The 72,089-nt window shown below is 33.1% G+C and overlaps 3 protein-coding genes across 3 annotated transcripts; 1 reads left to right on the plus strand and 2 right to left on the minus strand.

Annotated features, from left to right (window-relative positions):
• Nucleotides 1-7,462: 7,462 nt before the first annotated feature.
• On the plus strand, nt 7,463-11,383 carry LOC131652934 (uncharacterized). Its single transcript, XM_058922935.1, has 2 exons — nt 7,463-7,599; nt 10,747-11,383. Exons 1-2 carry the CDS (start codon nt 7,463-7,465, stop codon nt 11,381-11,383), a joined length of 774 nt encoding a protein of 257 aa, XP_058778918.1.
• A 13,286-nt stretch (nt 11,384-24,669) lies between these two features.
• LOC131652946 (uncharacterized) lies at nt 24,670-25,500 on the minus strand. Its single transcript, XM_058922946.1, has 3 exons — nt 25,491-25,500; nt 25,310-25,414; nt 24,670-24,894 (listed from the first exon to the last, which is right to left on the minus strand). The coding sequence occupies exons 1-3, from the start codon at nt 25,491-25,493 to the stop codon at nt 24,670-24,672; spliced, it is 333 nt and encodes a 110-aa protein (XP_058778929.1). The 5' UTR covers nt 25,494-25,500.
• A 39,589-nt stretch (nt 25,501-65,089) lies between these two features.
• On the minus strand, nt 65,090-65,902 carry LOC131652953 (uncharacterized). The gene is made up of 2 exons (XM_058922950.1): nt 65,558-65,902; nt 65,090-65,455 (listed from the first exon to the last, which is right to left on the minus strand). Exons 1-2 carry the CDS (start codon nt 65,900-65,902, stop codon nt 65,090-65,092), a joined length of 711 nt encoding a protein of 236 aa, XP_058778933.1.
• Nucleotides 65,903-72,089: the final 6,187 nt, after the last annotated feature.

Here is a 72,089-nt window from a genome sequence, read left to right on the forward strand (position 1 = left end):
CATAATACCCTCCTCCACCTCTTTGTTTGGTACTGCTAGATTTGAAAATGTTGAAAACAGACCATGATGATTTTGATTTCCTTTGGTTGTTGTTTCCTCCCATTTCAGTGTTGAGTAGAGAGTGGTGAGTGATGATACCTAGGGACAAGAAAATAGTGATTGAAGGAAGGAAGTGTGTTAGGTTGTGTTGTGTTGTATTCTGCTACAAAATGGAAGCTAGGGTTCTCAATTTATATAGCATACTAGTTACTTCTAAGACACAGGAATTTGATTCAAACCACTTGCGTGAATCCAATATTCATGGTTCAAACACTTGTTCAAAAGTAAAAAAATATGGAAAAACATAAATAAAAAATCACTCAATATTTAATAACAAAAGGTTCAAACAAGTTCACATGGAACAGTAAATTATGATTTAACTTTTTGAAAAGGTACATTTTCTATGGTCCTATGGTTTCATGTTTGACTAGATTACTGATATGATAGGGGTTCTTTGTGTTTTTATGTTCAATGATGTACATTTGTTGGTGCCTTCCACACACCTCTATGTTCAATTTAAACTAGACAGGTACCTGGCAGATTTGAATTTTAACTAATTAAATCTAGGCAATGAAATTCTTCTTCTTTCTTTGTTCTATTAAGTAGTAAGTACTAATCAAGTATTGGAAGCTGTTAATTTTATTACTATATTATTAATCTAATAAATTAGAACTATGGTTTTTCTAACTTTATCTAAAGTACTAATTCTAAAACTAAACTATCAGATAAATATCAAGAACAATATATTAAAAGTTGATAAGACTAAGTAGACACCAAGGTTTTATTATAATCATGAGATGAACATCTCACAGCTAGAAAGGATATGAGAGCATAAAATCAATTATATAAATTTGTTATGGGGCAAATCAATAAATTAAGAACCATAGGAAACAACAACCAAAGGAAATCAATATAGTAAAATGGGAGGAAACAACAACCAAAGGAAATCAAAATCATCATGGTCTGTTTTCAACATTTTCAAATCTAGTAGCAACAAGCAAAGAGGAGGAGGAGGGTACTATGATCATGCTGCTTATGCTAACAAAGTGTGGCCAAGTGATGAAGATAGAGGTAATTGGGGTGTTGCTGATCCTGTCATTGATATGAGAGCTACAGATTTTATTGCTCAATACAGGAAGCGAATTTCTGAGTCTGAAATTCATCACTGGCAACCTCAACCTGACCAGTAGGATTAAGCTTTTCTGTTTATCCATTTTTGATTTGTTTGTTCATCTCCGTTGTAATTAGTTATTGATTATCATTTGTCCACCATGGTAAATAGTGTTAAATATGAATAATTTTCGTGGTTATTCTCTCTCTTCATGTATTTTGCATCCAACAACATATCTTTTAATTCCAAAATAGAGAGCAAGTGCTTAATGAATTTACAACAGCTAAAACAACTGACCCTTTAAATATCATGCAACAGAAGAATTAAATTGAATCTAATGTAGCTCTTTATAAATATTTAGAAGAAACTCATATAAAAGATGACTAAAGACTCTTGATATATTTTGAGGGTACTCTAATATTTTAACAAAATTTGATAATCATTAGGAAACAGTTCAAGTTCAAAAAGCATGCATAACATAACATGCAACACTTTTTTAATGGGAAAACTATTATAGCAATAAACCAGAGAGCCTCTAAGGGCCATTACATCAGAAACAGTTGGGGGCTCAACAAACCAAGACTTAGAACCATGCAATCTCCCCAAATCAACAAGCCAACAAAATTCAATAAACGAGTATTAGGGATACTCGAACGCGAATACAAAGGGACGCACCCTAGAGACAATCCCTAGGAGAACCATTCTAGAAAAGAATAATTATTTTTGTCGTGACATAAGGATAACCACCTCCGAGACAAAAATTTGATAGAATTAAGGCATTCCTCAAACCTAAACACCCTATCCCTAAACAGAATTTCGTTACGGAAAAGCCATAAATTCCCAGAAGTGGCTAGCCAAATCAGACCCACGACAAAGCGAAAGGAGGGCTTCACGGAGTGAAAGTGCAGAAGAAAATTGGTGAGAAGATTTAAAGGTAGAGGAACCTTATCGCCCATCCAGTTCGCAACGGCTTTCCATATACGGGAAGAGATGAAGCAGGAATCAAATAAATGGGACACTGATTCTTCTTTGGTGAAAAAAACGCAGCACTTATCTGAGCTCAAATGAATAACTCCTCTCTTTGATAGTAGATTTCGCGTGGGCAACTTGTTAATGATGAGACGCCAACCGAATATGAGGATTCTTGAAGGAGCCTTTAAGTCCCATAAGAAAGCGAGCGCCGTTCTGATTTCGGTGGACCAGAAGAAGAAATAATCGGCCTTAGAGATAAGGTTGTAGCAGGACTTCACGGAGAAATTACCGTCAGGGGTTGCAGCCCAAGAAAACTCGTCAGTACCAACCTGTGAAGAAAAACCAGCAGTAACCAGATTGAAAAATTCGTCCGCAATAAACTGAATATCGGCATCCAAACGCGTCCCGTCTTTAAGAACCATAATCCTCCAATCAGCTCCTTGTTGCTCCATGATGTCTGCCACAGATCCAAGAGGATTTCTAGCGAGATTGAAAATTTCCAGGAAAGCGTTCTTCAACGATTGAGGTCCCAACCAGCGACTTTACCAGAAGGAAGTGAACCTTCCATTGAGAATCCTGCAAGAAATATTAGAAGAAAAAGAGTTAATACTGTTATCAACCGGGTTGTCCACCAACAGAAGGTCTCTCCACCAGATGGAGTCATTGTTATTGATCGCGTCCTTAGTGTAGGAGAACATTTTCGCTTCTGGATTCCCGTAACGGTGCCGAAGTAAACTAGTCAAAATCGCCTCTCTATCCCTTATAATCCTCCACTTCCATTTCAGCTGAAGGGATCTATTAAACAACAAATTTTTTTTGATACCGAGACCGCCACAATTTATCAGACTGCAAACGGTATCCTAGCTGACCCAATGAATCGTGCGTTTGTTCGCAGTACCCCTCATAAGAATGTTTCTTTGGATTCTTCTTATCTCTTTTAAAATCTGAGCAAGAGCTTTGTAGAAAGACGATGAATAAACTGGCATAGCGTTCAACACTGCGTTAATCATCACGAGCGGCCACCTATTGAGAGGTACTCGCTTTTCCACGAAGAATTTTGTTATGTAGCTTCTTCACCAAATCTTTTCACATTGAGGCTTTCCTTGGATTTTCGCCAATCATAATTCCAAGAAATTTACAAGGGAAACAGTCAATACCGCAGGCCAGAAAAGACGAAGCGTGTGACAAGCTCCAATCGCTCATATTAATCCCATAAATGTTTCTTTTGTGGAAATTAACACGTAGCCCCGACATTAACTCAAAGCCCCTAAAAATCACTTTAAGACTCCAAAGGTTATTGTTATCACCATTTCCTAGAATGATTGTGTCATCGCGCGAACTGAAGGATATCTACTTTAACTTCATCATTAACAAAGAACCCTGAATAGTCTCCGATTTCTGTTTCTCTTTTCACCATTCTAGTTAATCCCTCCGTTGTCAGAACTAAGAGAAAGGGAGATAATGTATCTCCTTGTCTAAGCCCCTTTTCCACAGAGAAATCCTTTGTAACGCCGCCATTAACCATAACCGACACGGAGCTGGTGAAAACACAAGCCTCCATCCACTTGAGCTACTTATCTCCGAATCCCATTTTTCGCAAAATGAACATTATGCCATAAAATACCTACGACAACGCCTTTTTTTGGACTTTAAAAGCGCTGTTGTAGGTGGCGCTGCTATAGGTTTTAGCAGCACTTTTGGTTTAGGCAAAAGCGCTGGCGTAGGTAGGCCTAGGGTAGCGCTTTTTCTTAAAAAGCTCTTTCATATATTGGCATAAGGCAGTGTTTTTTCTTAAAAAGCGCTTTCATATATAGGCCTAAGGCAGCGCTTTTTCTGAAAAAGCGCTTTCGTTGGTGTTTTTAATAAACCTATTATTTTTATAATTTCTTATTTTGACATATCTCAAATTCTCACTAATATTTTGAGAAATACATTTATTATATTAAACAAATAAATTTTTTAAAAAAATACATTTAATATGAAACATTTTATGAATTAGTATTGCATATATTTATTATCAAAATACACATAAAACATCACTAATTTTATAAGTGCTCTAGAAGCTAAGTTTACAATCAAATTCTCAAAACACAAAATACAATACAAATCAACTTCTAAAGCTTTCAGGACGTGACTCCTCGATGGCCATAATTGACTTTCCAACAATGCACAAATCAACTTCTAAAGCTTTCAGGATCCTTTTCCACTTCAAGATCCATCTTTAGCTTTCAGGACATCTTACAAGTTTCTGTGGACGCCCATTTGAATCCTAACATAAAGTAATACACATCACTGACTAGTATGAGATTGATCAAAAAGGGACACAACATACTTTTAATATTAGAAAAAATGAAGGCAAGTATTTCGGTAGCGAATGGAATCCATGGTTATGTATTTCTTTCCCTAAGCTGACCAACAAACAAACTCGGTAATACAAAGTAGCATCAATAAATATTGGTGTATAGTATATGTACCTTTTCTTGGCTGCCTTGGACATTCTCATATGCCTCATGTGCCTCTCTTTGGTTCTTAAAGATAGCTAAGGCAGAATACTTGACCATTCCTGGCAGGCTGCAGCAAATTTTACAATGGATCAGATCCTAAGAAGAACTGAGCTAATTAAAGGTACAAGTACGGTCATATCTATTTAAAAACACACATACAGAGACCCATAACTCATACGGCGGCATGAAATCATTAGAAATTAATAAAAGAGTTATTAAAGCACCATGACAACATAGTAACAAAGTAATTGGAAAAAGTGAAGATTAAAGTGTTGGCATTGTCTAAAATACTCTAATGGGTGGGGTAGTGGAGCAAAGATGTCAGTAAAAACATGACACAGTTCTGCCAGATACTCCATATAGAAATATGGACAGTACCAGAAATGGATCTAATATGGAAAAGGGTTCTAATTTTTTAAAAACCACACAATTTTTACAACCTAAGCAGCAGGTATCCATCCTTCGTCATCATCATAATGCAAAAAGTATACCTCCCTGAGATTCTTAACATCAAAATCCAATGCAACTTCTCTCTTCATCCATCCTGCTTCTTTCTTGCGCCAATCACCATCCTAAGAACAAAAGTTTCAAATATTCTTAAACAAACACTAATGAAAACATAACCTCTTATATTCTAATCTAGGATAATCCCAGCCCATATAATTGAATAAAAAAACCACCATACATCAAAAAAATCCATAAAGACATAAAAGACATCCTACCTTACTCTGAAGAGAAGCACATTTGGTCTCAAGTAACTGAATTCTCTGCCAGCAGAAAAGAAGAATCAGACAAACAAGTTTCTTGAAATTTAAAACTTTCTTTTGATCTTAAAATTAAGATAACCTTATGAGATTCTTCATCAACAACAACTACTCTAAATTAAAACAATACACACAAAATTAGTAAACATTTGAAAGCCCAAAACAAATCCCACATGAGGCCTGCTAACCAAATCATCAAAACCTAATTCTGTCAGCAAGTATTTAAGCATTTAATGCACAGAAATCAAGGGCAGACACTGTTCATTCTCAGCAAGAAATCAGCCGAAGAGCTAACATCACAAAAACCCTAAATAATTTTCAAACATCATCATCATCCAAATACACAAAACCTTCAGAAATCGTTTGAAGAAAAACAGAAAGAACATTGTTCATCATATTCATCAAGCATCAAACCCAGAAAAAACCCAGCATTCATCAAACAAAGACCCTAATAATCTTCATCATTTTCCCAAATCATAAACCCTTCAGAAATTGTTGAGAGGGAAGAAGAGAGACTCAACGAACAAAAAATCAGAAAGATCTCACCGTAAAATCATCATCATCTGCTTCTGGAATCGCGTCACCATCACAAAAATTGATATGTGATATTCGTCATAACATCATCATCACCAAATCAGAACATCATCTCTACAAAATCAGAGAAGGCTTTGAATCAGAGAGAAGAAGAGGATGAACGGAGATTCACGTCAGAGAAAGAGAACGGAATCAAGAAAGGGTTTGAGTCACCGATGATTGATCGGAGAAGAAGAGGAAGATGATCAGAGGAAGAGAGAAGCCACCGCAGTTTTGTTGAAGATGAAGGGCGTCGTTCTTATGTTAAGGAGGAAAAGAAAAGAACGTGTTTTGACCAACACAAACCCTAATCCCTTTTCCTATTTATTCTTCTTTTTATTATTATTTTTTTATTGTGTTAGTTAATTAATTTTATTTTAAAAATTTTAATTTTAAATTAGATACGAGAGCGCTTTGCAAAAGCGCCTTTGTAACCAGCCTATACCAGCGCTTTTTAGAATAAAAGCGCTTTCGTATCCTACCCTTATAGCAGCGCTTTTAAAAGCGCTTTCATAACATACCTATAGCAGCGCTTTTATAAAAGCGCTTTCTTGAGGTAGCCTATAGCAGCGCTTTTCAAAAGAGCTTTCATAGGATCACCTATACCAGCGCTTTTTCCCCTTGTTTTTTACTTTTGTTTTTAGCGAAACCTATAGCAGCGCTTTTTCCTAAAAGCGTTGTTGTAGCTATGCTGCTACAAGCCAAATTTGGCGTAGTGGAATCTTAAATAATTCTGGCTAACTGTGTCAAATGCTTTTTCAAAATCAATATTCAAAGCAAAGCATTTGCTCCAATCTCTTTTAGCCATGACGATAATTTCATTCACCATTAAAGCTTCCTCATATATGTTTCTTCATGCGATAAAAGCTGACTGCTTGATAGAAACTAGCTTCCCGATCACATTCATGAGTCTTGATGCAAGGATTTTTGACAAAATCTTTTGGAGGTAGCCTACTAAACAGATTGGACGGTATTCGGAAACAGACCTAATTTTAAAAGTATCTAGTAAAATACGAATATCACATGCAATGAACTTATGGACAACCACTTTCTCTACCGAATTGATGCAGTCAAACACCATTAAGGCATCTGGCCAAACCAATATCTTCTCCATGTGAATAGTCTTGGCCACTTGCAGGCTCCACTTAATTGGCTGCATCTCAGTAATAGTAGGATCGACTGATATAGCCTCCTTCAGACAAGCAGCATAGATGAATTCAAAATTCCAACTTTTTGAATATACAGCCAAAGGCCACCGAGTCATCACTAAAACATCATGGGTCATCACCGCAACATCACTGTCATCACTCAACAAGCTAGTATCAAGGATATTGGGTCTATTTTTGATGATTTTAGGAACTTGTTTGTTAAACTCCATCACAAAATCCCACATCTCTTGCGCAACTAGACATGGTTCCTTAAATTCTTGTTGAAAAAGCCAGGCGTTTCTAGAGCTCCAAAACTTTCAAAGCAATGTGCACATAAGTTTAGATCGCACCATGTCAGTACCTTCTAAACATACTGGTAACCAATCCAGAACATCAATGTTGGGGAAGAAAAGGAAGCCAGTCGAAAATACTCACAATGCGGAAACAGATGGCTGGCAGATTCAGGAAACTCAACATATAACAAGCATGTAGTGTCCCCTAACACTTTTGTAACTTATCAAGGACACTCAACATATAACAAGCATATAGTGTCCCCTAACACTTTTGTAACTTATCAAGGACTTCTCCACTTCTCTCCAAGGTAATACATCATGCCAGATTTTGGACACAACTTTGAAGACTTTCCAGCCCGGTCAAGCCAGACAATCCTTGGGAACTGTTCTAGATTGGCCAAAGGCCCAATGTAAAGTTCTAACTATATATATATATATATGCACAAGCCCAATAAAAATTTTCTAACTTATAAAGTCAGCTCACGTAAAGACTCAATGTACACTTTTCTTATCTCCATTTTCACTATACTCTTCTTGGACTCTAATATTACTTGAGAATTGAAGTGCTAACCTTGTAAGTCCACCCTGTACAACCGTACTAGAGATCAATACCATCGATTCCTTAGTCCTACGTCCCTAATTCACACCAATTATGAATCTATAGTGGAAAAATATTAAAGAAGAGTATAATGGATTATTAACCAATAATTTTGATTGAGGCATATAATAATATCCTAAACAATACCAAAATTGCTATCATACGCAAAGATTATGGATCACTTACCATTCCATGTAATATATGGAGAAAAAATTTCAAGAAGTCCTTGATTTAATTTGAAGCTAATGTGAATTTAATGCCAGTCTCTTTCTATAAAAGCTTGGCATTGGAAAAATTGAGTATGCTATAATGACCTTACAGTTTGCAGATCATTCGATCAAACATCCATATGTCATAATAGAATGTTATCGTGAAGATAAACAGGTTTGCCTTTCCAATGGATTTCGTGATTTTAGAAATGTCTGAAGATGGTGAAGTACCTCTCATTTTTGGGATATTGTTTTTAGAGACACGAAGATGCATGATTGAATTAAAAGGTGTTACATTAAACCTAATGATGTGTGATGAGCTAGGAAGTGGGAATAAATAATATTGTAGAAGTCCTTGGTACCATCATTGAAGAAGCTATATTGAATCAAGTTCCAAACCTACCCCAAAGAATATTCAAATCTATTATGTGGGGAGACTTGAAAATATAATAGATAAAAGAAGAAGTAAAAGACTAAATAAAAGGAATCAAGCTCAAGGAACTTCCACCCCATCTCAAATATTTTTTCTTAACTGAAGAAGAGAAATGTCTAACAATCATATGTGCTACCTTAGGCATCGTAAAAGTGAAATGGGATGAGTATTGGAGATTTGAAGGATATTTGCCCTACGGTATGTATGCATAATATTTTTATGAAAATGGACACAAGCCTTTAGTATAACCACAAAGAATCCTTCAATGAAAGAAGTAGTCAGAAAAGAAGTGGGATATTTTCTAGATGCATGTCTTATATATCCAATATATGACATCTCGTGGGTAAGTCTTGTTCGTGTTATACTAAAGAAGAGAAGAACATATGTCATCATGGGAGGGAATAATGATTTAATACCAACTCTAACATTTATTGGTTGGGTAAGGATCATTTTCCTCTTCATTCATTGATTAAATGTTAGAAGGGTCGGTTGTACATGCTTACCACTGTTTCTTAGATGGATACACCGTGTACAATTAAATTGTAGTGGTACCAAAATATCAAGAGAACACAACATTCACCTACCCCTACGATGTGTTTTCCTAAAAAAGTATGTCATTCGGTTTGTGCAACACACTTGTGACGTTCCAAAGGTGCAGGACGTTGCTATTCTTTGATAAGTTTGAAAAGCATATTGAAGTTTTTATGGAAATTTTTTTGTTTTTTTTTCTACTTTTGATAATTGTTGGCATAATATTTCTTATGGTTTAGAAATATATCAAAAGTATTACTTAAATCTTAATTGATAAAAGTGCCATTTTATGGTAAGACAAGGTATAGTTCTAGGTCACAAATATGTCATAAAGGGAATGAGGTTGATCAAGCAAAAATAGATGTAATAGAAAAATTTCAACCTCCCCTAAATGAAAAGTGAACATGATTTTTTCTAGGTCAGACATGTTTCTATTGTAGGTTCATAAAAGATTTTTCAAAAATAGCAAAATCTCTTACGAATTTGCACATATTTTAAGTTTGATGAAACATATAAGTAAGCATTCAATAGTTGTATAGGTCAATTAGTGCATTCAATAGTTGTCTTTAGCGTTTAAAATCATGTGTGATGAAAATGACTTTGTTGTAGGGTAGTCTTTGGTCAAAGAAAGTATAAGCTTTTGTATGTGATATACGTGATATATGTGATTTATTATGCTAGTTATGTTCTTAATCTTGTGCAGTTAAATTATGTTACTATTGAGAAAGAACTGTTAATTGTTGTATATGCATTTAATAAATCAGCACTGCTATGGTGTAGTTGTATATGCAGTTAATTGTTGTATTAATATGCAGTTAAATTCAAAAGTATGTTTAACCGTATTTACATACAGTGTAGTTGTAGCTCTTTGATGTAAGGTTAGCATTTCTCTTAATAAATTAATAGCATATCTATTAGAATCTAAAAGTCATAGTTTACACTTATCATACAGCTTTGAAGTAGTTCTTTGCGAAACAGGAATCAAAGCCAATGATGTAAATATGGATCCTTCTACTCTAACAAAATAAAATTTTCGTCGAAGGGTATCAAAAATTAAACAATAATAAAACCAGTGGCAAGTGGATTTTTTTAACAGACAGATCAATAAAACCGTAGATTAAACAATGAACACATCAAGGAAGAATTGATATAAGATAAACTAGGACACGCTTCTTTCTATTTTCATTAACTTTTTTTTTGTTTCGATGGGTCAACATGTCCCATCCTTTTTTTTTTCTTTTCATCTTTTTCATATATATAATACATTGTTGGTGTAGGGCCTTTATGCTCCCTTCACATATTTAATAAAAGAAAGGAAGCATCTAACTAGTTAAATATTATGTGTTTCAATGTTCATCATATCTCGCCACTTTTCCAATGTGAACATGTATACTATGCTGTTTAATTAACATAATCAGGTTCTTAATTTATTGATTTGCCCCATAACAAATTTATATAATTGATTTTATGCTCTCATATCCTTTCTAGCTGTGAGATGTTCATCTCATGATTATAATAAAACCTTGGTGTCTACTTAGTCTTATCAACTTTAAAAATATTGTTCTTGATAGGGATTCCGTTGAGTGGATTTATTCCGAGGAGAAGGTTTTTACGGTTGCCTCGTGTTACAATTTTTATAACAATCTTCGTATTCATTATGGCCCCGCCAATAGGAATGATGAGGCTTTTGAATTGTTGTGGAAATTGGAAGTTCCGCTCAAAATCAAGGCTTTCGGGTGGAGACTTTTTCGCGATAGACTTCCGGTGAAAGATTTGTTGAAGAACCGAGGTATTTCTATTCCTTTGGATGATTTAAAGTGCTCGTTTTGTGATAATTCATTGGAGTCTAGTTCCCATTTATTTTTTAGTTGTTTGGTGGTGAAAAATATTTGGAGTGAGATAGCTAATTGGGTTGGTAAAGGGGATAGAGTAGATGTCAAGTGTTTGTCGAATTTTATGGATTGGCACTTGTTTTTTAGAAGTAAAAAAGTTAAAGTTAGGAAGTTAGGTTTGGTTTGGCTTGCCACCACTTGGATTATTTGGTTGGTGAGGAATGGTGTTTGTTTTCGGAAGGAAGAATGGAATGTGAATAATACCGTGTGGAATATTAAGCATTTGGTTTGGAGGTGGTCTTTTTGCGGGAAAATTACTCATCCCAATTATTCTCTCTACGAGTTTTGCAAGGATCCTTTGCATTTTTTGTCGTAGTTGTAATTGGTTTGTAATTCTCTTTTTGTCGGGTAATCCCCGTTCTCTTCGTGTAATTGGGTTGGAGAACCCTTAGTTCTCCGTTTGATCAATATATCTCGCTTAAAAAAAAAAAAAAATTAAGAACCTGATTATGTTAATTAAACAGCATAGCAGACATGTTCACATTGGAAAAGTGGCGAGATATGATGAACATTGAAACACATAATATTTAAGTAGTTAGATGCTTCCTTTCTTTTATTAAATAAGCAAAGGGAGGATAAAGGCCCTACACCAACAATGTATTTTATATATGAAAAAGAGAAAAAAAAGGATGGGACATGTACCCCCATCGAAACAAAAAAAGAAAATTAATAAAAATAGAAAGAAGTGTGTCCTAGTTTATCTTAGATCAATTCTTCATTGATGTGTTTATTGTTTAATCCACGGTTTTATTGATCTGTCTGTTAAAAATATCCACTTGCCACTTGTTTTAATATTGTTCTCGCTACCCTTCGACGAAAATTTTATTTTGTTAGAGTAGAAGGATCCATATTAACATCATGGCTTTGATTATTGTTTCGCAAAGAAATACTTCAAAGCAGTATGATAAGTTGATAAGTGTAAATTATGACTTTAGATTCTAATAGATAATGTTATAAATTTATCAAATGCATTATGCATATACAACAATTAACAGTTCTTTCTCAATAGTAGCATAATTTAATTGCACAAGATTAAGAATATAACTAGCATAATAAATCACATGCAAAAGCTAATACTTTCTTTGACCAAAGACTATCCTACAACAAAGTCACTTTCATCACACATGATTTTAAACGATAAAGAATCAGGGAAAATCACTATAGGTGTATACACTAATTTACCTATACAAAGTATTGAATGCTTACTTAGGTAGTGTTTGACCCAACTTTTTATCTACTTTTCTTCTCCTTACAAGGAGATGGAGGGCCAAACACATTTTTTATAAAGCTCTTAGGAAAAAAAGTAGCTTTTTTTTCAAGGCAAAAAATTAAATAAAAGGAGCTTGTAAAAAAGGCGTTGAAACCAGCTTTTTCAGAGCTTAAAACATGTGGCCGCGGTTCGAATCCCAACGAAAGCATTTTCTTTAAAAAAAATTGCGCTAGTGCAGTAAACGACAATTTTTCAATTTTTTCTACGGTTCATAACATCTATAGTTATGTTTTATTTTATTATTTTCTTCTTCTGTTTACATCATCATTTTTGTAGATACTAGTTTTGTCCAACTTTTTATTTGTTTTGTATATTATATTATATTTTATTGTATAATGATTTTCAATAATAATATTATTAAACTATACAGTATATTATAGATGTTAATACACCAATTAATCAATACGCATTATATATATATATATATATATATATATATATATATATATATATATATATATATATATATATATATATATATATATATATATATATATATATATATATATATATATATATATATATATATATATATATATATATATATATATAACTTTAATAAAAAAATTAAAATTAAAAATAACTCTAAAGTTTAAAAAATAATCATAACCAAACAACTTTAACTTAATTTTAAAAGCTCTTATTTTTAACTTTAACTTTAAAATAACTTTTAAGACTTAAAAAAGTCGGGCCAAACGAACTCTTATATGTTTCATCAAACTTAAAATATGTGTTTTTTACGAGCAAGTTCGTAAGAGATTTCGTTATTTTTGAAAAATCTTTTATGAACCTATAATAGAAACATGTCTGACTTAGAAAAAATCGTATCCACTTTTTAATTTTTTATTTAAGAGAAGGTTGAAGTTTTTTTTTTGCTTGATTAACCTCAATCCCTTTATGAGAGATTTGGTGACCTAGAACTATTCCTTCTCTTACCATGAAAGTAACACTTTTATCAATTAAGATTTAAGTAATACTTTTGATATATTTCTAAACCAAGAGAAAAATTATGCCAACAATTATTAATAGAACCAAAAACAAAATTTTTTCCGTAAAAGCTTCAATATGCTTTTCAAGCATAATCAAAGAATAGAAACGTCATACCTTTGGAACGTCACAGAAGTGTTACACAAACCGAATGGCCTACTTTTTAAGGAAAATACATCGTAAGAGTAGGTGAATGTTGTGTTCTCTTGATATCTTGGTACCACTACAATTTAATTGTACTCGGTGTATCCATCTAAGAAACAATGGTAAGCATGTACAACTAACCCTTCTAACATTTAATCAATGAATGAAGAGGAAAATGATCCTTACTCATTTTTGTGTTAATCCTTAAGTAGTATATACACACTCTCTAACCAGTAAATGTTTGAATTGGTATTAAATCATTATTGCCTTGCATGAGCACATTTGTTCCTCTCTTCTTTAGTATAACACGAACAAGACTTACCCACTAGATGTCATATATTGGATATATATATATATATATATATATATATATATATATATATATATATATATATATATATATATATATATATATATAAGACATGCATCTAGAAAATGTACCACTTCTTTTCTAACTACTTCTTTCATTATGGTTATACTACTGGCTTGTGTCCATTTTCATAAAAATATTATGCATAAATACCGTAGGGAAAATATCCTTCAAATCTTCAATACTCATCCCATTTCACCTTTACGATTCTTAAGTTAGCACATATGATTGTTAGACATTTCTCTTCTTCAGCTAAGAAAAAATATTTGGAACTTGATTCAATATAGCTTCTTTAATGATGGCATCAAGAACTTCTACATTATTACTTATTCTCACTTCCTCATCATACATCATTAGGTTTAATGTATCACACCTTCTAATCCAAGCATGCATCATCTTGTCTCTAAAAATGGTCTCCCAAAAATTAGAGGTACTTCACCATCTTAAGACATTTCTAAAATTACGAAATCCATTGGAAAGACAAACATCTTCTATTATGACATATAGACGTTTGATCGAACGATCTGCAAACTGTAAGGTCATTATTGCGTACTCAATTTTTCCAATGTCAAGCTTTTATAGAAAGAGATTGGAATTAAACTCACATTAGCATCAAAGAAAATCAAGGACTTCTTGAAATTTTTGCTCCATATATTACATGGAATGGTAAGTGATATGTAATCTTTGGGTATGATAGGAATTTTTGTATTGTTTAAGATATCACTACATGCCTCAATCAAAATTATTGGTTCATCATCCATTATACTCTTCTTTAATATTTTTCCACTGTGGAACCATAATTGGTGTTAATTAGGGACGTAGGACTCTGGAATCGATGATAATGATCTCTAGTACGGTGGCACAGGGCGGACTTACAAGGTTAGCACTTCAATTCCCAAGTAATTTTAGAGTTCAAAACGAGTATAGTGAAAATGGAGATAATAAAAGTGTGCATTGAGTCTTTATGTGTGCTATCTTTATAAGTTGGAAAGTTTTGATTGGGCTGGTGCATAGCTAGAACTTTGCATTAGGCCTTCGTCCAGCCTAGAATAGTTTCCCCCAAGGATTGTCGGACGTGACCGGGTTGGGAAGTCTTCAAAGTTGTGTCCAAACTCTGGCGAGATGTATTACCTTGGAGAGAAGTAGAGAAGTCCTTGATAAGTTACAAAAGTGCCATGGGACAAGCGCATTAAATACTTTCTCATCATTGGGATGTTTTACCATTCCTCTTTAGCAAATGGCTCTAGGTATTTAGATTAGGGAAACGTTCCCCTATCTAGGGTGCTCTAGTACATTTGATCTAATGGTTCTTTGACGAAACTGTCACTTCTCTACCCTTAAATCTTCCTTCAACTCTTAATTTGGACTGTTGATTTGTGAACGATTTTCCTATAAAAGCCTAGTTCCTGATCAAACGTCTCTTTTGCTTCATTTGATATTCAAAGTTTACCTCCTCCTTGGTTTTTTCTAATGATCACTTATTTAGGGGCTTTAAACTTTTTATTGCTTCCTCTCTGTTGGGTCGTTCTTCTCTCTTCATCTTCTCGAAAGGTACATCCTCTTTTTTTCGTGTGTCGTTATGGTTAACCCAAGAGATGTGGACATATACAATTAATGTTCTTGAGCTTGCTAGTGATGATTCTTCATCGTCTGTGGGAGTTGAGAATCCTGACCTCATAGACCTCTTCTACACTTTGAACTTTCATATTCTGTCCCTGAAGCACCCAGTGTTAGCTTTAGGTCGGGATTGGATTATTTCAGTGATGAGGGTAATTCTTCTATTAATGAATTTTTCGTTTGTGTTACTTTTCTTGCTCACGCCGAATTTAACTTGGGTCTTGTTTTATCTTAGATAACATTGTGAGAGATTGATTGCTCCATTTAGTATCTCTAGAAAAGCCTTCCCTGTCATTGTTCTATTTTTGTTGACCAACCTAGTTTATTTGTGATGTAGAAACAAAAAATGTTTAACCTAAGGAGTTGATGGCATCAATAGATGCAGGTGATTATTCATGGGTGAGCCTTCCATATCTAGAAATAGTTTCTTTTTATATACAAGAGGTTGTTGTAGATAAGGATACCTTCGAGGTGTGACCATCCTATGATTAGCTGATCGCCACCATTCCCACTAATAAGAGGATGTGCAACAAATTTTTCATATGCTTTATTCTTTACTCTTACTGTATTTTCCTAAAGTTGGGTGTTTTACTCCCCATACCGATTTCGAAATGGAGGTTTTGAGTCACATTTGAATTTCCCCCTCACAACTTCACCTAGTTTCCTAAGCCTCTGTATGGGTGTTCCAGTATTGGTATAAGTACAAGGAGTAGTTGTTGGTTTCTGCCTTGAAAAACCTCTTCTTTAACCTTTTTTTTGTGAACTCTAAACCAAAGAAAGGGGATGGACATGATTAGTTTCCATTCATCAGAATGACAATAAGATCTTCTAGGTTTACGCTGAAAGTTGGAAGAAGTTTAAGCACCATTATTTCCTAGCAACCCCTATTTCTCCCACAGGTCATGTAGAATTCTATGATTTTTCAGCTTCTCCCACGATGCCAGCTGGTTGTACTAACAGGGCCATAAGGTTCTGGACCCTATACCACTTTGATGAAAAGGTGATATGTTATATAGTTTTTGTATATCTCCCTTACTTATTAAAACAAAGCTACAAAGGAGACGTTACTTTCGTTTTTAAACAAGACAATAAGTTGCCAGGATTTTTTAAACGCATAGTTTGTTGGGTAAATGAACGATCTCTTTAGTACTGAATTTGACTTTGTTTTGTTGGGATTGCTGTTAACTTGTATTGGGTTTTCCCCCCTCACTCTTTGTTTTCTTTGAGAAGAGATCAAGAGAAAGGGAGAGGATGATTCCTCGTATCCAATCAAGCTTACACCAGCTAAGAGGCATGCAATTCGTCGGGAAGTTGAGGGTGGGTATCTTTAGCAACGGATTAGTGGAGGGAATCCTACTACTTTCAAAGTTCCTCAATGATAAGTGTAAATTGTATCTATTTTTGTGTATAAGTTTTGTTGCACTTATCTATTCTTTTTTTCAATATTGTTTGAATAAAGACTGTTTTATGGTTTAAATACGTTTACTTTGCGAATAATTTTATTTTCGTGTACTTATGAACTGTTTGATAGTTTTTATTTCTTTTGTAGGTATTTTTGCATATTCGGAGCCCTGAGGAATAAAGTGTCGAAGAAACAGAATCAATCGCGCGTTTTTGGAAGAAAATAAGTTCTGGTGTAGGTGTGTTGCGCGCACAAAAGGCGCTTTGCACAGCCTGTAAGGTGAATAATACATTTTGGCAGTCCATAGGGCACGTCGCATGGTCTAGAGGGTGCATTGCGCGCTATGGCGGTTTGGTACATAAGTGAGAGGGTGAATCACATGCTATAGGACGCATCGCGCGCTATGCCTTTTCAGATTTTGTATAAATAGATTAGAACATATTTTTTTGGTTTTTTATCATCTTTTCTTTGACAAAGTTGAGCTCTGATCCATTATTTGTAGTTTAGAGGTTCAAGCAACATCATTGGGTGAATCATCACGTCGATTGGTCGTGGGATGTTTCCGATTGTGCCGACAATGCGAGAAGTTTTTGTTTGTGTTCCTTCTTCCTTGTGATCCATTCCAATGGTGGGTGTTGTATGTATATTCTTATCTTCGTATATGTACATTTATCGATCTTGGGATCGTATATTTGCTTTACAAATAATTATTGATGTTCTTCTTGATTTTTTTGCTTAAATGCTTCGGATTTGTGTTTTTGTAGAAATAGACATCATGAATCCTGATTAAGGATAATATCTATTAGTTTCTAAACACTATCCATATATTTAGGGCCGATAATCGTTGTTAGTATCAGAGCTTAATGCCTATGTGTTATTTGTGTCGGTTGGGAAATCGACGATGCGACTGATATGATTGTCCGTAACTTTGTGTTAGACATAAACCTCTGCTGTGGTGCGTCTCGAGTGATGCCTGGTGATTTTGATGCGTATTGTAGGTGTAGTGTGATAGATCTTCATATTTAAGTATTTGACGGGTAGAATGAAATACGATTCCATAATGAATTCTCTTGAGCTGCAATAGATTGTTTATCAGCTTTTATTTACTTTTCCCACATTTTACCTTCCGCACCCAAAACCATACTTAGAAGGATTGAAACTGTTGAATGGTAGTTCTTCCCTCTCGCTAATCCTTGTGGAGACAATACGATATAACATATATTACCCGGTAATAATATACCGTTTTTTTTTTGCTTGCCACTTTACTGCTTTAACAAAATGGCGCCGTTGTCGGGGATTGGTGTTGATATTAACTATGTCGCGATAGTTTTGCTTTCTATGTTTCGTAAATATGTCAATATCGTATATTTTGTGCATTTTCTCATACTTGTATATTCTTGTATAGTTGTTTGTATAGTTATACATACTTCGATTTTGTTTAGTGAGCTGACTAAACAAGTTGAACTCGGATTAGCTCTTTAATTACAAATCTTAACTTTTCAACTTGTTTATTCATTTTCACTAAACCATTTGTAAAAATTGTGTTTGTGTTTTTTCTTATTGTTCAAGTTTGTGCACATATGTGTTGTTTACGTATTGTTGTGAATATTATTGTTTTGTAACATTTGTTCAAGTGTGTGGTTAGGCATTTTCTTTAGGTGTGCGTTAAGACGAAAGCATTGGCGTATCGTGGAGGAAGTTACTACCCGTGCACAATAAATGTGTCGAGCTTACAACGTAAAACAAGCGCTTGTTGGGAGGCACCCCAACGGTTGTGAATTTTGTAAATTTTATTAGTTGTATAAAATGAGATGTGTACGTGTTAAGTGGAGGTTACACCAGTTGTGCTGTATTCTGGACTGGTTTTGTATTTCTGGTGTAGCGCACTTAGCACGCTCAATCACGCTTAACACGCCCTGCTACATTCAGTCAGTGAATTATTTTTATTTGTTCACTTGGCTCCCCTCTGTTTTCCTACTTTCAACTAGGCTATTTAGTAGTAATTAATAGTAGGGTTAATACCTATTTTGCCCCCTGCCATATGGGGTGTAGTTGAAAAACCCCTGCCAAAAAAAAAAAGTTTCAAGAAGTGCCTCGTAAAATTTCAGAAGTTTGATTTTGAACCTTTTTCACGCCACCTCATTAAAAAGTCTGATGTGGCAATTTTTTTTTATTATTTTTAATGACGTGGATGGCACAGGTGGCATTTTTATTATTTTTTATTTATTTTAATTCCACTTGACATTTTTATTATTACTTTATTATTAATTTGCCACATGTATTTTATATTATTTTTATTTTTTGTTAATATAAGAAAACATGTTAAAAATTTGTTGAAGGTGGGTTAATACCTATTTTGCCCCCTGCCATATGGGGTGTAGTTGAAAAACCCCCTGCCAAAAAAAAAAGTTTCAAGAAGTGCCTCGTAAAATTTCAAAAGTTTGATTTTGAACCTTTTTCACGCCACCGCATTAAAAAGTCTGATGTGGCAATTTTTTTAATTTTTTATTATTTTTAATGACGTGGATGGCACAGGTGGCATTTTTATTATTTTTTATTTATTTTAATTCCACTTGACATTTTTATTATTACTTTATTATTAATTTTAATGCCACATGTATTTTATATTATTTTTATTTTTGGTTAATATAAGAAAACATGTTAAAAATTTGTTGAAGGTGGGTTAATACCTATTTTGCCCCCTGCCATATGGGGTGTAAAAAACAATTTCAATGTTAAAAATTTGTTAAAGGTGGGAGTTAAACCCACTCCCTCCCACTCCAAGCTGAAGTGCCTAGCCACTGGGCTGGATGATACAAGTTGGTGCATGATTGCATTTAATTATTCTTATAGTATCCAACTAATTATTTGTATTTAATTGATATTTATATACAACTAGTTATACTGGAACTTTTTTAATATATATTTTATATACTATTACTATAGATTTTATAATACTGTTTTATAAACTAAATTAAATTAATAGAAAATAATATTAATTAATAACGTTAATAGTAAATTAAATTAAATATAAATATTAACATAAATTGTTTAAATTAAATTAATTAACATAAATATAATGTTAATAGTAAAATAATATTAAATAAATTAAATAAAAATAAATTAAATTAAACATAAACGTTAAATTAAATTAAACTAATATTAATTAGAAAATATAAACTAAATTAAATTTATATTATTTAATAACGTTAAATTAAATAATACTAATATTAATTAATAGTAAAACAAATTAACACTAACAGTAAAATAAATATTAATTATTATTTTAGTTTAATTTAGTTTAATTTAGTTTATATTTAGTTTATATTTAGTTTATATTTTATAATTTAGTTTAATTTAGTTTAACAGTAAAACAAATTAACAGTAAAATTATTTTATAATTTAGTTTATATTTTACAAATTAACAGTAAACATAAACGTTAAATTAAAATATATTTAGTTTATATTTTATAATTTAGTTTAACAGTAAAACAAATTAACAGTAACACTAAAGTATAAAATAATAATATTTATATTAATTTAGTTTAATTTAGTTTATATTTTATAATTTCATTAACATTAACAGTAAAATAAATATTAATTATTATTTTATAATTTAAGTAATATTAATTAATAACATTAACTAATAAATATTAACTAATAACTAATAATTATTAACTAATAATATTTATATTAATTAATCATGAAAACATTAATTATTAATTCTAATAACGTTAACATTAACTATTATAATGTAGCGAAGGCATATCTATAACAAGAAGCAGCACGCAGCCTAGTGGTAATGGTGCTGGCCATGTATTCTTTGTGTCCTGCGTTGAACACCCATTAGGACCATTTTTTGAGCTTTTATATTTAACATTTCAAAAACCAAACAATAAAATAATAATAAAAGTGCCAAGTGGAATTAAAATAAATAAAAATAATAAAAATGCCACCTGTGCCATCCACGTCATTAAAAATAATAAAAAAATTTTAAAAAAATTGCCACATCAGACTTTTTAATGAGGTGGCGAGAAAAAGGTTCAAAATCAAACTTCTGAAATTTTACGAGGCACTTCTTGAAACTTTTTTTTTGGCAGGGGGATTTTTCAACTACACCTCATATGGCAAGGGGAAAAATAGGTATTAACCCTTAATAGTATTATGTTTAATTCTTTTTTTTTGGTGTTTAGATTCGAATTTTGACCAAATTGCTTGAAGTAGTATTTGGTAATTCTTTGATTTTGATTTATTCAACATGCCAATTGTGCGGTAATGATTGTCCAAATTTGTATGTTGCAAGGTACTCGTTTATCGCTTTCTATCGCATAGCATGTTTAGGAGATTTTTTATTTGTACAGTTTTCATATCATTCATTCTTTTTGCATAACTTGCTCATGATTTGAATCACATTAGTTTCTCCTTTTTACCCACAAATGTGAGGTAGCTTTCCATTGTGTATATATGCGAGAGACCAACATTTCTTATTTTAACTCGGTGTTAATGTGTTTAATCTTTCGTTTGTATTGACTTTGTGATACACGAAAGTGATCAAGGCACTTGTTTGATTTTTAGCATAAATAGTAGCCAAATAGTTTCACCTTGTGACTGTGTGACCATTCGTAACCCCTTTGAGCCTTTTTATCATTGTCCATTTTGTTCTTGAACTTGAGACACAGTTCACCTTTTTAATGGATTGTGATTGTTGTCTTTTTTTCTTGAACCCTCAACTATGATGTATAGTTTAGATTTTTACATTGCCGTAGAAAGTAGGGAGTATTCACTTTATGTTGTGGTTGAATTCAAGTTGGGGAGAGGAGTGTGTTATTCGTTTATAGTGTGATTTCTATGTGGTTGAGAAAAAGAAAAGAAAAGCAAACAAATTGTGAGAAAGAAAAGAAAAAGAAAAAAATAGAAAAAGTTTGAAAAAGAAAAAAAAGAAAAGAGTAGTCGAATAAGATTGTGCTAATAAGTATTGTGTTTTGGTGTGAAATGTGTGGTTAAGGAAGAAAGTTAATTCAAGATTTCATTGCATGAATCTTTGTTGATCGATCGCTCCCTTAGGTTTAGGCAAGTTTTTGTTTCGATTAGCTTTAGGACTAATCCCTTGTTTGTTAACCGAGCCGCATTACAACCTTGAAAATCCTTGTGATTCGTGTCGTTGCATTTTCAATACGAATTTTGGATGAACGCATAATTTTGTCTTTTGTTTGCAAGATTGTCGGATGTGTGTGTGTGTGTGTGTGTGTGTAAAAGTCCTCACCTTTCGGTGTTTTTCATCTACCGATGAACTTTTTCTAGGCGTGATTCATGTTTGAGCTTATTTTGTTTTGGAATGTTTTGTATAACTTTTGTACTTCGGATTCATTTTGTTTTCATGTTTTCGTTGTAAGATTGTGGTAAGTTTTTTCTTTGTTTGTGCGTTTTTGTTTAAGCCTTACAATTGTTTCGTTTTTCTAAACATTGTTGATTCTTGATTCTTTGGATTTTTGCTTTTACGATTTGAGTTGTTTGGCTTGTTTGAGGAAAAATAAGTTTAAGTTGGGGAGAGTTTGATAAGCGCAAATTGTATCTGTTTTTGTGTATAAGTTTTGTTGCACTTATCTATTCTTTTTTACAATATCGTTTGAATAAACACCGTTTTATTGTAAATATGTTTACTTTAATAATTGTATTTTCGTATACTTGTGTACCGTTTGACAGTTCTTATGTGTTTTTGTAGGTATTATTGCATTTTTGGAGCCTCGAGGAATAAAATGTCAAGGACACGGCTTCAAACGCACTTTTTTGGAAGAAAATAAGTTCTGGTGTGGGTGCGTCACGCACACAAAGGGCGTGTCGCGCGGCCTGAAGTTAAGAATAAATTTTGGAAGTCCGAAGGGCACATCGCGCGGTCTAGAGGGCGCATTGTGCGCTATGTTGGCATGGTATATAAGTGAGAGGGTGCATCGTGCGCTCTATCGACAATGCGAGAAGTTTTTGCTTGTGTTCCTTCTTCCCTGTAACCCATTCCAATGGTGGGTATTGTATGTATATTTTTATTTTCTTGTATGTACATTTGTCTATCCTGGGATTGTATATTTGCTTTACAAATAATTATTGATGTTGTTCTTGATTTTTTTGCTTAAATGCTTCAGATTTGTGTTGTTGTAGAAATAGACATCATGAATCTTGATTAAGGATAATATTTGTTAGTTTTTAAACTCTAGACATACATTTAGGGCTGATAATCTTTGTGGGTATTTGAGCTTAATGCCTATGTGTTGTTTGTGTCGGTTGGGAAATCGGCGATGCGAGTGATATGGTTGTCTGCAACTTTGCGTTAGACATAAACCTCTGTTGTGGTGCGTCTCAAGTGATGCCTAGTGATTTTGATGCCTATTGTAGGTGTAGTGCGATAGATCTTCAGATTTAAGTATTTGACGGGTAGAATAAAATACGATTCCAGAAAGAATTTTCTTGAGCTGCAATAGATTGTTTATCTGCTTTTATTTATTTTTCCCGCATTTTACCTTCCTCGCCCAAAACCAAACTTAGAAGGATTGAAACTGTTGAATGCTAGTTCTTCCCTTTCACTAATCCCTTTGGAGACGATACGATATAATCTATATCACCCGATAATAATATACCTATTACTTTTTCTTACCGCTTTACCATTTTAACACTCAACCTCTCTTCGAGCAACGAAGTAAGAAAAATAATGAGTGACTAATTGCTTTGAATGGGACCAAAAATATTGTAGCAAAGCGTCTACTCGAGGAAGTCCTGCTAAAAAATCCAATTTGGTTGTAAATTAGGTCTTAAAGAACTTAAAAGAGTTGCATGTTATTGTACGCCTTTGAACTTCCACCATTTTCTAAAAACTATCAAATTTATTTAAACTGTAAGGTTATATATGAGAATTTGGAGAGGAGGGGGAGACTTTCCAAAATAATTTTTTTTAAATGTAGAAGAATAGTTGACATTTTTTGAAAAAATGATTTTGTATAGAATGATGTAAAAGTGTTTATTATTACTATAGTTTTAATTTTTAGAATACAATAACAACATAAAAGATATTTGAAAATTTATGTAAATCCCAAAACCCTCAAAAATCATCGTTCAATACAAATTTTGAGTTCCCTCATATTATGAGGTTTTTAGTGTTATGAATAAAATCAAACACTCCAAAACCTTTCTAATCAAAATCCTTTAATTCTTTCTACTCAATCATTTTCTTTTTCAAAATCATCTCTTCCTTTCCCCTAGAAACTCTTAAATATATCCTCAAAATATTTCAAGTGTAGGAGTTTCTTCTAAATATTTATAAAGAGCTATATCAGATTCAATTTAATTCTTCTGTTGCATAAAGAAAAATTCTATTCTTACACTACATTCATACATCTACATTGTATTTCACTGTTCACAAATACGATAAACAGCGAAATATTACAAAAATATATTTTTTTAATTATATTTTATTTTATTCTTTATTGAGAGGTACAAAAACAAAATTATATGATTAACCAATTTCATAATTTTATTAACCAACATTTTAAATTTTATTAACCAACTTCATGATTATTAAAAGTTTGGGCAGTTTATTAACCAACTTCATAACTTCATTAACTAATTTTTTACATTTCATTAACCAACTTTATTTTACTACTAAAAATTATTTTTAATATCCACTACAAGAAAATTGACTTTTTGTGACACTCAAAAAGTGTCACTAAAAGTCAATAATCCGTAGGTAAAAAGCTTGCAGACATTGAGTGACGCCCACCCCTAGCGTCAATTATAAGGGGGTGTAATGCTACGGTATAATAAGTGTCACGATAGATTTCCAAGCAAATTCTCTAATGTTGCAACTCTATTATCTGCATTGGAGCTAGAACTAGCATGCCGGGGAAGCTTGCCAAGACAACGCACTCGTCCTCTCTTTTCAGGTCCTTTAACCTTTGAATAAGAATCATTCTTCCAGCTTGTAGAATCTTTGGTGGCTTGAGAATCATGTGAGCTGCCTTCCTCCTCTACCATATGCTTCTTTAACTCTTCCTACATGCAACACAAGTAACTTTTCAAATGTAACTCAATATTATTTCTCGCAACCTATGCTATCAAAACGATAAATAATAACTCAATAGCAAAAAATGGACATTAGCAGAACTCAATATTATTTCTTCTTTGACTCTCTGTTGCAACCTTTCTTAGATCACGACATTTTAAAATCAAATTCTGCATTAAAAGGGGGTTTGCAAAATAAGACAAACGGTTACACATAAAAAAGATCAAAATATTTTATGACAGACAATTTGCATCAAGTGGCCATAATAGCTACTGTAACAACATCATTGAAAGGTCTTGTAGCTGTCAGGGGAGAGTCTTCTTCTATAGTTAGCTAATGTTAAAATACTAATTCATTTATTTTAAACAATACATCAAAATATATTAAAGAAAGGAAAATTCTTACAATCACATATGCTGCACTTTCAGTCACAATACTTCCATCTTTTCTAGTTCGAGTATCAATGTAAATTTGTGCCCGTGAAGGTTGCACTCCTCCAGCTTTTGTTGTCTAACATTTATAAAAATAATATCATTCATCCATTATGTATTGAGAAATTAATCAAATGTTATTGATAAATACAAACCATTTCATGAATTAGGTGAGTATTAATTCATCCATTTTGTAAATTTCGTGAAGCTAGCTTAGTTTGCAACTGCTAAACAAATAATAATGTTGATTAGTGTGCAAAGAATTTTCTAAATTCTAATGTGGAAAACAGTGCAAAGAATTTAGAAATAAAATCAATACACACTAATCAACATTATTATTTGTTTAGCAGTTGCAAACTAAGCTAGCTTCACGAAATTTACAAAATGGATGAATTAATACTCACCTAATTCATGAAATGGTTTGTATTTATCAATAACATTTGATTAATTTCTCAATACATAATGGATGAATGATATTATTTTTATAAATGTTAGACAACAAAAGCTGGAGGAGTGCAACCTTCACGGGCACAAATTTACATTGATACTCGAACTAGAAAAGATGGAAGTATTGTGACTGAAAGTGCAGCATATGTGATTGTAAGAATTTTCCTTTCTTTAATATATTTTGATGTATTGTTTAAAATAAATGAATTAGTATTTTAACATTAGCTAACTATAGAAGAAGACTCTCCCCTGACAGCTACAAGACCTTTCAATGATGTTGTTACAGTAGCTATTATGGCCACTTGATGCAAATTGTCTGTCATAAAATATTTTGATCTTTTTTATGTGTAACCGTTTGGCTTATTTTGCAAACCCCCTTTTAATGCAGAATTTGATTTTAAAATGTCGTGATCTAAGAAAGGTTGCAACAGAGAGTCAAAGAAGAAATAATATTGAGTTCTGCTAATGTCCATTTTTTGCTATTGAGTTATTATTTATCGTTTTGATAGCATAGGTTGCGAGAAATAATATTGAGTTACATTTGAAAAGTTACTTGTGTTGCATGTAGGAAGAGTTAAAGAAGCATATGGTAGAGGAGGAAGGCAGCTGTTGAATGCAGTATAGGGCAAGCAACGAAAAAAAATTTGGAAATATTGATCCGGGAATTATCGTCCTCAGAGATGGAGAGATGCCATTCAACAGTTTCTACGGTTTCGAGCTTGGGTTTGAATGAGCAAAAAGTAAACAAAGATATAGACAAGAAAAGAATAAACACATTCTTAGAAGAGAAATAACTTAACAGGAATGTTAATATATTCACTCTTCACAAACATACACTTACCAACCCGTTATACTCAACCTACGATACCCATCTATGTCATCACGTATCTCTCACATAAGCGTCCATCTCTGGAGCACAAACGAGATCATCTCACAACTAAGGTTATCTCTAACGCGAAGTCACGAGAACATTCGTGTTCTCGCGTCGGCGATCTCTCGCGCGCCGCTCAAACACAAAAGCATTAAGAACAGATACAAACAGTGGATGCTAGCTCTAAATCTATCTCTAGAGTTCAGAACCAACAGATTATCATCCTAGATAAGGATTCAAGAAGTTTATCTCTAAAGCACCCCAAATCCCCAGCATAGAGCAAAAATCCAGGATAACATCAACACAGATTCGTAAAGCAAGTTAAACATAACATTATAATCGGTAAATATACATAAGATTCAAGTAAATATACAAACAACCCCAACCAAAGAGAAATACACAAAGAAGAAGAGAAATGAACCAAAGATCTCCCGGTTTGTCAGCTCCGTTTGACGCTCAATCCACCCCCGATCATCCTTATGCAACCTCCGAAGTTGTTTTCTAAGCTAATTTTGATCTAAGAATGAAGTTGATGATGATGGGACTCAAAAATACCCAAACCATGACCTAAAAATTGTGTTTTGGCCCCTTTTAACGAGCTGCTGTCTTAGCAGGTCCGCTTAGCGGACCCCCTCCGCTCAGCGGACTCAAAATTGCTTCCAGACGCTGATTTGCTCCGCTGGAGCTCCGCTCAGCGGACCCCCTCCGCTTAGCGGAGTCTGCTAAAAATCAGATTTTGTTTTCGCCATAACTCGAGAACCGTAACTCCGAATTGCGCCCGGTTCGAAGCGTTGGAAAGCTTATTCAATGCTCTATCCAATAATGAATGAATGGAAACCAAAATGATGATTTTTGTCATCCTTATTTTGAGTCTTTGGAAGTCCGCTTGATGGTGGCTAAGCGGGCTTTCACCAAAATTGCGAAATCGAAGCCGTGCCTTTGACACTTTATTCCTCAAGGCTCCAATAAGCATGAATACCTATAAAAACAAAGGAAAAACTATCAAATGGTATAAAAGTACATGAAAATACAATTATTCATAAAGTATACGTATTTATACACAAGACGAGGAATTATTCAAACGGTATTAACAAAAGTATCGATAAGTGCCACTATTTACATACTCAAAACATCGACATTTTGGCACTTATCAAACTCTCCCCAACTTGAAACTTTGTTTGTCCTCAAACAACGTTAAATAAATCAAAGAATTGAAAGTAATAAACCAAAGAATTGTGAATCAACAAGTTTTGAAAACCAAAAACAAATGTATGGCTCAATACAAAAACGTATAAACAAAGTAAATACTTACCACTATCCTACAACGACAACATGTAAATGAAACGAATCCTAAGCACAAAAAACATATCAAACATTCTAACACAATACATGCTCACATCATGAATCACACCTAGCAAAATTTCATCAATGGATGAAGAACACACAAAGGTGGAGGACTTTTAACACTCATCCAACAATCTTGCAAACAAAAGATTAAATTATGCATTCATCCAAAAATCACATTGAAGATACAAAAGCAAGAATCACAAGGACTTTTCAAGGTTGTAATGTGGCTTGGTTAACAATCAATGGGATATATCCTAAGGCTAATCGAAACAAAAACTTGCCTAAACCTAAGGGAGTGATCAATCCACCAAAGATTCAAACAACAAAATCTCGATTAAACTTCTTCCTTATTCCAAGTTGTCACAACCAAAACACCATACTTATAATTATTCGCTTCTTTTTTCTTTTTGTTTTTCAAAACTTTTTCACATTTTTTTCTTTCTTTTTCTTTTCTTTCTTTTTCACATTTTTTTTTCTTTTTTCTTTCTTTTCAACCTCATAGCAACAACCAAATAAGTAGCAACCATTTCTCTCCCCAAATTGAATTCAACCACACCATCATATGAATACTCCCTACTTTCTAAGGCAAGGTAAAAATTCATAACAAAAATCATGGTTGAGGGTTCAAGAAAACAAAGAAACAATCATCCATGCAAAAATGAGAACTAAACACTCAATGATAAGCATTTAGCAAAAACAACATGGACATTGACAAAAAGGCTCAAAAGGGTTAACAAATGATCACACACTCACAAGGTGAATTGACTATTTGGTTATGGTGGTTGTGCTCAAAATGAAACAAAATGCCTTGATCCTTTTCATGCTTTCATAAAATCAACATAAACAAAAGATTAAGCATAATAAAATCCAGTTAAAACAAAGATTATGGCCTCCAGCATATATGAACAATGGAAAGCTTCCTCACATTTATGGTTTGGGAATTAAAGTGATTCAATCCATAAGCAAGTAATGCAAAAGAATGAATTGTATGATAATTGTACAAATGAAAAGTTTCATAAACATGTTATGCTATAGAAAGCGATAAATGAGTACCTTGAATGATACAACTTCAAAAACAATATCCTACCATACATCCGCAAGTTGAAACACTCAAGCTTTGGAAAATCACCTAAAAAATCTTTGAATTACCGAACAAAATTTGAGTACAAACAACCAACAAAAGAATTAGAAAAACAAAACTAGCATATACTACTAATTAGCCTTGGTGAGAGTGGGAAAAAGGAGTGAACCAAGTGGAATAGGAATCCCACTGATACTAAGCAAGAAAACAAAATTTTACTGTCATCGCTTAGCGGAGCTAGGATCGCTTAGCGGATGACAGAAAAACCTGAAAAATCAGAACAGAAACAGCTGTTCCAATTTTCTCCACTTCACCTAAATACCTCCTAAACATAAAAATAAACAAAATTTAACAACCGTTGGGGTGCCTCCCAACAAGCGCTTGTTTTACGTCGTTAGCTCGACGCCTTTATTGTTTTGGTGTTTGGAAAGTAGCTTCCTCCCGTCATGCCATGGTGACGTCTCACCGCACAAGCCTAAAGAAAGTGTCCTAACCAAAGCACTCAACAAACGTTACGGGTACAAATATATACAACGATTAGACGAACATAAAAACGAAAATATACAACTATATACACAAACAAACACATATGCACAAGTATGGAACACAAACAACTATTATTATACAAAAAGGAAAAATTTGTGAATGTAAACAAGTAAACATATACAAGTGAAAATATACAAGTGAAACTATACAATATATACGATATATACAAAGCTCAAAACCACGAAAACTATTGCGATGCAATTCACATCCATCCCCGGCAACGGCGCCATTTTGTTGAATGCAGTATAGGGCAAGCAACGAAAAAAAATTTGGAAATATTGATCCGGGAATTATCGTCCTCAGAGATGGAGAGATGCCATTCAACAGTTTCTACGGTTTCGAGCTTGGGTTTGAATGAGCAAAAAGTAAACAAAGATATAGACAAGAAAAGAATAAACACATTCTTAGAAGAGAAATAACTTAACAGGAATGTTAATATATTCACTCTTCACAAACATACACTTACCAACCCGTTATACTCAACCTACGATACCCATCTATGTCATCACGTATCTCTCACATAAGCGTCCATCTCTGGAGCACAAACGAGATCATCTCACAACTAAGGTTATCTCTAACGCGAAGTCACGAGAACATTCGTGTTCTCGCGTCGGCGATCTCTCGCGCGCCGCTCAAACACAAAAGCATTAAGAACAGATACAAACAGTGGATGCTAGCTCTAAATCTATCTCTAGAGTTCAGAACCAACAGATTATCATCCTAGATAAGGATTCAAGAAGTTTATCTCTAAAGCACCCCAAATCCCCAGCATAGAGCAAAAATCCAGGATAACATCAACACAGATTCGTAAAGCAAGTTAAACATAACATTATAATCGGTAAATATACATAAGATTCAAGTAAATATACAAACAACCCCAACCAAAGAGAAATACACAAAGAAGAAGAGAAATGAACCAAAGATCTCCCGGTTTGTCAGCTCCGTTTGACGCTCAATCCACCCCCGATCATCCTTATGCAACCTCCGAAGTTGTTTTCTAAGCTAATTTTGATCTAAGAATGAAGTTGATGATGATGGGACTCAAAAATACCCAAACCATGACCTAAAAATTGTGTTTTGGCCCCTTTTAACGAGCTGCTGTCTTAGCAGGTCCGCTTAGCGGACCCCCTCCGCTCAGCGGACTCAAAATTGCTTTCAGACGCTGATTTGCTCCGCTGGAGCTCCGCTCAGCGGACCCCCTCCGCTTAGCGGAGTCTGCTAAAAATCAGATTTTGTTTTCGCCATAACTCGAGAACCGTAACTCCGAATTGCGCCCGGTTCGAAGCGTTGGAAAGCTTATTCAATGCTCTATCCAATAATGAATGAATGGAAACCAAAATGATGATTTTTGTCATCCTTATTTTGAGTCTTTGGAAGTCCGCTTGATGGTGGCTAAGCGGGCTTTCACCAAAATTGCGAAATCGAAGCCGTGCCTTTGACACTTTATTCCTCAAGGCTCCAATAAGCATGAATACCTATAAAAACAAAGGAAAAACTATCAAATGGTATAAAAGTACATGAAAATACAATTATTCATAAAGTATACGTATTTATACACAAGACGGGGAATTATTCAAACGGTATTAACAAAAGTATCGATAAGTGCCACTATTTACATACTCAAAACATCGACATTTTGGCACTTATCAAACTCTCCCCAACTTGAAACTTTGTTTGTCCTCAAACAACGTTAAATAAATCAAAGAATTGAAAGTAATAAACCAAAGAATTGTGAATCAACAAGTTTTGAAAACCAAAAACAAATGTATGGCTCAATACAAAAACGTATAAACAAAGTAAATACTTACCACTATCCTACAACGACAACATGTAAATGAAACGAATCCTAAGCACAAAAAACATATCAAACATTCTAACACAATACATGCTCACATCATGAATCACACCTAGCAAAATTTCATCAATGGATGAAGAACACACAAAGGTGGAGGACTTTTAACACTCATCCAACAATCTTGCAAACAAAAGATTAAATTATGCATTCATCCAAAAATCACATTGAAGATACAAAAGCAAGAATCACAAGGACTTTTCAAGGTTGTAATGTGGCTTGGTTAACAATCAATGGGATATATCCTAAGGCTAATCGAAACAAAAACTTGCCTAAACCTAAGGGAGTGATCAATCCACCAAAGATTCAAACAACAAAATCTCGATTAAACTTCTTCCTTATTCCAAGTTGTCACAACCAAAACACCATACTTATAATTATTCGCTTCTTTTTTCTTTTTGTTTTTCAAAACTTTTTCACATTTTTTTCTTTCTTTTTCTTTTCTTTCTTTTTCACATTTTTTTTTCTTTTTTCTTTCTTTTCAACCTCATAGCAACAACCAAATAAGTAGCAACCATTTCTCTCCCCAAATTGAATTCAACCACACCATCATATGAATACTCCCTACTTTCTAAGGCAAGGTAAAAATTCATAACAAAAATCATGGTTGAGGGTTCAAGAAAACAAAGAAACAATCATCCATGCAAAAATGAGAACTAAACACTCAATGATAAGCATTTAGCAAAAACAACATGGACATTGACAAAAAGGCTCAAAAGGGTTAACAAATGATCACACACTCACAAGGTGAATTGACTATTTGGTTATGGTGGTTGTGCTCAAAATGAAACAAAATGCCTTGATCCTTTTCATGCTTTCATAAAATCAACATAAACAAAAGATTAAGCATAATAAAATCCAGTTAAAACAAAGATTATGGCCTCCAGCATATATGAACAATGGAAAGCTTCCTCACATTTATGGTTTGGGAATTAAAGTGATTCAATCCATAAGCAAGTAATGCAAAAGAATGAATTGTATGATAATTGTACAAATGAAAAGTTTCATAAACATGTTATGCTATAGAAAGCGATAAATGAGTACCTTGAATGATACAACTTCAAAAACAATATCCTACCATACATCCGCAAGTTGAAACACTCAAGCTTTGGAAAATCACCTAAAAAATCTTTGAATTACCGAACAAAATTTGAGTACAAACAACCAACAAAAGAATTAGAAAAACAAAACTAGCATATACTACTAATTAGCCTTGGTGAGAGTGGGAAAAAGGAGTGAACCAAGTGGAATAGGAATCCCACTGATACTAAGCAAGAAAACAAAATTTTACTGTCATCGCTTAGCGGAGCTAGGATCGCTTAGCGGATGACAGAAAAACCTGAAAAATCAGAACAGAAACAGCTGTTCCAATTTTCTCCACTTCACCTAAATACCTCCTAAACATAAAAATAAACAAAATTTAACAACCGTTGGGGTGCCTCCCAACAAGCGCTTGTTTTACGTCGTTAGCTCGACGCCTTTATTGTTTTGGTGTTTGGAAAGTAGCTTCCTCCCGTCATGCCATGGTGACGTCTCACCGCACAAGCCTAAAGAAAGTGTCCTAACCAAAGCACTCAACAAACGTTACGGGTACAAATATATACAACGATTAGACGAACATAAAAACGAAAATATACAACTATATACACAAACAAACACATATGCACAAGTATGGAACACAAACAACTATTATTATACAAAAAGGAAAAATTTGTGAATGTAAACAAGTAAACATATACAAGTGAAAATATACAAGTGAAACTATACAATATATACGATATATACAAAGCTCAAAACCACGAAAACTATTGCGATGCAATTCACATCCATCCCCGGCAACGGCGCCATTTTGTTGAATGCAGTATAGGGCAAGCAACGAAAAAAAATTTGGAAATATTGATCCGGGAATTATCGTCCTCAGAGATGGAGAGATGCCATTCAACAGTTTCTACGGTTTCGAGCTTGGGTTTGAATGAGCAAAAAGTAAACAAAGATATAGACAAGAAAAGAATAAACACATTCTTAGAAGAGAAATAACTTAACAGGAATGTTAATATATTCACTCTTCACAAACATACACTTACCAACCCGTTATACTCAACCTACGATACCCATCTATGTCATCACGTATCTCTCACATAAGCGTCCATCTCTGGAGCACAAACGAGATCATCTCACAACTAAGGTTATCTCTAACGCGAAGTCACGAGAACATTCGTGTTCTCGCGTCGGCGATCTCTCGCGCGCCGCTCAAACACAAAAGCATTAAGAACAGATACAAACAGTGGATGCTAGCTCTAAATCTATCTCTAGAGTTCAGAACCAACAGATTATCATCCTAGATAAGGATTCAAGAAGTTTATCTCTAAAGCACCCCAAATCCCCAGCATAGAGCAAAAATCCAGGATAACATCAACACAGATTCGTAAAGCAAGTTAAACATAACATTATAATCGGTAAATATACATAAGATTCAAGTAAATATACAAACAACCCCAACCAAAGAGAAATACACAAAGAAGAAGAGAAATGAACCAAAGATCTCCCGGTTTGTCAGCTCCGTTTGACGCTCAATCCACCCCCGATCATCCTTATGCAACCTCCGAAGTTGTTTTCTAAGCTAATTTTGATCTAAGAATGAAGTTGATGATGATGGGACTCAAAAATACCCAAACCATGACCTAAAAATTGTGTTTTGGCCCCTTTTAACGAGCTGCTGTCTTAGCAGGTCCGCTTAGCGGACCCCCTCCGCTCAGCGGACTCAAAATTGCTTCCAGACGCTGATTTGCTCCGCTGGAGCTCCGCTCAGCGGACCCCCTCCGCTTAGCGGAGTCTGCTAAAAATCAGATTTTGTTTTCGCCATAACTCGAGAACCGTAACTCCGAATTGCGCCCGGTTCGAAGCGTTGGAAAGCTTATTCAATGCTCTATCCAATAATGAATGAATGGAAACCAAAATGATGATTTTTGTCATCCTTATTTTGAGTCTTTGGAAGTCCGCTTGATGGTGGCTAAGCGGGCTTTCACCAAAATTGCGAAATCGAAGCCGTGCCTTTGACACTTTATTCCTCAAGGCTCCAATAAGCATGAATACCTATAAAAACAAAGGAAAAACTATCAAATGGTATAAAAGTACATGAAAATACAATTATTCATAAAGTATACGTATTTATACACAAGACGGGGAATTATTCAAACGGTATTAACAAAAGTATCGATAAGTGCCACTATTTACATACTCAAAACATCGACATTTTGGCACTTATCAGCAGCTCACATGATTCTCAAGCCACCAAAGATTCTACAAGCTGGAAGAATGATTCTTATTCAAAGGTTAAAGGACCTGAAAAGAGAGGACGAGTGCGTTGTCTTGGCAAGCTTCCCCGGCATGCTAGTTCTAGCTCCAATGCAGATAATAGAGTTGCAACATTAGAGAATTTGCTTGGAAATCTAGTTTCTGTTCTTCAAATGCGGTTTTCTGAAGATCCACAAGTTAACGAGGTCTTACGAGCTATAGCTGAAGAGGTTTGATTTTGTGTCACCTATTGACCACAATTTAGATTCAAATATATGAAAGTGAAGATACAATACCATTTAAAATTGTATATACATGAAAGCTGGTGCTTCTGTTGAATCCTCTTGAATATTTTACTTGGTCATTGATTAGATTCATACAAAATAGTGGTCTTTCTAGTTATACTTATTCAAACAGAATTTAAGAAAATGTAGTTGAAATTCTTTGTTACTATATTGAAATATTTGAATTTAATTGAAATTGATATAATAGTTTAATTTTAATATTAAGTTAATTTTTCATATTTAAATTGAAATAATAGAAAATGTATTGTAAAAATTTTTACCGAGTAATTGAATTTTAATATTATATTCTTCAATTATAAAAAATAATTAATTTATAATTTTATTATATTTTGGTAAATTAAAAAATATTATTTAACAGAGTTCTAGTGACACCTATTAAAACTAAAGCTGTAGGTAAAAAGAGAAATATTTGTAATAGTAACCTATGATATAGTGACATCCAAGTAAATATTTGCCCGTAGCTAAAAGCTATCGTGACACTTATTATACCGTAGCATTACACCCCCTTATAATTGACGCTAGGGGTGGGCGTCACTCAATGTCTGCAAGCTTTTTACCTACGGATTATTGACTTTTAGTGACACTTTTTGAGTGTCACAAAAAGTCAATTTTCTTGTAGTGGCTCTTGTTATCTACCATAGAATTAAAAAAAAAAAAATGTTGTTGTAAGCAAAACACATGAAAAGAGACCAAACTTAAAAGATTATTGATATTTAACATTACTTATCATGGTTGACAAATGATAATCAATAACTAATTACAGCAGAGAGGAGAGGATCAAACAAATCAAAAATGGATAAACAATAAATTAAGCTTGTTCCCACTGGTCAGGATGAACTTGACAGTGATGAATTTCAGATTCAGAAATTCTTTTCTTGTATTGAGCAATGAAAGCTGTAGCTCTCATATCAATAACAGGATCAGCTACACCCCAATTACCTCTGTCTTCATCACTATGCCACACTTTGTTAGCATAAGCAGCATGATCATAATACCCTCCTCTTTGCTTGTTACTACTAGATTTGAAAATGTTGAAGACGGACCATGATGACTTTGATTTCCTTTGGTTGTTGTTTCCTCCCATTTTACTATTGAGATTTAAGAGTGGTGAATAGAAAGTAGTATATGAAGAAAAAGAAAGTGTGTTGTGTTGTACTGCAACTTTAGAAACTAGGAGATCTCAATTTATATGGAACTAATCACTACTAAACTAAGAGAAAGGAATCTGATTCAAACCACTTGCGTGAATCCAATATTAATCCATGGTTCAAACTCTTGTTCAAAGGTAAACAAATAACAAAAAAAACACAAATAAAAATCACGCAATATTTAATAACAAATGAACTTCAAGGTTCAAACAAGATCACATGGAACAGTAATTAATGATTTAACTTTTGAAAAAGGTACATTTTCTATGGTCCTATGGTTTCTTGTTTGACTAGATCACTGATGTGATTGGTGTTCTTTGTGTTTTTTCATTCAATGATGCATATTTGTTGGGGCCTTCCACACACCTCTGAGTTCTATGTTTTTTTCATTTTTAAAGGAACACTTTGCTCTTACAGAATAACTTTGTGTGCATTATAAACTAGACAAATATATACCTAGCAGATTTGGATTTTAGCTAATTAAGTATTGGAAGTTGTTACTTTTTTTTACTATATTAATAATAATCTAATAAGCTAGACTAGAACTATGGTCTTTCTAACTTTTACTAATTACTTACAAATTCTAGAACTAAAATATCTGATAAATATCTGGATAAACCTTTTCAAATTTGGAACATATAAAACTAAACTAGACATGAGGAATTATTATCTCCAACTTCCCACTACTTCTCCAACTTCCCACTACTTCCGCTATTTCTCACATGAAGTAACTTCCACCATTTAACTCTATAAATATCATCCTTTCATGATATTTCAGGGCATCCAAGCTTAGTACAATCTGAGCCATATATTTCACCATCTAAAAGTCATAATCCTCCACATCGGAGGGTTATGGCAATTGTTCTTGTATCAAGTTTGGATCATTTACTTTGAAGTTATTTATCTTTCCGCCATTTACATTCCAGTTGCAATTTACTTTCCTTGTACCAGAACCAAAGACTCCCGTTGGAGCAGGTTTTTATTTAATTGCTTTTACTTTATTTACTTTCCCGCTCTTATCATAGCCTACACGTTTTATAGGCTCGCACTATTTACTTTCCCGCTCTTATCATAGCCTACACGTTTTATAGGCTCGCACTATTTACTTTCACGCTCTTATCATATCCAACACGTTTTATAGGCTCGCACTATTTACTTTCCCGCTCTTATCATAGCCTACACGTTTTATAGGCTCGCACTATTTATTTCTTGCTCTTACCATAGCTTACACGTTTTATAGGCTCGCATTTATTACCATGTTCGGCTAATTTACTAGTGCTGGGATGTGAAGATCGTCAACAAATGACGCTCTACATGTTGTGTCTTTAGTGGGCTGTTTTTAGTTTAAATACAATCTTTCTGTACTTATTTTAATCTGCTTACACGAAAGTGAAGCAGTGAAACGTTGGGTAAGATCGAAAGTCGTCCGACACAAAAGATTAAGATTGGTTTGTTTTTGGTTAACAAAAAGGCGAAAGCAGTTTGTCAACTGATTAGGGAGTATAATATTAATAGAAAGTGATTTTAAAACTATTTACGAAAGCACGCCGTTTATAGGTTTAGGATCCGGTTATTTAGGTGAAAGCCTTTAATCCTTTTAAGTTAAACTTTCCAGTGAAAAACACTTTTCAACTAGGTTAAGAGTTTGATTTCTTAAAAATAGGTTCACTACTTTAACGCAATGCGCACTGTTCATATGTGACAAATGAATGGGTAGACTTAAAGAGTAAACTCGATTATTAGTACGCGAAAGCGACAAGTTCCCGTTAAATAAATTCTTTTCAAAGTTGAAAACATTGCCCTGTAGAAATCTTAACAGAGACAGTTAGAGTATTGTCTGTTGATGTGAATTACGTTCCAGTATTGTTATTTATCTAAATTTATTAAAGTTATTTACTTCATCGCTCTTTCTCATACATACTTATTTGATTTTCCTTATATAAACACCGTAACAATAAGTAACGATAGATTTGACTGTTGGTCTCTGTGGTTCGACAATCTTTTATATTACTTCGATAGGTTGTGCACTTGCAGTTTAATTTAGACTCTGTTTACAGACCCGTCACTTATATGATGGGTTGATGAATAAAACATGAATATTTTATGTGATATATTGTAAATTGATGTTCCTGAATGTGAAATCTGTCGTTTATATACGTAAATCAAATTCTAGATTGTTACATTGGAGGAATAAGTCAAAATAAGTCGAATAAGTTCAAATAAATCTAAATAAGTTGAAATAAATCCAATAATTTACAATAAGTTGAAATAAGTCCTCCTTGAACTTAGTACTAGGACACTCTTCTAAGATTCTTTTCTAGAAGAGTTCAGTGAAGTGTATTCAAAGAATGTGAACATTGGCCCCTTGTGTTGTTATTTGTCTTAGTCTTCGTGACTCTTTTTTCTCATTTCCTTCTTTTTCAAGCATTTTTGAAGCCTAATTTATCTCCATTATGGAACTATGTGCTTGCATACATAATCTACAAGTGATCAAAGCTCATATCTGTTTACCCTTGATGACATAATGGTTTTGATGATGACAACGCCTAAAGTAGTTAAAACACTTGAAGTGATTTAAATGATGCATGAAGTAAAGGAAACAACCAAAGATAACTCAAGCAATAAAAGATATACAAGGTGGATGATCAAGCTATTCCTCAAAATCAAGCTAAAGAATTAGAGTTTATAATCACCAGTGATATTCTTACTCTCTTATGAAGATATCTCAAGCCTCAAGAAGATTCAAGTGAATTTCTTATATGCTTGATATATCCGGAAAAAACTTAAAGCTTTAAAGTGTGAAAGAGTGGAAGTGAGAGTGCTAGTCGATCGTGTCTATCAGAGTGATCAAAGTATTGTAATAACACAAGTGCGATTTAGAAATTATAACGGCTAAAACACATACACACACTTCAAAAGTAATTTTAAAGACTCTCATTTTCAATTAAAATCACCATAAACATGGTTTTGGAGCTCAACCGATTGATTTGGAAATTGACAAATTGAATAAGACAAGTTTCTAATATATCTAATTGATTAGAACAAATACATAATTAACTATATTAGGGCGAATAAAGTCAATAATCAATTATCGCAGTGTCTTAATGAATGGTAAGGGCTATCTATCAAAAGCATCCAATTTTGGCAATAATAAGCGTATATTGCAAATAACTAATCAATTAACTAATCAACTATGACATTTATTTTGTCATTGGATTATTTTCTATAATGAACCATTTTATGGCCTATAAATAGAGGCATTACCTTTCATTTTAAAATCACCAAAAAAACGTTCTCTCTCTCTCTCTCTCTCTCTCTCTCTCTCTCTCTCTCTCTCTCTCTCTCTCTCTCTCTCTCTCTCTCTCTCTCTCTCTCTCTCTCTCTCTCTCTCTCTCTCTCTCTCTCTCTCTCTCTCTCTCTGAGGGTGTGCTTGGTTGCAAAGAGAAAGTGAGAAGAGAGAAATAAGTGAGAGAGAGTGTGAGAAGAGAGAAATAGATAAGAAATAAAGAAGATTTATAAGGTTGTTTGTTATAAGAGAAATATGAGAGAAAGAAGTGTGTAAAATTTTGAAAAGACAAAATTATCCCTACTATAAAAATATATAAAATATTATATATTAAGATGATGCAAGGGCATGTATGGAATAAAGCAAAAAATTATTTCTCTTTCTCATTTCTTCTCATTTTAGAGGAGACTAGAAAAAGTAGTAGGACCCACATAATTTCATTCTCTCTTCCCTATTTCTCACCTAACCAAACAAGAGAAATGAGTAATCTCTCTTCAACTTCTCTCTCACCAACTTCTCTCTTACCTATTTCATCTAAAACAAACACACGAGAGAGAGAATTCTTGAGTATTGTGAGGAAATTGTTTTAGGTGAAGGACATTATTGTAAATTTATCAAGTGTTGTTTATCCTTTTGAGTAAACTATTCTCCCTTTTAAAGTAATTATTTTAGTTTTAATATAAACCTCTATACAAACTCTTTTGGGAATTAATATAAATCTCTACTTAATTCATGAGTTTTGTTATTGAATAAAAATTTCCTTTAAGATTTATGAAGAATAGCTAGAGAAAAGTATTCACAAAGATTCGGCCTACTAAAAAAACTAGTAACAAACCCGTGCATTCGCACGGGTTCTCGTACGGGACGCGCATTTGCTGCAGCTATACATTTTCTAATAGAAAAATGTCTGGTACCCGTGAAAAAATAATAATTAAATGTATAGAAAAATGTCTGGTACCCGTGAAAAAATAATAATTAAATGTATAAAAAAATGTCTGGTACCCGTAAAAAAAATAATAATTAAATGTATAGAAAAATGTCTGGTACCCGTGAAAAAATAATAATTAAATATATAGAAAAATGTCTGGTACCCGTGAAAAAATAATAATTAAATGTATAAAAAAAATGTCTGGTACCCGTAAAAAAATAATAATTGAATGTATAGAAAAATATATGATACCCGTGAAAAAAATTAAATATTTTAATTAATAACTTCATGTTCCCATTAATATTCAATATTTTTATCAGTAATTTGACAGTCCCGTTAATATTCAATATTTTGAATAGTCACTTCACGTTCCCGTTATAATTATTTTAATTTGGTGTTATAAAAAATAAAAAATATCATCTTTGTAAAATACTATTTTCAACATCGAAATTATCATTTTTAATATGTAATTATAGGTAAACAAATTATTATTTCATTTTTTCTGATAATAATTATATAACATATAAAGAAATTGTTACTCATTCATGTTATACATACAAACACACACAAAAAACTCAATAAGGAGAAAATTGTTGCTATAGTTCTTTATTCAGAAAAAATAATTCAAATCTAAATAAAAATTAAATTTATTTATATATTACATTAAAACATCTTTGAGTGTTTAATATATAACTGCAAAATAGTTTTATATAAAATGAATTGTGAGGACTATATATAATGGCTAGTGTAATTTATTATATTTTATTTTTAATTGAAGTCATTAGTCAAATTTGACATTAAACTCAATGAAGATTTAATATGTTGAGACCATGCACCATGTAAATTAATTATACAATCATTTCAAAATAAAAGAAGTGTGAACATAGGTACAGTAGAAAAAGAAAAAAAAAGTTCTATTTTCAAGAAAAATTTGTTTAATTTTTTAATTAGAAATATTGAAACATGCAATGGAAAGTAATGGAAAGAATGCAAGAGTAGAAGAGTAAAAAAGCTGGATGAAGAAGTGTTCCACGTGGCACTATAATAAAGCAAAGGGGCATATTGGTACTTTCCAGAGCAGTTTCTTTTCTTATATTGTAGATAGTGGTTATAATAGAGATATGTTTGAGTTAAAATAGAGTTGGGTAGGTGTGGCGCCACTTACATGCTTTTCAGTATGAAGCAGTGTAAATCTTGAGTATTTAGTTACAAAGGAATGTGAAGACTATTATAAATAAATGTACTACTTACTATAACTGAAAATTTATCTTCCCACGAATTCCATGCGATCATCATGTTTCAAGGATAGTTTACACATTTTATCTCCAATTAAGAAGTCACAAGGATAATATATAACATCCCAAGCTATTGCGTTTTTCAAACTTATAAGCACTCCTGGAATCACGAATTGTGTCTAGAACTAGGATCTCCAAGTTATTTTAATATATTTACTTATATTTGCAAATTTTCTCCAATCAAATTTGGTTGTGAACTAGTTTTTCAAGTACTTCAAGAGTTGCATGTTATGTTATGCTTTCGACATTATTAGCTGTCTTATGAGTTGCAAAGCTCTTGTTCTCTACATTAGAATTAAAAAAAGATGTTGTTGGAAGTAAAAGACACGAAGAGAAATTAAACTTGAAAGATTATTGATATTTAACATTACATATCATGATTCAAAGATGATAATCAATAACTAATTACATCAGAGAGGAACAAACAAATCAAAAATGGATAAACAGAAAAGCTTAATTCTACTGGTCAGGTTGAATGTGATGAATCTCAGACTCAGAAATTCGTTTCTTGTATTGAGCAATGAAAGCTGTAGCTCTCATGTCGATGACAGGATCAGCTACACCCCAATTACCTCTGTCTTCATCACTTGGCCACACTCTGTTAGCATAAGCAGCTTGATCATAATACCCTCCTCTTTGCTTGTTACTACTAGATTTGAAAATGTTGAAGACGGACCATGATGACTTTGATTTCCTTTGGTTGTTGTTTCCTCCCATTTTATTATTCTGAATAAAGAGAGGTGAGTGATGATTCCTAGGGAGAAGAAATTAGTGATTGAAGGAAGGAAGTGTGTTAGGTTGTGTTGTGTTGTTGTATTCTGCTACAAAATGGAAGCTAGGGGGTCTCAATATATATAGAACATTAGTTACTACTAAGCACTCTTTTAGTAAAACGTAGAGACAGGAATCTGATTCAAGCCACTTGCATGAGTCCAATATTTATCATTCAAAGGTAAACAAATACTTTCTCCGTCTCAAAATAAATGTCGTTTAAAATTATTACGCACAGATTAAAAAAGTAATGATTAAGTCAATAAAAATAACATTTTTACAAAATTACCCTTAATTACTATTGATTGTTATATATTGACATAACTTGAAAAGAGTGTGGATAAGGGATAAAATTGATAAAAATTAGTTAATATTGCATTGAAAAAGTAAAAAAAAAAACTATTATTTTAAAACAATTTTTTATAGATAAAAAGACACTTATTTTAGAACAGACAGAAAAAAATCACGCAATAGTCTTTAACAAACAAACTTCAAGGTTCAAACAAGATCACATGGAACAGTAATTTATGGTTTAACTTTTGAAAAAGATACATTTCCAATGATCCTATGGTTTCTTGTTTGACTAGATCACTGATGTGGTTGATGTTCTTTGTGTTTTTTCATTCAATGATGCACATTTGTTGGGGCCTTCCACACACCACATAGTTCTATGTATTTTTCATTTTTAAAGGAACACTTTGCTCTTACAGAATAACTTTGTGTGTATTATAAACTAGACAAATAATATACCTAGCAGATTTGGATTTTAGCTAATTAAGTATTGAAAGTTGCTACTTCTTTTACTATATTAATAATCTAATAAGCTAGATTAGAACTATGGTCTTTCTAACTTTTACTAACTTACAAATTCTAGAACTGAAATATCTGGATAAACCTTTTCAAATTTGGAGCATATAAAACTAAATTAGACATGAGGTATTATTATAATATGAGAAAAAATTTTGACAGCTAGATATTATATGAAGCATATAATTAATCAATTACATATCAATTAATAATAGATACTAGCAAATCCCCTAAATTGTCTTTAAGTGTTAATAATATTTACATTATATTTTGGACTATTTATTAATTAGTTAATGAATTAATTATTCTCATTCTAAATCAACTAAAATGTATGGACAAAATAGTCATCAACAAGAAATCCACGTGTTCGTTTTAAAGAGAAGACAAACATTCTCTCTCTAAGAAATTTAGCAAACATTCTCTTCCCTCTAACCTAGAGGTTTGTGTCGGTGTTTTCCTAGTTTTCTTTGTGGTTTCTATCTTTCTTCCAAATTGTTGTGTTTTCGGTTAGTATTACTTTTGAGGATCTTGGACTATGGTCATGGAGAAATGGAGGAACATCCACAAAAGAGGAAAAGGATGGAGTTACGACGGCGACAGATGAAATAAGCGAAGAAGAAGTTTTCCAACGAACCCTAGCCAGAAGAATATGGACCTAAAATAGCTTCAACTCGAGGGCTTTCACAATCAAGGTAGTAGGAGCGTGGAGGCCGAAGAACCTGGTGGAACCCCAAAGTTGAACAAGAATTTTTTTTATTTCATTTTACCTCTAAGCGAGTTCTAGAAACTGCAGTCTGAAATGGACCATGGAGTTTCGATAGAAACTTACATGTGTTGGAAAGGATTTATGGAGAGGAGCAACCCGCAAACCTTTTCATGCACTTTAGGGTCTTTTGGGTCAGAACCTATGACCTTCCAGTGATGTTAAGATCGACATCTATGGTGGAAAAAATCGGCGTCATATGGGGAGAGTTCGAAGATATGAACTGAGAGGAGGACATCGTAATGGGAGATTCTAGCGAATCAAAGTGAAAATGGATATGAACAAACAGTTGAAAATAGGCACGATAATTACGTTCAAGGAGAAAAGAATTGGACACCAATTAGTGTCCAATTCTTCTCTGTGCCTTTTCTCCTCAAAGGAGAAAAACACGAACGACTTCCCATTTTTTACTTCGCCTGTAGAAGAATTGGACACCAATTGAAGACTGTGAGGCACTGGGGGAGCTAGGTAAAGATGGCTTTGAAGAACTTGATGAACAAGATTTGTCCTTTGGTCCATGGCTCAGAGCATCCCCTCTACCAAAACATGTTGAAGTCAAAGGCCAAGGGAAGCTAGCTCAGGAAAATGTAGTAAAAATCTTTTTTAAGCTAATCTAGCCATAGCATATTCACACCAGAGGGTAAGGAGAAAGAAGGAGAGACTGAGGTGGTGCAGATAGGATGACAAAAAACAACACACAATCAGAGAGAAAATATGGCCAAGAACAACTAGGTCGCTTGAGAAGTTAGAGCAACAAATGCAGAAAAGGAAACACGATAGCGTGGAAGAGGTAAACACAATTAATATATCAGAGGTGGCATTAGAAACCCAACGCCGCCTTCCCTAATGAAATCCTAAGTTGGAACTATTGTGGTCTGGGGAATTCCCGTGCAGTTCGAGCCTTGTAAAGGAATAAATTGCATGGTAATTGTACAAATGAAAAGTTTCCTAAATATGTTATGCTATAGAAAGCGACAAATGAGTACCTTGAATAATACAACTTCAACAACATCATTATCATACATATGCAGGCTGAAACACTCAATCTTGGAAAATCACCTCAAAATTTTTTGATTTAACGAACCAAAATTTGAGTCCAAACAACCAATAAAAGAATTATAAAAAATAATACCATCAGTACTTACTACTAAATAGCCTTGGTGAAAGTGGGAAAAATGAGGCAAAGTGGTTCCACTAGCACAAATCAAAGAGGCCAAAATTTCTTGAGCGCGCTAAGCGGGCTAATCCGCGACTTAGCGGCATCAGGAAAAATCAGAAAAATCAGACAGGGTCTGATCCTTCAGTCTACCTCTACTAACACCTAAATGTCTTAGATACAAAAAGAATATAAAATTTACAACCGTTGGGGTGCCTCCCAACAAGCACTTGTTTTACATCGTTAGCTCGACGCATTTATTGTGCATGGATAATAACTTCCTCTCGTCATGCCATGGTGATGTCTCGCCATGCAAATCTAAAGAGAAAGTGTCCTAACCAAACACTTAGTAAACATTATGGGTACAAATATATACAACACTTGCACGAACATAAAAGAAAAACACAAATATACAAGTATGAAACAAATACAACTATAAACATACTAAAAGATTTGGTGATTGTTGGATACGCAAGTAGAGAAGTGAAGATTTGAATTTAAGAAATGGTCCAATTTGAACTTGTTTAGCCAACATTCAGCAACATTGTATACTCATGTGTAAACATAAACAACTGAACATAAACAATATATACAATATATACAAAGCTCAAAACCATAGAAACTATTGCGATGCAATTCTAACACAAAACACCATTCCCTGGCAGCAGCGTCATTTTGTTGACACAGTAAAGCGGCAAGCAAAATATTGGAAGTATTCTGGGATTTATTGTGTCCACTGAGAACGGTGGAGGGAAAGAATGCCATTCAACGATTTCCTCCTTTTTGAGCTCGGGTTTAAATGAACTAAAAGTAAAAAGTATAAAAAGGAAAATAAATACATTCTTCAGAGAGAATAACTTATCAGGCATGAATATACACTACTCGTCACAAACTTAAACCTATCGATCAGTTGTACTCAACCTACAATACTCGTCAAAATCATCACGTATCTCTCACATCAGTGTCCATTTCTGAAGCACCTACGAGATTCACCACAACAAAGGTTATGTCTACCCCTAATTGCGAGAACAATCGTATTACTATCGTCGGGGATGTCTCGCGCGACTCAAACAACATAGAATCATTAAGCTTCGATACCCATAGTGATTATTAGCTCTAAACCTATCTCTAGCATCTAGAAACTAATAGATATCCATCCTCTATCAAGAATTGTGAGGTACATATCTATAACAACCCAAATTCAAACATAAATGCAAAAAGATCAAGAAAAGCAACAAGATTGATTTGTAAAGCAGATTTTATACAACGCCATAATCAACAAATATACATATGTTCAGAATAAATATACAAACAAATCCTAATAAAAAGAGAAATACACGAAGAGGAAGAGAAATAAACCAAACATCTCTCAGGTTGTCAGCTATGATTGATGATGAATCCACCTCCGATCATCTAAATGCAAGACTCGATATTATTTTCTAAGCTTTTCTACTCAAAAAATGGTTGTGCTGGTGTTGGGACTCAAAAATACCCAAACCATAACCCTAGAAATGAAAAAAAATGTGTAAGTATAGTGTGCTGGAAAGTAAAATCGCGCTGAGCGATAGCAGAGCCCGCTAAGCGCATTATGTTGGAATGCAAAAAATATGTCTTATTTTCACCATAACTCTGATTTACACACGGTTTGAAGCGTTGAAAAGCTTATTCAATGTTCTATCTAACAATGGCATAATATCATTGCTTTAATACCTACAGAAAATAAGATAAAAACAATCAATCGAATGATATTTACAGAAAAACACGATTATACACAATATAAATGTAATTACAAATAAGTTGAGGTTTATTGCAAGAACAACTAAAGAATCAAGCCAATAAGTTCCAATTATTCATACTAAAAAAACCATAATTTGGCACTTATATACAAGAAAGAACACATGGTTTTGTTTTGGGTATTTCAATGATATTCTATCTGAGGAAGAGAAACAAGGTGGTATTATCAAATCAACATGCCAGTATATATGATCGGAAGAATAGTGATTAGGGACTATGGATTGCAATATTTAGGAATTGAAGGCTACCCTTTTACGTGGACAATGGAAAAATTAATGAAGCAAACATCCACTGCAGACTTGACTGAGCCTTTGCAACCTTTATCTTTATCAACAGATTTTATCCTATCATAGTCCTTCGCCTTTCCAGGTTTGAATTAGAACATGCAACAATTAGAATTGACTTGGAATTCAACATGGAAACAAGAAATAAAAGGTGCAAGCACCTCTTCAGATTTGAAGAAGTTTGGAAAAAATGAGAGGTGCGAAAAATATGGTTAAGCAATATTGGAACAGTCCTAATTACAGGGGCCCAAAAGCTAAAAGCTATGCAAGTTTTGGGTGAATTTTTTAAGGAGTAAAAATCTAGAGAAATTCGGAATGAAGTATTTAGAATTGAAGAAAAACTGAAGGAGGGGTTCGCTTGGTCCACTAGTAGTGAAGGAATTAAAATTTTCAAAGCCTTGGAGAACCAACACTACAAACTTCTCAAATTCGAGGAAATGGTTTAGAGGCAAAGAAGCATAATGTTTAGGCTGAATGTAAGAGACAAAAACACTAAGCTCTTCCATGGCAAAGCGACACAAAGAATCCAAGCTCTCCCAAGGAATTTAGGTCTATCATTCTTTGCAACGTAATCATGAATATGGTGATGATGGCAATAACTAACATGATCAAGGTTATTCTGCTTACTATTATTGGTGTCGAACTCAGTGCCTTTACTAAAGACTGATTGATAACTGATAATGCATTGATAGCTCTGGAGTGCTTTCATTGGATGAAAAAAAGACTAAAGGTAAAAGGTGTACAAAAATATGAGAGTATTAGATTTTCAATGGTGTACAAAAATGATAAGGTTAGGGTGAAAGGAAATGTGTGAAAAATAAAAAGAAATCAGGTAGTAAAAGGTTATTATGTTCAAAAAGAAAGAATCTACTTTGACAATAAAAAATAAAAGTTAGAAAAGTCAAAATGTCAAAGTTTATAAAAAAGAAGAAATCACCAGAAGAAGTAGTTGTAAGTTAGAAAATATAAAGAGATGTTTTGAAAAGAAAAAAATATAAATTATTACTCTATTATCTGATAGACACATTTGAATCCCAGAATAATCAAGATTCTTGGAGCCTAATCACGTTTCAACAACAAAAAAAAGACCTTAGTTCCATGACTGATTATATATCTTGTGATATTGCTTAGATGAAGTGCAAAATATTTTTATAGTTTATGCATTATCTGATAATTGAGGTAAACACTAACTCATTTGAGTGATACATAGTGAGATAATGATTGAGATGAACAATTTGTTGCGGATTTGAACATGTTATGAATCATACTTTGGTAAATCAAATTTTTTATCTTCATGCTACAGTTTATGGATGCTTATAATTCTGATTAAAAACTTGCATTTGGATAAAATTTATGTCATACTTCAAAGTGATTTCAAAAACTTCTTGATCAAGTCTCGATACTTTTTGTGAACACGACGTAAATAAAATTTTGTTAGACATTTGTATTGATTTTGTTTTAGGTAAACAAAAAGATAAGTTAGGGAGAGTTGATAAGTATCAAAAATACATAGGAACTTATTGACTTATTTTACAAGAAATCAATGCAAAAAACACACCAATTTATCAGAAAAATATGACAAAACACATGTATGAACTTTAAAACAGTCAACACACACCATTCAGGCATCAAGGCTCGCTTATCAACGGACAATACTTTGCTAAGGTATAAATAGGCAGCAATAGACCAAACAAAAATTCACCAGGCACCAAACCCTGCTAGCAGAAGCACTAAGTGAGGTATGTTGTGTTAGAAAGCTTCAAGGATAAGTAACTTTAAAGCAAAGCTTGAGTTAGCATGTTAAGCGAGGTAGAGGCACACTAAGGGAGACTAATTCAGCCAAGATCACACGTAGATGAGCTTGTATTTCTTAATGGAGAAGTTTGTATGTGTGTTAATTAAGTTTCAGAGCTCGATTGGCGAGAATGGCATACCAGACCACTATAAATAGGGATTCAGACTGTTCAGATGGATATGTCTTAGAAATATCTTAGGATAAACTGGTTTAATTAAGTAGTTATCTTAGTTGGAAGTGAATAACACAACAGAAGAGGAAAAGAAAGGAAGATTGGGGCTGAAGCAATGATCAAGGAAAAAACAATAGATGTTTTTCGACATATTTTGGATGAGGCTTAATTATAAAGCTACAATGAGTAAGCATATTTAGTTTGCTCTTTTGTTGGAGTTTAATGTAGTTGTTCTAGTACTCATATTGTTATTCTAATCATGGATTTCTATGTACTTCTTCTTATGCTTTAATATTGATGAATTTTTTGTTTCTAATACTTGTTTTGGATTAGATACTTAAAACATGTTTTCATGGTATGACTTTATATATTAAAAAAGGATTAGTCATTACTAGATTCAAGTTTTTCTTCAATTAGATATGCTAAACTCTATACATAGGTTTAGGTTTAGTATCCATATAAATTTATGGACTTAATGGTGTTGTATTGGTTAATAGGCTAAGAGATCGTTTATTAGGTAATATGATTGATCTTGCATCGTTGACTCATACATGTGCTGCAATGATAGTTTCGGGCAGTAATATTAATAGCTGATTAGAATTGCATATATATTTAAGCTTTATTTCAAGTGGTTTCATTAAGGAACATAGCATAATCACAATATTTTGCCTAAGAAAGATGATAATCAATTGCCAATGGAAACAGAATGAACACGAGCATAATTAGTAATTGGTAAAACAAAGAAACCAACTATAATAGAGGAACTACCATTTCAAAGTTACTCAGGAATCGATAAACGGTGCTAATTAACAGCATTTATTTGACTCTCTTAACTATGATAATATGTTTGTTTCAATCACTTTTGAAGAATTATCAGTAAATTGAATATTAAATGGGTCAAAGAATTCATAAGTATCTGATTTATTTGATTATATACAAAAACGATACATGTACCTAAATAGTTAAACAATATTCACAACATAATTAAGTGGGTCTTAACGAATTGAAAATTGACATTTATTAGAATAGTAATTGTACTTACGTGGACAAATGTAGTATTGTTATGTCCAACCACTTTCTGCATCATAAAAAGAATAACAGACATTACATACACATTATTTATCCTACAGCATCATAAGACACTATTTCCACTCACAGCGTAAAGCTTGTCCACCTCTTTCTTCTGCATTTTTCGATTCGTGTGCTAATGCATCTTCCAACTTCTTATTGAACATATCCTCTAACTCTTTCTTTTGGGATTCACGCTCCAGTACTAATTTATCTTCCAACTCTTTCTTTTGGGATTTCTGTTCATGTGCAAACTTCTTATCAACGAGCTCATCAATCTCTTTCTTTTGTAAGTTTTTACTCTATCTCAACGTACCAAAGAATAATCGCATCTCGGTGCCTTCTCAAACAACCACATACACGTCCATCATGCTCCTTTGTTTCAATTGCTTCTACTAATATATCATATCATACTTGTGGAACGAAAAAAATCTTGACTAACCATATCAACCAACAAATCTGACACAACATCATTACCAAAACAATCTAATTACACACAACAAGTCCTACATTTAATATTCTAATTGACAAAAGAATTTACTTACAATCTTCTCAATGACGCCACGTGACGCATCTGAAGTGAACTCTCCAGTTGGTCTTTGTCGGGTCTTCTTCCACTTCACATGTTGTGATTGTGGAGATGAGCTACGACCAATGCTTATTGAGTTCTCATCTCCCAATTGTTGTTTTTTCCTCATTAATCAATACCTTCTCAAGTTTTCTGTAACTCCCACGAGACAATCCATGAGGGTATTTATTTATTTTTCTTGTTTATAACTTTCTTAATTCACTTTTAACTTGTTATAAACATAGTGAAAATATTAATTTGCATGGTTGTATCCAAAAAGCATAAGCATAATATTATTATTCAGAAAATAAGATTATTACTAACTAAGAAATCAGCAAAATTATGAGACTTGACAAGCTTCTCCCAAACATGCTTCTCGATAAAATTATATTTCAAAGTTGAATGCTCACAATGGGGTTTGTAATGTAATTACATGTGAGATGTGACTTAAAGCCTCTTCAATGCTCACCAACATTTTTTCCATAAATAACTCTTGTATTAAAAGAGAGTACTAGGGGCACGCAACCCTTACAAAAGAGAGCAGGATAATCTGAATCCCAACATAATGCTAAATCAAATGTACAAAGACGGGTTTTTAAACCATTCATAAAAATTACACAATATTCTATCTTTAGCTACTATTGCAAGCCGCCACCAAATATACCAAAGGATCGAGTAAAATAATTCATCGCTATCAAACTCCGCATTATTGAAAATCATATCGTTACGAACCTTCCAAATGCACCACCAAATTGTCACCCATATTGTTGCAACTCTTTTACTTTGAAACTTACCCATCAAGGAGCTTACGCCCATTCGAATTTGACTACAGCAATTTACTGCAACATGGCTGTCCAGCTCCAACCATTGCATGATAAGAGATCCATTTTTTCTTCAACTTATCATCATCAGTAAACTCGAAAGTTTACTACAATTACATCAATAAGTATGTATTAGTAATTATAAAAAAAATACTATCGAATCATGTAAATTAAAATTAACTTAAACTCAAAACTTGACTACAGTCATCTTTCAAGTCTACTATACCTGGGTCCATTGATCTATCAAAATATTCATTTTTTTACGTCTAAGGAACGAAACATAACTCCTAAAAAAATCTGATTTTTAAGAAGTCACCACGGTACTTCATTGAACGGTGGTGAAATTGGCGTCATAGTATGTATATACTTTTTGTACTACTAAATATCCATGGAGATTTATCTTCATTTAAATTCCGTCTGATCATAATCTTTCAAAAATAGGTTTACATTTTATCTCCAATTAATAAGTCACTATATATCATCCCACACTGTTGCTTCTTTTTTTAGATATCAGTTTACATTGAAGGAAAGTTATAAGCACTCGTCCACTGTTCAAAATGTCAGGTCGCAGCATCATGAAATTAGACTAGAACTAACATCTCCAAGTTATTTTAATATCTTTACTTATATTGTAAATATTCTCCACTCCAATTTGGTTATGAACTAGTTCTTCAAGCACATACAGAGTTGGTTATGAACTAGTTCTTCAAGCACATACAGAGTTGTATGTTATGTTATGCTATTCGACATTATGAGTTGTTTTATGAGTTGCAAACTAAGCTCTTGTTTCTCTACATTGGAATTAAAAATATATATATATGTTGTTGGAAGCAAAAGACATGAAGAGAGATGAAACTTGAAAGATTATTGTTATTTAAAATTACTTATCATTGTTCACAAATGATAATCAATAACTAATTACATCAGAGAGGAGAGGATCAAACAAATTAAAAATGGATCAACAATAAAGCTTTTTCCTACTCGTCAGGATGAGCTTGAATGTGATGAATTTCAGACTCAGAAATCCGTTTCTTGTATTGAGCAATGAAAGCTGTAGCTCTCATATCAATAACAGGATCAGCTACACCCCAATTACCTCTATCTTCATCACTTGGCCACACCTTGTTGGCATAAGCAGCATGATCATAGTACCCTCCTCTTTGCTTGTTACTACTAGATTTGAAAATGTTGAAGACAGACCATGATGATTTTGATTTCCTTTGGTTGTTGTTTCCTCCCATTTTACTAATGAGTAAAGAGTGGTGAATAGAAAGTAGAATATGAAGAAAAAGAAAGTGTGTTGTGTTGTACTGCTACTTTGGAAGATAGAGGGTCTCAATTTATATGGCATTGATTACTACTCATTCACACTTTTTGTTAAACTAAGACAAAGGAATCTGATTCAAACCACTTGCATGAATCCAATATTAATCCATGGTTCAAAAGTAAACAAATATGAAAAATCACGCAATATAACAAATAAACTTCAAGGTTCAAACAAGATCACATGCAACAGTAAATTATGATTTAACTTTTGAAAAAGGTACATTTTCTATGGTCCTATGGTTTCTTGTTTGACTAGATCACTGATGTGATTGGTGTTCTTTGTGTTTTTTCATTCAATGATGCATATTTGTTGGGGCCTTCCACACACCTTTGAGTTCTATGTGTTTTTCATTTTTAAAGGAACACTTTACTGTTACAGAATAAATTTGTGTGCATTTTAAACTAGACAGGTAAATTCTCCTTTTTTTTTCTTTGTTCTTTAAGTACTACTCCCTCCGTCCCATAATGAGTGACCCAGCACACCATTTCACACAGATTAAGAAAATGGTATAAAAGTAAGAGAGAGAATGTCGTTTTTACTATAGTACCCTTATCATGTATTGAAAATGGTGAAACTTTTAATAATTCGAGGGTAAAATTGGAAAGAGTGCATTGGAAATTAAAATGGGTCATTCATTTTGGGACACTATTTTATTAAATGGGTCACTTATTGTGGGACGGAGGGAGTAATTAAGTATTGGAAACTGTTAATTTTTTTTATTATATTAGTAATAGTCTAATAAGCTAGAATAAAACTATGGTCTTTCTAACTTTTAATATGTTACCAATTATTCTAGAACTAAAATATCTGATAAATATCTAGATCAAGCTTTTGTAATTTGGAGCATATAAAACTAAACTAGACACGAGGTTTTATTATAGATATGATAGGAGAGCATATAATTAATTATATAAAATTGTTAATGGGAAACCAATAGCTTAAGAACCTGATTATGTTTATTAAATAAATAGAAAGATACGATGAACAGTGAAACACGTATACTTAATGTATACATAGAAGAACAAAATATGTAAATATAAATTGAAGAATATGATTAATGGGATTTTAACTAAGCTAAGAATGAAGAAAGGCGGTCAAAAAGATAGCTTTATCGATATGGTTCATGTATATCATAGGAACTAGCTGGATAGATGTTTTCCAAAGTATTAAAATACGGAGTACGGTTAGGATTGCTTTAGTTTTGTTTTTTCTTTAAGTTATTCTGTTTCTATAGAGAGTACGGTTAAAGTAATTTCTACGCAAAATAATATTTTTGGTTCTTAACCAGTGTTTTAAAAATCGGACCAGACCGGACGGTCGGACCGATCGAACCGGGAACCGACCAGATAATCGGTCTGGTTCAATAGTTGGATCGGATATACCATCAAACCGGTAGGAATCGGTGAAAATCGGGAAAACCGGAAAACCGGCGGTTTAATTGTTTTTTTTTTGTTTTTTTTTTAAACTTTTTTTTAAAAAAATTTTTTTAACTTTTTTTTAACATTTCTTTTAAAAATAATTTTAACTTTTTTTTTAATATATTTAGTAGTGTATTACTTAAATAGCATTCTCACATAGTTTTTTTCGTTAGTGAAAATTAAAAACTTTATTGTCTATTTGTTATCTTTGCTAATAAATTTTCTTAAATAGCATAAACATATTGAATTTTATTTGATTTTCTTTTTAGGAGAATCCTATTTTGAATTAAATTTGGTACACATTGGAGTTATTTTGTTATAAACTATTCAATTAGATTATGTTGTAATTAGATTTTGTTTAGATTATGTTGTAATTAGACTTTGTTTGCAATTAGACTTTGTAATTTTTTACTATTTTGTTATGTGTGATATCTTTGTTTAAAATTTGAATTTAAGTTATAAAATTGTGAATTTATGATATGATATTTTTTAAAAATTTAAAAGCTAGTTATATTTTTTTAGAGATTGAATCATCCGATTCGACCGGATTTATACCTATATAATGACAGGTCTATTCAACCGAGTTATCCGGTTTAATCTGGTTTGGTCGTGCGGTTCAAACAGTGACCCAATGGTTCGACCGATAAACCAGTGACCCAGTACTCTCACCGGTTCGATGACCGGTCCGGTTTTTAAAACACTGTTCTTAACTATACCTTTGGATTTAAAATGGTTTTTATATATTTTTTTTGGCACTTTGGTTCTTAATTTTTAAAATATTTTATTTTAGTCATTTTTATCTAATGAGCGACGAAAATTTTTTGAACGTTTTAGAAGTTAATGGACTATGACGATACGAAAAAAAATTAAGAGATCAATTTAAACAAATATAATTAAGAGACTAAAATGAATATTTTGCCTAATTTCCAAAACATATTTTTAGAATTTGAATCCTCTCCCCTATTCTGCTTTGAGTCCAACCTTCAAATTAATCCAAAAACGAAAAGGAAAAAATTGTATTCAATAACTAAGGAGATCCAATCATAGGATTTAATCCAATGGTCACAAATTGCATAGTAGAGATGAGCAGCAGAGATAGAGCATGAGAGAATCTGGTTTCATATTTTTATATTGAGTTTGTGCGGTTATTTACGCGGGGATGTGTGTGTCGTACATGTTAGCGCAACATCGGGGGAGGGTCGAGTTCGGGAGCATTGTTAATTTCCGGGACATTTCCTTGAGCAACACACCTTTGTGGGAGAGACACCACTTCTCCACCTAAAACCTTAAGGTGATAGGTGAGTGGGTTCTCCCACTTATATATGCTCAAGTCACCACACACATTTCCAATGCGGGACTATTATCCACACTCACACTTGAATCTCAACAGTATAGAGGTACATGGTGTTCCATCACTGCTACAACAGTTTTTTGAAGGATCGTGGTGATATCTCTAAATTCAGGGGCCAATATTTTTTTTGGTTTTTAATTAAAAATATTTAATATATTACTATGTGGTGATATCATTAATATTTTATTTGTTCGAATTTCAATGCCACTAAATTCATGATTTCTTCTATATTTTAGTTGCACCTTTCATTTTTATTTATTTTTAAATAAAAATTAAATGTGATATCACTACGGTTGTTTAACCCAACCACTATGATATATTTTTCATTTAAAAATAATAATTAAATGCTTAAAATCTTAAGTTTTTTTATAAAATTTCATTAAGTAAACCATATATCACCACAGTTGGTTTAGATGACCGTGATCATATGATTTATTCACTTAAACGGAATGCAGCTAGCATGTCTCTTCAGTAGCCATTTTCTCATTTCCATTTGCGAAGCCATTTTTAACCCTAACATTTAGCGCTGAAAAACCATTTTCACTCAAGAGCATTTCCATCGTTCATTAACGAAACCTAACCCTTTTTCACCAACTTCATCTTCATATTTTAACCAACTGCAATCATCGTTCATTAATGAAACCTAACCCTTTTCAATTAACGTCATCTTCATCGTTAAACAAACTGCATTTTCATTGTTCTTGGCTTACGTATCGTCGAGGAGGAAGACGAAGAATCTGACAACATTTATTTAGTTTTTTTACTTATTTGTCACGTTTTCGATACATAAACGTTTTTCCACATACATCTACAGTAAAATTCATTTGCCATTGTGTTGTTGTTTATGCTTATGTTATTGATGTCGAAATAGTATACATGTTTGTGTGTTTTACCTTATGATAATATACATAGACTTTATGAGTAGGGTTTGTATGTTATTTTTATGATGATATGTGATCATAAATATAGGCACTGTTGCTGGTGTTGTTGTTTATGTAGTTGTTGGTGTTGTTGTTTATGTTATTTATGCCATTACGGTTGATGTTTATGTTCTGTCTTGATAGATGGCATATTTTTCATCTAGTAGCGACGAAACTACTGATACAAATGAAACTCGTATAAATGATTTTCAATCTATAGATGCAAAACAGGAAAAAAAACAAATAGGTGCCACAATGATGGCTAAAACAAGAAAAGTTCACAAGTCGGATGACAAATTTCTGATCGAGTTTAGTATCGTTTAAACAATACTTGATGGTCTTCATTCTTCACTTTTTAATAGTTATGTTGTGTTCCTTGGACGTAGCAAAGTCAATATATTGATAAATGATTGGAAAGAAGTACCAGAGGAGGTGAAAGAGAGCATATGGACAGACATTAAGGTTTTAATTTTAATTTTTATTGATTTGATATTACTTTATATAATTGCTAATACATACTTATTGATATAACTGTTTTGTTGATGTTTGACTTTTTCGATGATTCTAAATTGGAAAAAATGGATAACTTATGCTGGTACGAGTTGGTGGGGCTTCAAGTCACGACTCACAAGTAACTACATTAGGGAGCCTAAGCCTAATATTGAGCTTCCGTGGGTGAGATATAATTTTCTTAACAAGAAGGTTTGGAAAAAGTATGTGAAGTTTTATAGTTCTGAGGAGTTCATGCCCAATACTAATTGTATTTTCTGAAAATTTTATGCTTAAACTTTATAGATACAGCCAAGTAAGTTTATATTTTTCCTATGTTTATAACAGGTTAAAGATGAAGCAGAAAAGTTGAACAAGGCAAAAAAAAACAAATACACTCATAGATTGTCTCGTGGGAGAATACAGGAAACTTGAGAAAACAGTTATTGCTGAAAAAAGACAATATCTAAGAGATGATGACTCCATGAGTCGTGATAAGAAGTTGAGGCCAGAATAAGAACCTGAGGCCAGAAAATTGGTCGTGGAAATGCCTTCCCTAGTGTATATAAGTTTTTATTGAGTTTGTCAAGAGAAAGGAATACATCATAAATGTTGTTTCTGTCAAAGATAAAGGAAACAACTTGAGTTTTTTGAATTCATTATGGTTTCCATCAACACACTACATAGTAAACCTTTTGATTTGCTACATAGTCGATTTTCCATCTTCCTCAAGAGAAGTAGGAAAAATTAGAGTTATAATACCTTTAGGGAGAGGCGTCAATTTGTCCACATGCTCAAAAAAAGTATTCTTATATATAAGTTTATCCATATGTCTAAGTTGTATTCCAAAGTACCTGTTGATTGTATCGACTATAGATTCAAGTTCTAATTGTTACTATTTAAGAGGCCTTGCCTTAGGGGCACCTAGCTTCCAACACTTATTCTCAAGGGGTTTATGTAAACCTTGTTGTAATTGAACCTAAGATAGGGTACTATCCCCATGGGTTCTCTTGGCTAAAATCCACATATAATCTCATAGAGTTTCTTAATACCACTAGCGTATTATGTTTTCAAGATGGATTGTGTAACACCCCAACTTTAGATTAATAACTTTATTTAATTATTTAAGTTTTTAAACACATGTTGTTTGATTTATTTGATTATTTGAGTTAATTTTGGTGTTTTGGGGGATTTAAGAGTATTTTAGTAATTTATTAATTACTAGAAATATAGAATTTTAGATTGGGGGAAAGAAAATAGGATTTATTTAAATAATTAGACTTTTAAATTATTTAGAGATAATTGAAAGAATTGGAATTATTAGAAATGATTATAGTATTATATAATCAGGATTTTTATTAATTACTTATTTAAGTGTAATTTTTATTTAAATAAAATAAGTATTGGTATTATTTTTTATATTACCGTTAGAAACACTAAGATTCAATTTCTAGAAGGGGGTGTGAGGAGAATAGTATGATGTAAGGTCAATTAGAGGACTTTAGGTTAGTATATATACTAACGTGAGGGACTGAGCTAGGGTACAAGAAAAAAATTAGAAAATTGGTAAGTGGTTGATCATGAAGGGAGAATTTGGAATAGGTATGGCTTTGGGGGAGATTGTGAGGAGCGTGAAGAATTTGTCAGAAAAGCTCAATTTCGAGGTAAGGGGGATTACTTTATCTATGGCCGATTGTTACTTTATACTCTGTAATTTATGTTTGGCTAAATGAGATTTTGGCAACACCCCATTGGCATCGATCGATAAATAATTTAATTTATGTGTGTTTGCTGTGGTGACCGAATGAGATTTGGAATAAATTTCTTGTGGTCACCATAGGATGGCATGTTATTGATGATAACACATATGTGAATAATTCTTACTGTAAGATGTGACTATAATATATTGATAGATTGAATTATGTGTTGTTTTGGGTTGTTTGAATGAATAGGTTTTGTTGTTAATTTTATGAAATCTCAATTTTGTTCGATGTGTGATTTTGGCCAATTTTTCTGATTTGTGTAAACTGTACAATCTGTGGTTTTTTTCCAAAATGACAAAAAATATAGTTGTTCGTAAAATAAAAAAATCAAATTTTGAGGGGGTAGCGCGGCAGAGCCGAGTCGCGATGGTAGCGATGTGCGATCGCAAGATCATGGACAATCGCGCTGGCAACCGCACAGAGGCACCAAAAGAGTGTCGCGTTGGTGGCGATTGAGTCCAATTTTGGATGCGCGACGGCGAAATCCATGGCAGCTGCAACGCGTGGATTAGCATCGAAGGGTGGTGCCAAACGACAGCGTTGTACGGGCGCTGGCGGTGAATAAGGTCTGGCGACGGGTCGGGGCATTTTTTAGGCAATTTTTTATATTAGTGACTTTTCTAATACCTTTGGGTCCTTTTTGATTAATTTTAAGTTAAACTGCTAGCCTTTAGAGTTTAGTAGAGTTATTACTCGTGAAGGTTGTTAGTAGAGTAGTTTTGAGCGCTTTAGAGTACTTTAGAGTTATTGGTGAGTTTTAAAATAGTAAAATACCTTGTTGAGATTTTTTGAGCATTTTGGTTGATTTTAGGGTTGTTGAGTAATAACTTTACTCAATTATTAATAAATTTTTTATTACAATATAATTTTTTAAATAAATTATAATTTTTAGTAGAGTAATCCGGTGGGATTTCAGTGAGGTCTGATTGTTGGCAAAGCTAGGGTTCAAGAGTGGAACCAAGTTTGAGTATGTGTTTTTGATGATTTTGATGAATGTTGAGTTGTATGCTTATTTGTTGCACATAATCATGCATGCATATATATTGGAGTTAGGTAGAGTTTCGATCTAGTGAGGTTAGGTTCAGAGATTAACCGTGAAGGTCTCATGTCCAGAGAGAGACACGGTTCAGAGAAGAACCGGAGACAGGGATAATATATTAACACACCTATGATTCTCAAAACCCGGTACCACATGTATGTTGAATGGGAAGTTAGTGCATTTTGCATTTGCATTGTGAATTGAATTATAATTGTTGTTTTAGTGCATATTAAAGGAGAAGTTTATGCATTACCATCATGTTGTTAATTTTCACCATTACATTTGTAAGGTGTATTATAACTCCTTTAATGTTTTGTGTGTGGCTTTGTGCCAATGTTGTAAATTCAGGTAGTGCTTAGTGCTTTTAATGTTAAGGAATGGTTGTCGCTGCCTTCTCCTTTATTTTTTTATTCTAGTAACCTTTGTGTCGCTCTAGTATTGTAACACAGGGGATGGGACGCTATTTTTATATGTGGACGATCTTTGAGTCGTTGTGATAAACTTATGTCGTTTTTTTAATAATTTCGAAGTATCAGACGATGTGATGATTTTGCAAAAAGTGTTAATTTTCGCTCGAAAATGTGTGACACCCTTGGATGAATAATCATTTGAATTAACTAAAATATATGTCGAGTCGGGAATAGGTGTTACAAATTGACAATCCATTATTATCGCTAATATAACCTCGTTTGGATCAATAGTAAATTTTTTCGCATATAAAAATATTTAGATCAATAATAGATTTTTTCATGACTACCATTTTTTAATAAAAAATATTTGAATCATAAATACCATTTTTCATATATAAAAATATATAGATAAATAATAGATTTTTCCCCGTATACAAATATTATTTTTGTTTAGATATTATTTACAAAAATATTTGGATCAATAGTAAATTTGCGTATATAAAAATATTTAGATTAATAATAGATTTTTCCCGTATACCAATTTTGAATAAAAATATTTGGATCATAAATACCATTTTTATATATAAAAATATATAGATAAATAATAAATTTTTTCCTGTATATAATTGTTATTTTTGTTTGGACAAAATTAGTCCTGCATCAAAATCAAAGTTATATTTTATAGCTCTCAATATGAAATCCAATATAATATCACTAATGTTTGAAGATACAATACTTCAGTTATTAGTTTCATATCCAAAATGTAATCAATAGTTTTTTTTTTTTTAGATTCAAAGAAGAAAATAGTAGATCAACAATGTTTTTTAGATCTGAAGAAAAAAGGAAGACCAAGAAAGAGTTGATGATGTTTCTTGTTGGAGTAAAAAGCTTCAACAAATAAAACTTCTGCAGCAAATTGTTATGACTCACAGCAAGACGAAATATAATTACAAAAATGTATTTGGTCTCTCTTTAAATCCATTTTCAAATTTAAATCTGCAAGTTTATAACCAATTGTTTTTGCAGATATGGATTTAAAATGTAAAGTAAATATCAATATATAGCTTAAACAAGAGAACCAAGAAAAATATGATTAAAATTTGAAATGAAAAACACAAAATAGAAATTTAGAGAGATTTTACCTTGTTTAACAAAGAAAAAATCCATTGACAAACTTGCAAGAATCTTAATTGCATGTTGAGATCTTGTGAAATATCTATAAAAAAAATGATCAAAACAAAAATTATAAAAAAAAAAAGAAGGTAGAAGAGAACATAAAATAATAAGAAAAAGTGAGAAGATAGATGGGAGAATAAGAGAAAAGAGCATAGAGAAAGAAGAGAAAAAGTAGGAAAGAAGTGTGATAGGAGAAGACAAATATTTTAGTAACCAGATAATATTTTTTTGTCAAAAAGATGATCTATTTTGACTTTTCAAATCAATAACATGTGAACCATTTAGTAAAGTTGGTGAAAAAATAAACAAAAGGAAGGGAAGCTGCAGAAGTTATCCACGTGGCAGCGTAAGGAAGCAGCAGTGCATATGAGTATTTTTCACAGCACATAATTTTCCTATATGATAGATATAATGAGAATTTTTTTTTCAACCTTTATACCTTTTTAGGGGCCTCTGACATAATTCCTTTTTTGTACCAAGAATTTGGAGATGTATCTCCTAACGCACCACATTTTGTTTTTTTAGAGGTGTTTTCGGAGATGCATTTCTGAATTCACCAAATTCAAATTTTTATGCGAAAATAGTGTTTTCGAAGATGCATTTCCGAAAAATCCTAATATTTGGTCTTGAGATTTTTCGGCGACTGTATAATTTATTTAATTACTTTATTATTATTTTTTTGGAATGTAAATTACTCTGTTTTACAATTTAAAAACATTACATAAATAAATAAATTATTAAGTAACAGAATAAATACAAACCGCAGCTAAAAAAAAATTGATTGAATCATAATGTATTAATTATAAATAGAGTGAAGACCCATTTTAGTCTCTCGCAAATATTACACGAGTCAAATTAGTCCTTCACAATAAAATAGACCCAATTTAATCCCTTATAAAATTTAACCGGATCATATTAGTCCTTCTTTTAATTTTTTTTCAAACCGGTTTTTTTCTAGTTTTAAACCGTGACTAGACTGCCACGTTGAATTTTATTTATTTTTCATTTTTTAAATACTAAATTGATTTTATTTTTAATATCATTTTTAAATAATTATAAATTAATGATATAAAAAAGCCAAAAATTTTTCTTATAAGGAGTTGAACTCAGGCCCATGTGGTTAATCTTAAACAATTCTAAATTTAAAATAAGAAATACAAAATTTGTATCAATATGGTCTCGAACCTAAGTCTCTTTAGATTAAATGACAGTCAATTTAATACAATAGAAATTGATTTGTCTATTTGTAAATGATAGACACTTTACTAACAATAAAAATTGATTTGTCTAGTTGTAAATGATAATCACTTTACTAACAATAGAAATTGATTTATCTAGTTGTAAATGATAGTCACTTTACTAACAATAGAAATTAATTTGTCTAGTTGTAAGTGATAGTCACTTTATTAAAAATAAAAATTAATTTGTCTAGTTGTAAGTGATAGTCACTTTACTAACAATAGAAATTGATTTTTCTAGTTGTAAATGATAGTCACTTTACTAATAATAGAAATTGATTTTTCTAGTTGTAAATGATAGTCACTTTATTAACAATAGAAATTGATTTGTCTAGTTGTAAAGTGAAAATCATTTAACTTGAAGGGACTTGGATTTGAGACCTCATAGGTAAAAATTTATGTATAAAATTTGTTAATATTAGTAGAAATCATGGAAATTACTTGTTTAAAAATTACTTTATAAGAAACAATTTTGGCTTTTTTAATATTATTCATTGATAAATATTTAAAAATGAAATTAAAAATAAAAATTAATTTAGTATTTAAAAAATAAAAAAATTCAACGTGTCAGTCCAGTCACGGTTTAAAAGTATGAAAAGAACCGGTTTAGAAGTAGGAAAAAACGGATTTGAGAAAAATATTAGCAGAAGGACTAATATGATCCGGTTAAATTTTGTAAGGGATTAAGTTGGGTCAATTTTCTTGTGAGGGATTAATTTGACTCGTGTAATATTTGTGAGGGACCAAAATGGGTCTTCACTCTTATAAATATTAGGTACGATAAAAAAATTGAATTCCAAAATTAATTTAGTACAATCATTAAATACAAAAATTAGTTTACATTTTGATTTCAAGTTTCTAAATTACTGAATTAAATTCTAAATCAATTTATCTTTTATTAAAATTAATCATTTAAATTTTAAAATTCATATTGAAAACAATTATAATAATTAATTGTGAATTATAATTATTGAAATCAATCCTCATATAACTATGAATAAAACAACAATCTAACTATTCACATCAAATAGATAAATTATTATTAAAGAATCATTATAATTTTTTACTATTCACTTAAATCAAATAAATAAATTTTATTAAAATATAATTAAAACAAATTGATATAAATTTAAATTAAAGTAATTGATCGAAATTAAACATAACTCAAATCATAACTTGCCAATTTTAATCTAATTAAGGAATAATCATTAACCAAAATTGAAACAAAAATTAAGTATAAAAAATTATAATAATGTTATTTCAAAAATGCATCTCCGAAAAATCCTAAGACCAATGCACCTCTTGATACTCTTAGGCACCTCGAGAAATTCTAATTATGTCTCCTAATTTCGTAGATACACATCCGAAAGCACATCTTTTTATTAAAAAAATTAGTTTTTTCCGTAAGTACATCAACGGAAGCATTAAAAATATAGTGAACATTGGGAAAATTCAAATTAATTTAGTTCAGTGACTCTTCCGTAGATATATCTACAGAACGTGTTACAAATAGAATGTTTTGTATATGTACCTACGGAACCTTCTGCTATATTTTCAAATCAACTACATTTCACTCCTAAACTCCAATATTTTTAAAAAAATGGAACATCAAATTATAGTACATCAAAGTAGTGCAATTTAAAGGCAATAAAATATATTACACCAAAAGAATACATCGTATAAATCATCCAAATAGTGTCAAATACATAATCAAAATAAAGTACTTAAATGTAATCAAAATACAGACATCAATAAAATCACAGACATCATTATTGTGTGTGTTGGACAACATCCTCCTCCTCTCCTGTGCCTCTGGCCCCGCCTCTGCGTCCACCACATCGTCTACTGGCTACTCTGCCTCTACCGTCAAGTTCCCCACCTGTACTGGCACAATGTCGATGGTACAAAAATTCCTCATATCCACCTTAATGATCCCATCTAGTACACGCCTCTGATCAGACCCCTCAAAGAAGAAACCATCTACAATGCCTGCATGTGCCATGTCAACTATCTCACGATAGCGAGGAAGAACATCGTCAATATGGTTCAATTGAGACTCATGAGTCTGCAAGATCTTCTCATGGGCTGGTCTGGATGGTGATCCCGCTGCAGTGAGGATCATGTTTGGGTGTGACACCGTGAAGTACCAAGTGATGTACCCATCGGCGCAACTCTAGTCTCTCTCTGATCTAGTCGCCCGAGCCTCTTCAGGAACCATATGATGCTAAATGTATGCAAAGACCTCATCTATCTGTCGACGGATCATCAGCATAGGAGTTGAGACAGAAGGGTGGTGAGGTATCGTCTGACAGTAGATGAATTGTCGCATGACGCGCTCCGGAAGATAACGAACAGTGATGGTCGAACTGGCAGCCAACCATCCAGAATATAGCGCAATGTCATCCCACGCAATCATCCCACAATGAATAGCATAGCAGTCGTATCGGATGTCCCCTGCAGCCATGCGCTCAAGAGAGTGCATGTAAGGATCTGGCACCTGGTTCCCTCTAAGGGGGATGAAGGCACTAGCACGCGACATGGCCTCAGTGTAGCCAAGCACCTCTCCCCAGCCAATGATCACGGGGAAGTGCTGTAATATTCAAACCATAAAAAAACAAAGGGATCAAACATTGTCACTATGGTAATTGTACGCCAGTGTAGCCGCTCCCTAGTTGTACTCATGTATACGTACGGTATTCGATAAGTACCTCATGTAAACGATATATGTGTACGAGGAGCTCAAGTCCACAAACAGCTGAGTGCCTAACAAAAATAGGAAGTAACATCTCAGCACCCGTTGTCTGTGTATCTCCACCTCTACTAGGTCACAAGCAGCCTGTTGTGCCGCAAGGAGCTCAGCCTCGTACAGTCGCGTCAAGAAGGAAAACCTCACGTGCGCGTCGTGGATCCTCTCCACCTCTTCAAGCGCATCCTCAGGATCCGCCCCGAGCTCCTCAATTAGAGCCTCCCTTGCTTCCTCCTTTATCATCCTATTGTGACCAAGGAGGGTACCCCTGATAAGTATAGCAGGAGGCATGCGATGTCATTAAGAGTGATGGTAACCTTACCATGAGGCATATGGAATGACGACGTCTCTGTGTTCCACCTCTCTTCAAATTGCCATTAGCATCCCATTAGGTATGGTGAAGAATCCAATTTGACAGAGGTCCTTCAGCCTAGAAGCTGTGAGGACATCTTGGAACCATGGATCCTTAGGTTGCTGCAAAGCGGTAATCTTCCGGTCGTGGTTGTAGAACTTCTGGGGAAACTTATCCTGAAATTTTCCAAATAAAACACTATTAATAATTAGCAACGTAAGAAATAATTAAATTTCACTAAGGACAAAAAAGTAATAAGTAATAAGTAATAAGTCTAAGAAATTTTACCTCTCCGTCTCAGACATGTCTGGCTGTATGATTTGCATACCCTATCAACATGGATAAATTTGAAGGACACCCTGGGTAGGCCACAAGCGCCTCATCTGCATCAACCTCCTCGTGCAATAGGCCAATACCATCAAGATGTGACACAGGAGATCCATCATCGGCCGGAGGTGGCAAAAGAGTAGAAGAAGTGTATCGGCGACGTCTGCGGGCGAAGAGCGTCTGTGAGGAACCCTCAGGATCATCCCGAGGCCTCCAGGATGAAGTAGTGGAAGTGGAAGGCCCCTTTGCTGGAACGGGTGTATCAGGTACCTCTACTGAAACGGATGTATCAGGTACATCTGTTGGAATGGCGGATCTATCTGTCACCCGTGACACTACCTACATCCGTGCACGTCGCACGGAGGCATGATGTGCAACCCTCCCACGTATAAGTCTGTCTGACTGGTCAGCCATAATGTCTGCATTGTATTACAAATAAAATCGAGTTAGATACAAAAGAAGAAAAAATTTTACCTCTATAGGTGCAAATACGGAAATCTTCTGTAGATGTAGCTACGGAAGCAACCAGCATTTCAAAAAATTGGGATACAGAAGAACCTAATGTTTCATTTGTTTCGTAGATGCATCTACGAAAGGTTCTGAAACTTCAAGGATACAACAATGATGTTTGTCACTGTTTCAACCACTATAAAACCTCATTTTGGTGGCCTGATCGCCCGTTTTACACATCAAAAAGTACCTACATTGTCTCTAAACTATGTTTCTAAAACTAACTAATGATTTCTACACCTAAAAGTGTATTCAAACTCTATTACGGGATGTACTCTAAAATAACTCAAAATCTCGAAAACTTAGTGATTAAATTGAGTTTTGAAGTTGTTGAAATGTATTGATCGTTGATGCACACGTTTACCGCCGAACTCGAGAGGAAAAAAACAACTTTGGTGGATTTTGATTTTTAAGGTTGAGAGAGTTTGAGAGTGTGAAGAAGAAGAAAACTGAGGAATGAGGGAGGAGAAGAGTCTAGCGCAAATATAAGATCAAATGCTTCTGTACATACATCGCTAGAAGTCTTTCATAGATGTATCTACGGAACAAATGAAATTTGAAATAAAAAAAAGGTACTTCCAACAATACATCTACATAAGTAGGGAACATTATTAACACGCATGGTGTATGAGAGACCCAAGGGGTGGGGTTAAAGTTTCTCAAAAGAAATTTCCTAATATAATTATGTTTGCTTTTTTTTTTTTTTTTTGCAAAAATGATTCTTTTAATTTTACTTTTTAGGAGTGAAGTGTATGTGGCAACGTATGATTCATCTATAGTGTTCTCAATCTCAACTTTATTAAATAAAGATGCTCTTTAGTAGCTAGTAGCTACAATTCAGTGGTTCATAGGACAAGTTATAATGGTAAATTCACCACCATTACATTTTAACATTCCCCTAAATCCAAATATAAGTTAAGGCAATAAAGTTTTATTTTATGTTTTTTTTTTTTCTATTTCTACATCAATGGGCAATTTTATGTTTTGAATCAAGAAAAGAAATTAAAAAAAAATTAAATCAAAATATGTTTAAGGGCCATGGTTTGGTATACCCAACTTGCACTCTTAGACACGGATCTTTATTATACTATTTCTTTGCATTAGAAATGCTATTTTAAGTCATTGTGATTATGCTTACTTGCTGTAATCACATTCATGATTTTAACAATCAAGTTGAACAAAAGAATAATTTGATTTTTGTGTTGAATACTTAAATCACTTGCTTTGCATATTTCTAGAACACTAATATTAATATCAAATAGGAGATTAAGGTGTGGATAATTGTTGTTTTAAATAATGTAATTATCTATCTGATTCAAATTTGTACGGATTTTGTAGTTTAACCTTCGTTTATTCGTATCTTATATAATAATCATGTAAGAGATCGATTATTTGATTTCATAGATTTTTAAGTACTAAGAAAATAAAAATAAAAAGCATAGATTTGTACTAGTTAAGTACCAACTTTTTCAAAAAAGATAGAAGATGAAAAGTTAAAAATATGTAAATAAGGGCCTAATTAATTGATCGTGCTATTTAAACTAGACGTTTAAGATCTCAGCATTTTCATGATAAGAGACAATCTGTTTAGATAAAGAGTGTTATGAAACCTTAGTAGATTTTGAGTTCAAACTTCTTCTCATCTTTTTATTAGTCTCGTCGGTGTGGTATATATAGAGTATGTAGGTAGTTTCGGTGGCAGATAGTTATTCTTCATGACCGTTGGGTGTTTTTTTTAGTCTTTGCTTTAGGAAATAGGGTTAAAGTTTACAAAATATTACCTTATGGCATGAGATGTTGTGATCTGGTCTATTTGAAAAGTTCGAAATTATGTTATTTTTAATAGAGTCATAAAAACAACGAAATAAGTGGAGGAGAAAAATATTTTTTGATTTGGAAAAGATTTTTGAGTAGATTTGGGATGAACTCTTGCACCTTCATGAATTGACTTTAGAATCAATCTTTTACATGTACCCTTTAGCGGATAAAGTATTTGTCTTGACTGAGCGTGTGGTAGTGGATCCTCTATTTCTCTTTTCGTTGGACTTGATCCCTTGATGTGGATCTCGTTGGTTTGTGATCTAGCATATGACTAATAAGATTGTTATTTAGTCGTTAATAGGGTCGACTTTAGGGGTAGGTCACTAAGACTAATGTCTAGGGCCTCAATTTTTAATTTATATTTATATAACTAATTAATTGACTTTTAAAAAAATAACTTGCTAAATTACTTTATATGCTAATTACTTAATAACACCTATCTAAAATATATAATAATAACAATCATTTAAAATGTGTATTCTTTGATTTTTTTTCATTTAAAAATCACATGTATAGGTAACAAATTTTTTAGTTCTTTAACTAGTAGGAAATTTGAGATCTAAGTATTGTATTTATAATTTTAGCATTGCTTTTGGAATCAAATACTTGATTAAGCCAAAAATAGATAAGTACAAAGTGATCGCACGGATCCAGTCCCAACAATTAACACAGACTAACAGATCACCAAAAATTAAGCTAAAACATCATAAACTTAGCAATATGTTTTTTCATCTTGGAATAATTCCACCCTTTATACACTATTGTATCTATAATTGTGCCACATATATTTCCAAACTGCATAAATTGTTTCCAAAACCGCAGTTTTGAGCAAGCTTGCTCTCAACCCTTTATAATTCCTAGTGAGCCACTTTAATTTTTCATGCCAATCGTGAGGCCTATGCTTGCATCCACTTCAGCACCCCGCTCTTAGATTTTCTTCATCTCTACGCAACTAAATAGCAAGTGTTAGATAGTTTCCAGATGAGAACAAACACAACAAGTGTTGTCACCAATCATACCATATCTCTACAGTCCATCTTTCGTTGCTAATTAGTCATGGCATATCATCTATAACACAAACAACGCCCTAGGCCTAGCCATGTTGTTGTAAAACAATTTCCTCCAAGGAACAATTTGGTACTCCTTCAGCTATATATACATTTTCTTGGTTTCAAACTTGTCCTTATGTTTCATCTTATTCCAGCCTTGCAACTAGTTCACCTTATCCCTTTGTTTTAGGATAGCTCTAAGTATCCAAGAGCAATTAGTTTTGAGCCTCATTATCATCATATTTTTACTTCTTATATAGTAACTGTTAATTCATTTTACCCAGAAACTATCAACTTTTCCACTTAAGTTCCATAAGAGTTTCATCATACTAGTTGTATTAATCTTCAAGGGGCATAATGTCCAAACCACCCTGGTTTTATCCCCTCATGATCTTTGATGGTTACCTCTTCATAGAGCTTTTCCATCACATCCACTTCTACCAAGATTCGAGCATAAGTGTTTCAAAGTTTCTCCGTCGTGCATTCATCAGTAAACATAAGTTTCCCTATTTCACTTCCAATCTTTCCTAAGCTTTAAGCCTCCCAAAAATGCAGGGGAAGTTGAGGCAGCTTAATCCAGAGTGGGAGCACCCTCAGCATGTCCCTTCCAATGAGAAATTTGGCCTCCATTCCATGAGAACCATTAGTATGTTGTGTATTGTGTAAGGCCCTTTCATCATCACTTCATCATGTTCCTCATCATTGTAGTACATCTCTGGTAATCTGACAAAATTCCATGCTCTATGATAAGTGCTTGATTTATGCTAAAATGACTTATTATCAAATAGCACTTATCTCAATTATTTGACACATTTCTCACATAAAAACCCTCAATTATTGAATAAACTATTATTGTGCAAGATTACTTGGCTTGGTTTGTTTTTATGCGGGATTTGGCCTTAAAGCAAAAACCAGAAAATAGAGCATTCGCTGCAGCGAACTACAGGAAATCAAAGGCAAAAATCCAGAAAGCAGGGCATTCGCTGCAGCGAAAGGTAGCGAATGGTAGCGAAGGCCCGATTCGCTGCAGCGAACCATATTTCGCTGTAGCGAACGAAGTCAGAAGCAAACTTTCCAGTTTTGCTAGCAGCGAGCAGAAGCGAAGTACATTCGCTGCAGCGAACCATATTTCGCTGTAGCGAACTTTGGCGGTTTCTAGAAGATTTGAATTCCTTAAAGCTGAAGAAAACATTCGCTGCAGCGAAATATCATTCGCGTAGCGAACTCTGGCGGTCAGAACAAAGACTTAACAATGAAGCAAGGCATTCGCTGCAGCTAACTTCTGTTCGCGTAGCGAACTCAGGCGGCCAGAACAGCTATAAAAGGAGCATAAATCAGTTCAGAAAGGGACATTCACTTTTTATCTTGTAATACTGATATAATAGAAGTAGGAATAGAGGTTTTTAGGGAGAGGGAGCTGGAGATACATCGAGAGTCGAGAAATCGTCATTGATGTCGTTCCAACTCAAATCTTCCATTGTTCTTCAAACTACCATGAGTAGCTAAATCCCTCTCTTGTTGGGATTGGTCGTAGTTCACCGAAACAGTATGTATTTTCTTTAATCATGGCGTTATATATAATATATGTTTGAATCATTATCGTTGTTATCTTCGTTTTACCATTTATTTCATGGATTGAATTGATATTGACAAATACGATTCTAATCTCGATCCAAGATAACAACTATTAAACTCTAAATGCTAGACATAGATTTAGGTTTAATATTCATTTCAAGTATTGAAACTTAATGCTACCGTATCGTTTAATAGGCTGAGAAATCGTCGATTAAACCATAAGGTAGAAATCTCAACAAACGTTTAGACATGAACTTTGTTGTGAGCAATACGTGATGATATTGAAACAAGCATACATTATGTATAACTGATCTAAGATTTACATATTGAATCGGTGGATGAAAACCAATTCCCAACAAGTCTTTTCCTCTAAAACTTATCTTTCGTTATTTACGCATTTTTACTTTCCGTAACGTTCAACCAAACAAACTTGAAACTCTATGCTTAGAACTATAGAAATTGTTGAACGGTTTTGATATCGCTCCAATCCCTGTGGATACGATAATATAAAATACTTACATTTGAATTGTACTTCCTACAACATCACTCTACTCATGTAATTATTGACTGCATTCGTGCTTAGGTTAGCACCAATTACGTACATGATTACCGCCGTTTCCCAGTATCAAATCTCTCCTTCCATATCCTCTTTCTCAATCTTAATTTCCACATTGCCATCTACAATCTTTGGTGCTAAAAAAGAAATGTGCATCCCATTTGTGGTGTTTTTGTTGCCCCGGATCACATCAACCCAAAGCTTTGCCACTTCCTCATCTGCGTCCTTCTTCTCGCTTTCGTCATTTTCTGCACACTTTTAGGGGTTTCAACAAACCCTAACCTGCTT

The sequence above is a fragment of the Vicia villosa genome, linkage group LG1, assembly GCF_029867415.1.
Source record: "Vicia villosa cultivar HV-30 ecotype Madison, WI linkage group LG1, Vvil1.0, whole genome shotgun sequence".
NCBI classification, from domain to species: domain Eukaryota; kingdom Viridiplantae; phylum Streptophyta; class Magnoliopsida; order Fabales; family Fabaceae; genus Vicia; species Vicia villosa.

Bases quoted from the DNA above. Each gene is read 5' to 3' on its own strand.
- LOC131652934 (XM_058922935.1), top strand. From the start codon at position 7,463: ATGTCAGTACCTTCTAAACATACTGGTAACCAATCCAGAACATCAATG. The intron at 7,600-10,746 runs GTAGTGTCCCCT...TGTTCTTGATAG, and splicing joins ACTCAACATATAACAAGCAT to GGATTCCGTTGAGTGGATTT.
- LOC131652953 (XM_058922950.1), bottom strand. From the start codon at position 65,902: ATGCCTCCTGCTATACTTATCAGGGGTACCCTCCTTGGTCACAATAGG. The intron at 65,456-65,557 runs GTACGTATACAT...TGAATATTACAG, and splicing joins TGAGGTACTTATCGAATACC to CACTTCCCCGTGATCATTGG.
- LOC131652946 (XM_058922946.1), bottom strand. The intron at 24,895-25,309 runs GTAAGAATTTTC...TGTTGCATGTAG, and splicing joins AAAGTGCAGCATATGTGATT to GAAGAGTTAAAGAAGCATAT.